The sequence below is a fragment of the Phaseolus vulgaris genome, chromosome 3, assembly GCF_051622355.1.
Source record: "Phaseolus vulgaris cultivar YP4 chromosome 3, ASM5162235v1, whole genome shotgun sequence".
Lineage (NCBI taxonomy): Eukaryota > Viridiplantae > Streptophyta > Magnoliopsida > Fabales > Fabaceae > Phaseolus > Phaseolus vulgaris.
Genome location: NC_143500.1, coordinates 27,201,184 through 27,272,819, shown reverse-complemented (window position 1 = coordinate 27,272,819; position 71,636 = coordinate 27,201,184). Strand labels below are relative to the sequence as shown.

Here is a 71,636-nt window from a genome sequence, read left to right as displayed (position 1 = left end):
GCACCAGAATGGCTGACTAAGTCTCCTCTCATAACAAATTCTCTAACTGCTTTTTCAAAATAAATCTGTTCATTTTATAACAGCTTTAACTGTTTTTCAAAAATCTGTTATAAGTTGGTTTTCTATAAAATGAAAACTTGTTTCTAAGTTTAAACATCGATCATACAATGGAGAAAACAAGTTTTGCATTAGAGAATTAAGGTTTTACAAAGAATTAGCATTTGTTCTTGAAAGATTTCGAAAATCAAAAAGTGTTTGTTCTTGTTTGGTTCCAAAAGCTGGGTGAGAGGTGCTGCTACTGTTCTAGCAATTTGTTATATTGGTTTAAGGCAGATTTTTGCATCCTCAATCAGGTGTAGTCGTTTCACATTTCTTTTCTTGTAAAAGTTTGGTTGTACACTCTTCTTGATAAGGTTTCTTGAAGAGTGTGTGCGCTGAAATAGGGTTTTTCAGCAGGTGTACCTAAGTTCTTGTAGAGTTCAAGAACAGTGGGATTTGTGTTTGTTTGAATTGTGATTTAGTGAATTTCACCTTGGTTTAGGTGAAGACTGGATGTAGCTCAGTTGAGTGAACCAGTATAATTGCCTTGTGTTCATTCTCCCTTAATCTCTGCACATAAATTTCGGCTTATCTGTTAATCTGTCAAGAAATAAATTTGTTCAATTAATAATAAATATGTTCTTTCTGGGCTTGTTTCATATTGTTCTTAATTTCTGGAAAAGCTGTGTGATTCTGATAAGAACATATAAAATCTGTTAAAAGCCACTGGAACATATTGATTGTGATAGGTGACTCAAGTAATTGTCAAGCTATTAATTGAACCTTAATCTCTTGCTTAAAATTGAAGCTTGTTGTTTTGTGATTCACGGTTTTTCTTCATTACATCAGTGTGTGTGTATCTGGAAAATCAATCTGCATAATCTTGTCATCAACTTGATTGTATAAACGTTTTTTAAACACGAACAGTGCCAAAATAAATCTTTTCAAATTCAAATAAATCGATTTATTTTCTGTAAACTGTGATAAACACTGATAAAAGGTCAATTCACCCCCCCCCCCCTCTTGAACTTTGGCACTATTAAACCCAACAGTTTATTGCCTAAGCTAGGCAACAATATCACAAAGTTTGGTTTGTGAGATTTTTGTAAAGAAGAGTGAGCATTATATAATTGAAAAGAAGAGTTCAAAGTATTGCAATCCCCCTTTAAGGATTCTTTCTCAGCTATGCTTTCAGGGGGTGTCATAAAAGACTTTTCTTCTTTGTTGGTTTCCTCTTCTTCCTTTTTAGTCAAACATTCTTCGGTATTTTCTATGGAGGAAACATTTATATATATATCTGGTTCAGCTCCAAACATAGATTTCTCTACAAGCACATCCTCACAAGGGTTTTCTAGAGAAGATAAAATGTTATCGATATCTGATTCAACTCCAGAAAAAAAGGTTTTTGTATTTTCCTTTTCTACCATCACTTTTTCTCTCTTTTCTTTCTCTTCTCTAGCTTTCCTTTTGTCCTCCGCTCTTTCTCTTTTCTCCTTCTCTTCTTTCTTTCCTACAAGAGCTTGAAATTTTTCTTTAAACTCTTTTTCTCTTCTAATATTTTTTTTTCTTCATTTCTAAAGTTTCTTCCTTTTTCCATAAGCTCTTTTATTTCTTCTCTAAGCTTCTTCTTTTTCACATATGGAACCAGAACAAACTTTCTTCTCATACACATCTTCAGTTCATCCCAATTAAGTATTTCTGATTTTCTGCCAATTTTAACATTAGTTTCCCTTTGTGTCCACCAAGACCTAGCATGTTCTTGAAAATTGAGGGTGGCTAAGGGTACTTTTCTTTTCTCAATCACATGGAGGCAGACAAAAATTTGTTCTACCTTCATTTCCCAAACTAAATATGTTTCAACATTTTCTTTTCCATAGAAATGAGGTAGCTCTACTCTAACCTCTTGATGTGATTCCACTAGCCATATAGAGAATGATTCTTGACATTCTTAGGAATCACCTTGAGCTGGACATTATTGAAGCACTTTTCTTAGAGTTGGATCAATGTTCTAAGACAAGAACTCACCAAAAACTAGTACCAAATCCCAAACTCATTTGGATGTTCCACATATTGTCAAATTGAACCAAAAGAAATGGAGGAAAGGCAAAAACACTAATTAACAACACAAAACAGCAAGGTACCGAATCAAAATGCTAGAATTGAAGAAGAAAAGATGAAGAACAGCCAAGAACACAAATGAACCATAGCTACACATTAACAAGCTGAAATTGCCGAACCAAACAACTAGGAAACAAGCTAAGACATGGAATTAACAAAGAAGAAAGGAAGGAGAAGAGAATTGCTCATGAAGATGGATGAATGATGAATGATCTCGCCACTAGAAGTGTGGTTGCTCCTAGATGAGAGTGTTGCCGCCACTTGAGGACACCATGGATCCTTCAAGATAAGACTAGAGAAGAAGGCTCAAAAGCTCTCCAATGCTCACTCCAATTTTGAGTATAGTTTCTTTAGATAAATTCCAATATGCAAAAATACAAAGAGAGCACCTCTATTTATAGCCTAAGGTGCTGAAAAACAAAGCTAAGAGAATTCAAAATTCCCCCCTAAACCTATTTCCAAAACCGACGCCTAAACCATGCATGAGGAAGGTGTGACCTCTTCCTTCACTTTGGCACCTCCTATTCTACTCCTACACCTATCTACTAATACACCCCCCCCCCCCCCCTCCTAAAGCTCCTAACTAAAGCCTAAAAGATGCTATAACAAAAGAGGTTTCTAATGTTTCCCTCTAAGCACCTTCAACTAAAGAAATTACAAAAAGAGAAAATAAATGTCCCCTAGCTCCTAAAGCTTTGAACATGCTTCTTGTAATCCTTTGAGGTGGGCTTTGACCTCCATGGGCGTCCTCCATTTGTGCCTCTACCTCTTCTTGATCTTGTTGATTGGCCTCCATGTCCTCTTGAGCTTGATCTCCATCACCTCTCTTGGACTTTCTTTTCTTTCCTTTCTAGCTCTCCTATTGGGTGGTTAATAGTATTCATTAATTCTAAGACTTTGTTCCCCAAAAGATTCATCTTCCCTAGAGCTAGATGCATGAGAAATATTTTTTGATTTATTGTTTTCATCCTTTTCTTTAGCCAATTTCAACTCCTTGAGTTGGGACTCATTTTGCAATTGTCTATATGAAAGTGATTGAAAGTCTTGTGCTAATTGTTTCAAAAGAGTTTTAATAGACTCTCTATCACTTTCACTAGAATGATGAGAATGAGAAGTCATGGTTAAAGTTGTGTTAAAAGCAATTTACTAAAAGAAAGATAGGTGGAGTAATGTAGGTAAATTCTCAGGAAAGGGAGGTGGATCACTTGGATCACTTAAGTACCAAGCATTTCCTTGCCAGATTCTATCCTTCAAGACTTTCACAAACCTTTCTCTAAGTAATTCACTAAGAGCACAATCAAGAATGAAAACAATTTTAAGAAAAAAAAATGCAAAACAATTAAACAAAGAAAAGCAATTAAACAAAACAAAGCAAGTAAACAATGCAAAGCAATTAACTAAAACACAATTAAAGTTTACTAACTAGAAAGCTTTAAAGCTAGGTGTATCCTAAGGTGAGGCTTCTAGACACTTAGAGCCATTGAAGACACATTCACCGTCTAATGCGTAATTATTCCACAAATTAATCAAGGTTTAATGCAATTACAATTCAAAAGAAATAGAATGGAAATTGGATTACAAAAGGAAATTTAGAATTCCTATTTTATGCGCTTCTTTTGCTTTTTTGGTACTCCTTCTTGTTGTGACTCTTGCTATTGGCACCCACTCTTTGTGTATTTTTGTAAACTCACTTGTTGCAGCACTCTTGTTCAACCTCTCAAGTATAGTCAAATTAAGTCTTCAAAACAGCACTTACTAAGTAAAAATGGGCTCACCAAAGGTTAACTCCAAACTTAACCAAACACCACTTTTGAAAACATTCACCAACAATAGAGGTCAACAAATTTTAAAGCAAAGAAACAATTCAATTTGGAATTGGACAACAGCAAATGGAGTAATAATATGACAACTTGAAAGAGTAATTGAACAATTTGACAAGCAAGAAAAATAAGGTAACTCAACAAAAGGTGGCACACAAATTGAACCTAAAGAATGACACTAGAATTGGATTAATATTTATGTACCGGTATGGGCGAGGCCGAGACCCACCTGGCTACCCGAGGCCGAGTCTACATGAGAGATGACGAGGTCGATGACCCACTTGGCCGAGACCTTAGAAGACTTGGCCGAGACAACCGAGACCATGGGAATTTGGCCGATGGCCGACCCATACCAGGGAACTTGGCCGACGGCCGACCCCTATTACCGTTAACGCTCAAACCAATATCAATGAAGTTAATCCATCATTAAGAATTAGGTAATACAACCCTAAGCGGTATCCACTTCGATAAACGGGCCCAACAAGGTAGGCCCATTAGAATAATATAAATAGTACGCATCCCAAGGAGTAAGGTATGTCATTTATTATTGTTCACCTACCTGAGAGCTGACCACCCGCTTTACTGACTTGAGCGTCGGAGTGCCTTCGCAGGTACCCCCACCATTCGGTGTTCACCCGAGACCGAGTGCCGAAGGAGAAGCAGGAGAACGAGAAGAATCCCAGCTCATCACCCAATCACCTGACCGACCGAAGGAAGGAGAAGAAGACTTCAATAGTTCTTTAGGTCCCATCTCCCTAGTAGGAACAATTGGCGCCCACCGTGTGGCCGAGGGAAACTAGCTAAAGGAAAAAAGTAGATGGTCTCAACTAGAGGCATGGAGAGAATGACAGAAACCGACCAGACGATGTTGTTGCTGTCTCTCCAGAGATAGATGGTCGAGATGAGAAGGAAAGCCGAGGACCCTGCTCAGAAAAACGAGCAGGAGCTGCAAGTTCTCCGTAGGGACAACGAAGAGATGAAGAAGAAGCTGGGGGAAGGAGGACCCTCTGTCATACCAGACGCGGCCGAGGGGAGGAGAGGCTGACCCCCTCCCCGAGAGACCGAGATGGGTGATGAGTCATGCCTAATCAGGTCCACCCGGACGACCCTGACGGTTGACCCGAACCGCCAACATCCCTTTACCAACACCATCATCGAAGTCCCACTACCTGAGAAGTGGAAGGGTTTCAACCGAGACCGATATGACGGGTCGACCGACCCAGACAAGCATATGGACGCCTACACCACCCATATGAGTCTCTACACCTCGGACGACGCCGTGTTATGCCAAGTGTTTCCCACATCCTTGAAGGAAGCAACCCTTAGTTGGTTCACCAAGCTCTCACCTAACTCCATCGATAGCTTTGCCACGCTCGTAACAAAGTTCGAAACCCAGTTTGCGACCAGCCCGCCGCACCACCTAACCTCAATCGCCCAGGTAGGCATCCGCCGGGAGAAGGGAGAATAGCTAAGAACCTTCATTGATAGGTTCAGTAAGGTGGCAATGAGTATCCGGAATCTGAGCCCGGACGTTGCCATGCACCACATGCTGACAGCCCTTTGTCCGGGGCCCTTTGCCGACAACCTCTGCATGCATCCGGCCGACAGCCTGGACGAGCTGAGAAAGAGAGCTGCTAAGTATATGCAGCTGGAAGAGCTCCGAGAGTTTCGTAACCAAGCCTGTGCCGAGGCCGGCGGAGAGAAAAAACAAGGAAGAAATGGACCGCCAGGGGCGGCCAAGTCAAAGAAATGACCGACGCCGGGACAACTGAGACCGGCCAATCCGGTTCTCAAGATACACACCCCTGACGACCGAGAGGGGGAGGATTCTGGACGAGGCCCTCAACGCCGAGTTGATCCCTCCTCCAAGGAAGGTGGCCAGCCCAAATAATGCCGACTGGAGAAAGCAGTGTCGGTACCACCAAAACACCGGACACTCGACCAAGGAGTGTCAGGCACTTAAGGATAAGATCGAGGAACTTATCCAGGCTGGGCATCTCCGCTGATTCGTCAGAAACGGTCGAGATCCACCCAGGAGGACGAGAGGGTAGGCACCAAGGGTTACATTGAGTTGTACACCACCTTCGGAGAGGGGAGGAGCACCAGGACCATCAAGATCCGATACCTAGTCATCGACACCAACACCTCCTACAACATCCTCCTCGGCCGACCCTCCATCAACCGGCTAATGGCCATTTTATCAACCCCTCACCTCGCAATGAAGTTCCCTTCGAGGATAGGGGATATTCTCACGGTCCACGTGGACCAAAAAGAAGCACGAGAGTGCTACGCCGAGAGCCTCCGGGTGGAACCTTTAAGGAACGACACCTCTGCCCTCAGGGTGAGAAAGTCCTCCCGAAAGGACCACTCCCCAGGAAGGACCGACCAAGGAAGATCGAGCCAACCATGGCGTTGGTAGACCTCGATCCCTAGGCGACCAAGGACAGGCTGGACGCAAGAGAAGAGCTGAGGAAAGTCCCCTTCCTCGACGAAGAGCACAGCACGGCTGTAGGAACAGCCTTGGCAGCGGCCGAGGCCGAGATCATGCATGTCGCGCTGAAAAAGAATATCGACATGTTCGCATGGACGCCGGCCGACATGTCGGGGGTGAGCCCGGATGTCATCACCCATCGATTGTCAATATTCAAGGAGGCCCGCCCGATCTCCCAAAAGAAGAGGGACTTGGGCGACGAAAAGCGACTCGCGACGAAGGAGGAGGCCGGCAAGCTTCTGTCGGCCGGGTTCATAACGGAGGCCCGATACACGACATGGTTGGCCAACGTCGTCATGGTCACCAAACCGAACGGTAACTGGAGGATGTGCGTCGACTACAGAAACATCAACAGCGCATGTCCGAAGGACACCTACCCTCTCCCAAACATTGACCGACTGGTGGACGGGGCGGTCGACCACAAAATTATGAGCTTCCTGGACGCTTACTCTGGCTATAACCAGATAAGCATGCATCCCAGGGACAAGGAGAAAACGGCCTTCATGACGGCCGACGCCAACTAGTATTACGAGGTGATGCCGTTCGGCCTCAAGAATGCTGAGGCGACCTACCAGCGCCTCATGGACAAAATCTTCAAAGGCCTAATAGGCCGGGCGATATAGGTGTACGTGGACGACATAGTCGTGAAGTCTGACTCGTTCGAGCAACACCTGAAGGACCTGGACGAGGTCTTCAAAGCCCTCAGGGGAGTCAACATGAAGCTCAACCCCGAGAAGTGTACTTTCGAGGTTGAGGGGGGCAAGTTCCTAGGCTTCATGCTCACCCACCAGGGGATAGAGGCCAACCCCGAAAATTGCCAGGCCATACTCAACATGAGAAGTCCGAACAGCGTCAAGGAGGTACAACAACTCCTAGGACGGTTGACCACCCTCTCCAAGTTCGTCCCCCGCCTGGCCGAGAGGACGAGGCCGATGGTCCAACTGCTCCGAAAGGGCAAAAATTTCGCCTGGGACGACCGATGCGAGGAAATCTTCAAACAATTCAAGGAATTCCTGACATCCCCGGCCGTCATCCAGAAGCCAAGACCCGACCACCCGATCCTGGTATATATGGCAGTCTCAGAGGAAGCAGTCAGCACTGCCCTGGTGCAGGAGACCGAGGGTGAGGAGCGACCGGTGTACTTCGTCAGCCGAACCCTCCACTCGGTCGAGACCAGGTACCAGATGATAGAGAAGGTGGCTCTCGCCCTAGTCCTCACAGCAAGACGGATGCGCCCCTACTTCCAAAATCACTCCATAATTGTAAGAACCGACTACCCTATTTTTAAAATTTTGTCTAAGCCGGACCTTGCAGGGAGGATGATAGGTTGGTCAGTCGAACTCTCTGAGTTCGACATACGCTACGAACCGAGGGGCGCCATCAAGTCTCAGTGCCTGGCCGACTTCTCGGTGAACTAACACCACTACCCACCCTTTCGGGCGGGTGGACGCTCCTCGAACAAAACAGCCTGTGGAGCGGGAGTCGTCCTGGAGGGGTCGGGCGACCGCTTACTAGAGCAAGCTCTACAATTTGGATTCCGGGCGACTAATAACCAGACCGAGTATGAGGCCTTGCTCGCTGGGCTGAACCTAGCCTGCGAAATGGTAGCGCGCGAAGTTACATGCAAAAGCGACTCCCAGGTGATGGTCGGCCAGGTCAATGAAGAGTTTGAAGTTAAAGAGCCTTTGCTGCAGCGGTACTACCACGCGGCCAAAAATAGTATCGCCCGCTTCAGCAAAGCACCTTTGGAACATATACCGAGGGAAGACAATAAAAGGGCCGACATCCTCTCCAAGTTGTCGGTCACCAAGAAGAAGAGCCACCAGAGGTCAGTCATACAAATATGGCTGAGACACCCTAGTGTGACTGAGGCCGAGGTCGAGTGCCTGGCTATAGAAGAGGCCGGGTTGAGGCCGACAACTGGATGACACCCATCATCCAGTACCTAATGGACGGTACATGTAGGGCCGACCAAGAAAAGGCGATGAAGCAACAATGCGCCCAATACACCATGATCAACGAGGCCTTGTACCGGAGAGGTTACTCGACCCCCCTGCTAAAATGCTTCACCAACAAACGGGCCAAGTACATTCTAGCCGAGATCCACGAGGGGATCTGCGGAAATCACGTCGGGGCAAGGACGATGGCCGCCAAGGTTCTGAGGGCCGGCTACTATTGGCCGACCATACAGGGCGACTGTGCCGAATACGTGAAGAAATGCACCAAGTGTCAGGAGTTCGGCCCTCTCCACCACACAAGGCCGAAAGAGCTGCACAGTATCACCTCCCCTTGGTCGTTCACCATTTGGGGGATGGACATCATCGGTCCCTTCTCCCCGAGAAAGGGGCAGACCAAGTTCCTCCTTGTCGGAGTCGACTACTTCACCAAATAGATCAAGGTCGAACCCCTCGCCTCCATCTCGACAAAAAATGTGCAAAACTTCGTATGGAAGAGCATTATATGCCGATTCGGTGTCCTGCACACGATAATAACTAATAATGGCTGACAATTCATTGACTGAGGCTTACAATCCTTTTATGACGACCTGAGCATCAAGTCAATCACGGCCTCGGTAGAACACCCGCAAACCAATGGGCAAGCCGAGGCCGCCAACAAAGTCATACTCAACGACCTGAAAAAACGGCTGGGCAAGGCCAAAGGCCGATGGACCGAGGAGCTGATCAAGGTACTTTAGGCGTACAAGTGCACCCCCCAGACTACCACACAGGAAACACCCTACAGCCTGACATACGGGACCGAGGCCATGATCCCAGTAGAGGTGGCCAAGCCTACCATACGACGTCAGATGTTCGACCTCACCCTAAACGAGGAAAGCCTAGCGGTCAACCTCGACTTGGTAAGTGAGTTTCGTGACAAAAGCAGGATTCGGGAGGCCGCCTGCAAAATCTGGGCTTCCAGACGGTACAACACAAAGGTCCGGCCGAGAAGTTTCCAGAAGGGCGACCTCGTATGGAGAATGCGCAGCGATGCGAGAAAAAATGAAGGGAAATTCTCGTCCAACTGAGAGAGGCCTTTCCGAGTCCGAGAAGTCACACAAGGGGGAGCTTATCATTTAGAATGGCTTTCAAGAAAAATTGTACCGAGGACGTGGAATGCCACGCACCCTACAGCCTGACATACGGGACCGAGGCCATGATCCTAGTTGAGGTGGCCAAGCCTACCATACGACGTCAGATGTTCGACCTCACCCTAAACGAGGAAAGCCTAGCGGTCAACCTCGACTTGGTAAGTGAGTTTCGTGACAAAAGCAGGATTTGGGAGGCCGCCTGCAAAATCTGGGCTTCCAGACGGTACAACACAAAGGTCTGGCTGAGAAGTTTCCAGAAGGGCGACCTCGTATGGAGAATGCACAGCGATGCGAGAAAAAATGAAGGGAAATTCTCGTCCAACTGAGAGAGGCCTTTCCGAGTCCGAGAAGTCACACAAGGGGGAGCTTATCATTTAGAATGGCTTTCAGGAAAAATTGTACCGAGGACGTGGAATGCCACGCACCTCAAGTTCTATTATAGCTAAAGTCAAAAAAATCACGCACTCTTTCCTCACCCAACTAGGGAGGTTTTAACGAGGCGTTTTCATCAAAGTACTGGCGTAATTCTTCTACAACCACTCGGCTCGGTCTGGATGAAGCCTTAACCGGCATACCCTGCCAAGACCGACCCCCAGGTTTGGTCTGGATGAAACCTTAACCAGCATACCCTGCCAACACCTCTCTCGACTCGGTCTGGATGAAGCCTTAACCGGCATACCCTGCCTAGACCGACCCCCGGGTGTGGTCTGGACGAAGCCTTAACCGGCATACCCTGCCAACACCTCTCTCTCGGCTCGGTCTGAATGAAGCCTTGACCGGCATACCTAGCCAACACCTCTCTCGGCTTGGTCTGGATGAAGCCTTAACCGGCATACCCTACCGAGACCGACCCCTAGGTCTGGTCTGGACGAAGCCTTAACCGGCATACCTGTCAGCACCTCTCTTGGCTCGGTCTGGATGGAGCCTTACCCGGCATACCCTGCCGAGACCGATTATTTAACTTGCTCGATTAATGTCGCAATTTATGGCCGAACGCCCAATTATACTTGCTCGATTAACATCGCAATTTATGGTCGAACGCCCAATTATACTTGCTCGATTAACATCGCAATTTATTTTCGAACGCCCAATTATGCTTGCTCGATTAACATCGCAATTAATTACTGAACGCCCAGTTATACTTGCTCGCTTAACATCGCAATTAATGGCCGAACGCCCGGTTATACTTGCTCGATTAACATCGCCATCAATGGTCGATCGCCCATTTTTACTCATTCGACTAAACATCACAACTAAACGACCGATCGAACAAGCCAGATAACAACCGACACGATTAACTTGAGAAAATTAATAAAAAGAAGCAACGCGATGTATTAAAACTGCAAAAGGAGGAAGCCACACCCCGGTCTCGGAGGAAAAAAATTAAAAGGACAAGAAAAGGCCACAGCCCGGCCAAAAGCTAACCTAATCTTGAACTTTGATACATTCACCCTCCTCAGCCTCGGTCGGCCCGGCCTCTTGTGCCACCAAAGCACCCAACTCGGAGCTCGGAACCAACCGACCCTGGTGAACCTCATAGTCCATGTTGAATTCACCAGTGGCCGGCGGCCCCCCATAAAGAACATGGGCTTGGCGCACGGCTCGGTCGAAGCACTACTTAAGTTGCTCCTCCGACTCCTCGTAGTTTTGGTCGAGCTTAGCATCGACCTACTCTTTTGCAACTTGGAGGGCAGCCAACTCAACGGCCGAGGACGAGAGCTTCTCCTCGGCCATCTTCTTAACCTCAGCAGCTTCAGTTTTCGTCCTCGAAGCCTCTTCCTTGGCCAAGGCCAAAAGCCGCCTCGCCTCAACAGCATCCTTCTCTGCGAGTTCCCTTTTAGCGGCCTCCCGGGCAGCGCTGGTCGAGAGGTCCTCATTGGTAGCCAAGGACCGCTTCAAGTTCTTGCGAGCCTCGGCCAGCTCTTGCTACAACCGAGAAATGTCCTCGGCGTGCCGGTCACGGCCTTCGATCCCATGCTCAACAAGAACAATGGACCGGCACATGAGCTCCAGGCCACTCTTCAACAGGTCCATGGGGACGACCGATCGGATCGACTCCCCCCTAGAAGATCTAGGGCCGAGGTCGATGGCCGATGGCCGCCAGCTGGAGGACCGGACGCTTGCTCCGCACGTCGGGGGGAGAGAGAGCTCGCCTCGACCATCTCACGACAGGGAGGCGACGTCGGCAAAGAGCAGGGGGAACGAGTGGTGGTGGCAATATTACCACCATCCCTCGTCCTCTTCTTGGACTTGCAGGAAGGGTCGGCCGAGTCCCTCTCAGCACCAGGGGCGGCCGGGGCGTTCGCTGGAAGAACGTCGATGCTTCGACGTCCCTTTCAGTCAGCCGCCCTCTTCCGATATTCGTCAAGGACGCTAGCGTCGGCCGGTTTCTCTTGAACCATCGTAGCTGCAAATCAAAAAACACAAGTTAGAAGACGAAAAGGAAAATACCGACCGACACAACAAAGGACGAGCCCATACCCCTAATGGCCACCCAACGCGCCGTCTCGGTATATGCACCGATCAGCGATCAGCAAGGAAGTTTCCTCGGGAGTGCATCGAAGAAGGATAGAATCTCCACCTCCTCCTCACTCAACGTCGGCCTCGGTCACAACTTAAAATCTTTGGGTTTGGAGGTCCAATACAAGGGGAACCGAGACCGACCGGCTCGGTCAAAGAAAAAGGTTGTCGCCTCGGGCCGAATGACGACCTTGACGAACCTTTCCTTAAACCTCTTGTACGAGACCGCAAAAGGGTCGAACAAAACGTGCCCTGGCCGACCGACCAAAGAGAGCCAAGAGGCAAGGCGATCGGGATGAGAGCCATAGTAGCAAAGAAAAGAAGAAGGGGTGGGGCGAAGCCGCATGGCATCACACAACAAGCGAAACACCTGAAGGGACGCCCACGTATTTGGATGCACTTGGGTGGGAGCCACATTGAGCGCCCGAAGGACGCCCATTGTGAACTTATTGAAAGGGAGGGACACATGAAGATCTGAAAAAAAGCAGGTATACATGTAAAAAAGGGAGGGCCGACACCAGCCCGCCCCATACACACCCTTTCAGTCGACCCGCAAGGCAAGATTCTAAAGTAGTCTGGATCCCTATAATCATCGAAGTCCTCGCCCGCCTTCAACACCGGGTACTTGGCCAAAAACTTGGTCATAGATGCCTCGGTATCATAAGTGGACGAGAACTCAACAACCCTAGGATCCACCCAACTAAGATCCACTAGCGGAATGACCGCCAGGGGGGAGTCTGACCGGTCAAACATGCAAATCACGCCTCGTTCCGAGCAACTTTCATTTTTTATCCGACTTCTCTATCAAAAGTTACGACCATTTGAAGTTTGTTTATCCTAATATTCACTAAATAAAGTTGTCACAAATCCTAAACTATTGACAAATCAGCACATAACAGGCCAATTGATATTCTCATCTAAGGATTGTGTGATACAAGACAATCTAACGAAAGAGAAGATTGGTACAGTTGAGGCCAAAGATGGCTTGTATGTTTTTCATGCTTCTGTTTTTCAAAGACCTGTCACAAGCAAATCTATTCCTTCTTTTCATTGTGCCATGAAGGATGACAATGTGTGGCACAACAGATTGGGACATCTTTCCAATGAAAGGTTGCATGTATTGAGATCTTGATACTCTTTTATTTCTGTTTAAAAACCATATCTGTATGATATTTGCCATTGAGCAAAGCAAAGAAAACTTCCCTTTGTTTTAAGTGATTTCACTACTTCTAAAATTTTTATATTTTACATATGGATATTTGGGGTCCTTGCTCTATCATTTCTATGCATGGTTTTATATATTTTTTAACTATTGTGGATGATTTTTCCCGTTATACTTGGGTCATTCCTATGCGCACGAAATTTGAAGTGAGAACTCATATAGCTAGTTTTTTATCTTATGTTGAAAATAACTTTCAAACTACTATCAAAATTATTCGCTCTGATAATGGAGCTGAGTTTGCAATGACAAATCTTTTTTCTTATAAAGGAATTATTCATCAAAAAACCTGCATTGAAACACCAGAGCAAAACAGTATAGTACAACGTAAACACCAGCATATTCTTAATGTGACTCGTGTTTTACTTGTTCAAGCTAACTTACCTCCTATCTTTTGGCACTTTGTTGTTTTACATGTTGTTCTGCTTATTAATTGTATACCAACTCCTTTACTTAAAAACATGACCCCCTATGGAAGACTATATGGTACACTGTATAATATTTCTTTACTGCGTATTTTTAGCTATCTTTGTTATTCCAGTACTATCACTTCTCACATAAATAAATTAGATGATAGATCTGTATCTGGTATCTTTTTAGGCTTTCAACCTCACACTAAAGGTAATCTTTTTCTTAATCTTAGGAATCATAGAATTGAGATCTCAAGACATACTGTTTTTTATGAAAATCTCTTTCCATACAAAATGAAAGATGATAACAATAAGAGTCCCAACAATTTATCTTTGCCCATTACCCAATCTTATAATTCCAATTATGATTTTTTTTTCTTTGATGATATTGTTACTAAGCCTATGATACCCACTGAAAATGTGGATCACAATCTGCCAAGGAGATCCACTCGAGCCAAAAGGGCACCAACCTACCTTGAAGATTTTCACACTGATTTACCATCAGCACATACTGTAAGTTCAAAATATGCCATTGATAATTTTGTGTCATATAATCAATTATCTTCTAATTTTAAACACATTGTTCACTCTTTTTCTTCTTCCACTGAACCCCGCAACTATGAGGATGCTTCCAAACATGACTGCTGGAAAAAGGCAATGGAAGACGAACTCGCTACTCTCTCTGCTACCGAGACATAGACACTTGTATTGCTTCCCTCGGGAAAAACAGCAATTGGGTGTCGCTGGGTATATAAAGTAAAACACAAATCTGATGGCACAATAGATCGTTACAAGGCATGCCTCGTTGCAAAAGGCTACACGCAACTTGAAGGGCTCGACTTTATCGACACCTTTGCCCCTGTCGCAAAGCTGACCACCCTATGTTTTCTTCTAGTTATAGCTTCGTCACACAACTAGGATCTCAAATAGCTGGATGTTAACAACGCCTTCCTACATGGAGATCTACTTGAAGAAGTCTACAAGAAGCCACCACCTGGGGTCGTTGTTCCTAATTCATAATTCGTTTGCAAACTACAACAATCCCTCTATGGGCTGCGATAGGCTGGCAGGCAATGGTATGCTAAATTATCCCATTTTTTTTACTTAATAATGGTTATGTGTTATCCGTTGTTGATCATTCCCTGTTTTTAAAAGCACATTCTAATTACATCATTGTTCTTCTTGTGTATGTCGGCGACATTGTACTCACTGGAAACCATGCTGAAAATCACAAACATCACCACCCTGCTACATCAGAGCTTCCAAATCAAAAATCTGGGTGATCTCACCTTCTTCTTGGGCTTGGAAGTAGCCTGCAACAGCGTTGGAATTCATCTATCACAACGGAAATACACCCTGGATCTTCTACATGAAACAGGGATGCTTGAATGCGCTCTTGTTCCAACTCCTATGGTCCACTCCTCACCTCTCTCCAGCACTCAAGGCGCTCGACTAGTTGATGCAGATTCCTCTTCATACTGCAGATTAATAGGATGACTTATCTACTTAACCAACACCAGACCAGACAATGCATTCAGTGTGAACAAGCTCAGTCAATTTGTCTCAACACCCACAACTGCTCATCAACAGGCTGCCTTTCATATCCTGCGGTATCTAAAGAATGCACCTGGCAGTGGCATCCTTCTATCAGCAACAAGCACTCCTCAGCTCAAGGCATATAGTGACTCAAATTGCGCTACCTATCCAGAGACAAGAAAGTTTGTCACGAGTTTTTCTATTTATCTTGGTGAGTCTCTTATTTCCTGGAAATCCAAGAAGCAACAGACGATCTCTAGAAGCTCCTCTGAAGCTGAGTATCGTGCACTAGCCACCACCACATGCGAGATTCAATGGTTAACATATCTGCTACGAGACCTTCATGTTCATTCCATCCAACCAGCAATACTTTACAGTGATAACTAGTCCGCAATACAAATTGCATCAAATCAAGTCTTCCACAAACGCACTAAACACATAGAAATCGACTGTCACCTTGTTCGGGAGAAACTTAACGTTGGACTGATAAAACTTTTTCCCATTCCTTCCTCCATGCAAATAGTAGATATATTAACCAAGCCTCTACATTCAAACTGATACAATCCAAGCTGGGAATGAAAAATTTGTACTCCCAGCTTGAGGGGGGTGTTAAGTATAGTATTTTTTATTCTTTTGGGCCCCTGTTTGTTTTGGGCTTTTCCTTTTGGGTTTCAGTTCTTCTTCTGAACCCCGCCACATTTTATATATCTCTTGTACTCTTTCTTTGACATGTAAGAAATAATATACTCAATATCTTTCTCTTTTATCTCACACGTGTTTTGTTGCTTTCTTCAACCATCGTGTTAGGGTCTTCTTTTCTGGTTCTTTGGCCCTTTTTTCTTCTTATTAGGCGGTGCAAAGCTGGTACTGCTTTTCCTTGCCTCTGCAGGTCCGATCAAGCAATGTTGAGGATACGCACCATTTATTATTCTAATATTTTTATTATCACTATGCATAAATTTTTTTAACGCCATTTCTTTGTTTATGACATGTTAATATTTTATTTTGGGCAATTCTTTCTCATTTTGATATGTTACAATCTTTGTTGCATTTCTTCAATTTGATCGTTACAACTGCAATTAGGTTATAGTTGGTTGAATTGCTTTTTTTATTCTTTTTCATTTGTTATGATACTGCTCATATTTCAATTAATTGGGTTTATTTTATCCCATAAAATTATGTTTTCTATTTTTAACTTTTTTTGTTTTGATATTTGTTCCTTTTCAATCTTTAATTACCTTTCTCATTTGCCATAAGTCTTCTGACTTTGTCGTTTCTCATATTTCATATTTTATGTACTCTTCATATTTTAACTAATTTGTTTTTATTTTATCAGATAAAATTACGTGTTATATTATTGTACTTCTGTTGCTTTGATATTTCTTCTTTTTGAATTTGTAACTACGTTTCTCATTTTCCATGTCTTCTCACTTCGTCGTTTTAATTCTCCAAGAAGAGTTTGATAAGTTCTTTATTTGAGATGCTGATGTGATACATGGTATTTTAATAATTTTTTATATTTTAAGTTTCATATTTAAATTAAATTGCATATTTTTTATCTGTTGTAATTATGAGTTTTATTATTTATCTTCACTTGGTTTTATAATTGTTCTTTTTCCATGTTTACTGCTTTTTTTATTGCGTTCGTCATTTCTCATAATCGCTATGACTTCTTCGCCTTTCAATACTCCAACAAGAGTTTTTCATCTCTTTATTTTGTATTTTTAATTTGTTATTCATTTTTTCTTCACTTTTTATTAGTTATGACAAACAATTTTCAATAATTTTTAATACGCATAGATTTATAGAATTATACAAATTAATGTTAAACTTTGTTCAATTATTTATTTGAATTTAATTTGAATCGTGATAACTGGAAGGACTTTACCAAAATAAATGGGAAGTCGTCTCCTTTACTGATATCAAAATATTATGATCATCTCCAAAATCGTTATCCTCTCACTTACGGTCTCTATGTTCATTTCATAGTCAAACTTTTATTTGTGCGAAGCAAGCCATTTGGTAACTTTATTTTGCGTTTTATTATTGTATTTAACAATATATTTTACAATTTATGTTGTTCAATTTATTACTTCATTCATGGAATGTGCAGATGATGATTGTTGAATTGAAAAGAACAATGAATAAGCAATGACTGAATTAAAGGAGAAGATAAAGAACACAAGTGAAATGGGAAGGTGGGTAAATGAACAAAAGAAAAGAGGAAACGATAAGAGAAGCTTACGAAAATGGAGAGGATGATCACGCCATTTGGATTGGTGAAGAATTCCAATATGAGTGGTAAGGAGTCACCACTTGAAGTATACTCTACTTAAGATAAGACCTAAAAATTATGAGAACACTCACAAATCACTTAAGCGGAGTTTTCTTACTAAATCAATTCATTGTGTTAATACAAGAGGCAAGATGACACTCTATTTATAGGAGAGTGCCTTGGAAAACAAGATAGTGGGGGGTAGGGGGAGACATTTCCAAAGTTTCTATAAGCTAGGTTAAGCCTAGGAATGTCGCACCATGTAGGAAAGTTTCTAGAAGGTAGGTTAAAATGTAACCCTATGGGCACATGAAGGGAAATATGAGTTTCGCACAAGCCCAATTTATATTTAATATACCCTAATCTACTGAAATTAAAAGTAATGAAAATAGTTAGTGCTCAAATTCAATTATGTAGCCTCTGCTCTTGGTAATCCTCTGAAAAATAATAAGCTCTTAAGCATTGGTTATGGATTGATCCTAACCTAGCCCTAAGTCTTGTGTCATCCTCCTTGTCATCCTTCTGGAAGATTGGGCTAGCTCAGTGGTTACTCTATCTCTGAGGGTTTCGTCATACAACCACCTTTGAAAAAATCTAATTTGGTAATGGATGGAGAGAATTTTGTGATTTCCATAATTTTTGAGAATGTGACAAATTAATCTTCGAAGCTTACAACGGGAAGGCCCCTTGAAGGTTTTGTTACTATATGAAAGGTTTATTTTTTGTCAAATTATTTTGACAAATATTTCTTTTTTTTGGAAACAAGGACAATGTTTCTTTTTTGCTTTTTTTTTATTTTATTTAACCATATTGTACTTTAATACTATTTGTTCATCATTCATTCATTATGTGTAGGTATATTTATTTTACAATCTGGTTTTTTCCGATATGTTAGCATAATTTTAAATGTGCTAAATGTTTAGTACCAACCAGTACAGAGGAAAAAAAACTATGTATATAAAAAACTATTTTTAACTTTTCTCCTCATATACTGTTGTGTTAAGTTTACGATTACACATTCCATATCATATTTTTTGAATTTTCTTTTATATTCAATTTTTTTAGATTTTTTTTTGTTAGTTTTTGAAGAATACATACCTTATACGTTTTTGTCTCTTGGGTCTTTTATTTTATTTAACTACATTGTAAATTTTACAATGATTTATTTCATTAATTATTTATTTGCTTTAATATAAGAATACACATGGAGTTCAATTTTATTTGTTGGACTTATTCCAATATATATTTTTGAATTTGTTGTTAGCTCTTTATCCAATATATAAACAATAGTTTGCATTTAGTCAGTATTATTACTTATATGTTAGCATTTATAATAGCATGTGCTAAACACTATAATATAATCCAATCCTGTTTCGATCAAGAAATGTATATTAATACTATCTATTATACAAAATTCTTATTTTCTGTTCTTTTGTTATATTGTTGTTATACAAGTAAATGCATTTTAATAATAACAGAAATGCAAATCAACATATTGCACTACAACCCCTTAACCAGACAACATTATTAATACCTTCGTGAATGTAATAATATTTTTTGGGCAGAGTTTTACTATGTAAAAACTCTTTGGTTTTGTTTCTGTGTAATTGTTTTTACTTTAGTTATTTTTCTTCATTTGTTTGTTTACTTTTGTAGTTACTTCTATTTGATTAATTATACATAAACCAATGACTAATATAATGTTATTTAAGATTGTGTAATGTATTAAATTATAACCTATTAATTTTATTATTATATTAATCATATTAGTTATTAATATATTATCATTTTTTGTTTCTACGAAAATGATTTACTATGAAACAATGCACAAATAGTTCAAATTGTTGTAAATATGGCACTGCCATCATTGGATATGATTGAACTGAAAAACCAAAGAGATCACAGACTTGCAAAGTCCGCAGACAGTAATGGTAAAGATTTCATAACTTTAATTTAATTCACAAGTGTATTACTTATTGATTAAGTTAAAAGATCAATTGAATTATAGGTTATTATTAACATTCTTCTTCAAATTTTTATTATTATTATAATTATTATATGTGGAAGACAAATAGATAAATGTGTTTCTTTGCAAAAATTGTTTAAGTTGAAGTTGGTTACTGCTTTTCATTTTTGTGCAGATTTTAGACTAAAAAGTGTCATAGTCATCCTCTAATGAAGGGTATGATTTATCTTATTCTCATAAATGATACTATTATATTCAACTTATTGAATTTACATACCACAATCATGGCAGAGCTCTGAATGAAATAATGGAGACGGAAAGCTATCTTTCCTACCGCAAAATAGGTAAGGAAAGGTAGATTTTTTAATTATCTTTCTTACTTTAGATGTTGAATATTCTTTGTTGTTCATTCAAAGGGTCATACTTTGAAGCTAAGGTTGGCTTTCAAGATAGCCCTAATTGTGTTGAAACAGGGTTTAAATCTATAAAGTTATAGATGGCGTGGTCTCATTGCCAGCTCTAAAATCCTATGTTGTAGGTTCTTCGGCTTCCACCTTGCTAAACCGTGTTAATAAATTTTTGCCAACCTTTCGACAATCTCAATTAAATTATAGGTTATTATTAAGATTCTTCTTCTTATTTTTATTATTATTACAATTATTATATGTAGAAGACAGATAGATAAATGTGTTTCTTTCATTTTAAATGCAAAAAATTGTTTAAGTTGAAGTTGGTTACTGTTTTTCATTTTTGTGCAAATTTTAGACTAAGAAGTGTCATAGTCATCCTCTAATGAAGGGTATGATTTATCTTATTCTCGGAAATGAGACTACCATATTCAACTTATTGAACTTACATACCACAATCATGGCAGGGCTCTGAATGAAATAATGGAGACAAAAAGCTATCTTTCCTACCGCAGAAAAGGTAAGGAAATGTAGATTTTTTAATTATTTTTCTTACTTTTGATGTTGAATCTTCTTTGTTGTTCATTCAAAGGGTCATACTTCGAAGCTAAGGTTGGCTTTCAAGATAGCCTTAATTGTGTTAAAACAGGGTTGAAATCTGTAAAGTTACAGATGTCGTGGTCTCATTGCCTGCTCTAAAATCCTATGTTGTAGGTTCTCCGGTTTCCACCTTGCTAAACCGTGTTAATAAATTTTTGCCAACCTTTCGAATATCTCAATTGAATTATAGGTTATTATTAAGATTCTTCTTCTTATTTTTATTATTATTACAACTATTATATGTAGAATACAGATAGATAGATGTGTTTCTTTCATTTTAAATGCAAAAATTGTTTGAGTTGAAGTTTGTTACTGTTTTTCATTTTTGTACAGATTTTATACTAAGAAGTTTGATAGTCATCCTCTATTGAAAAGTGTGATTTATCTTATTCTAATAAATGATACTACCATATTCAACTTATTGAACTTACATACCACAATCATGGCATGTCTCTGAATGAAATAATGGAGACGAAAAGCTTTCTTTCCTACCTCACAAAAAAGGTAAAGAAAGGTAGATTTTTTAATTATCTTTCTTACTTTTGATGTTGAATCTTCTTTGTTGTTCATTCAAAGGGTCATAATTCGAAGCTAAGGTTGGGTTTCAAGATAGCCCTAATTGTGTTGAAACAGGGTTTAAATTTGTAAAGTTATAGATGTTGTGGTCTCATTGCCAGCTCTGAAATCCTTTTTTGGAGTTTCTTCGGTTTCTACCTTGCTAAACTGTGTTAATAAATTTTTGTCAACCTTGCAATAATCTCAATTGAAATATAGGTTATTATTAAGATTCTTCTTCTTATTTTTATTATTATTACAATTATTATATGTAGAAGACCAATAGATATATGTGTTTCTTTCATTTTAAATGCAAAAATTTGTTTAAGTTGAAGTTGGTTACTGTTTTTCATTTTTGTGCAGATTTTAGACTAAGAAGGGTGATAGTCATCCACTAATGAAGGGTATGATTTATCAACTTATTGAACTTACATACCACAATCATGGCATGGTTTGAATGAAATAATGTATAGAAAACTATCTTTCCTACCACACAGAAAAGGTAAGGAAAGGTAGAATTTTTAATTATCTTTCTTACTTTTGATGTTGAATCTTCTTTGTTGTTCATTCAAAGGGTCATACTTTGAAGCTAAGGTTGGCTTTTAAGATAGCCCTAATTGTGTTGAAACAGGGTTTAAATTGTTGGTTATTAATTCAAATTTTATTACCCTTAAACTATTTTACCGTTATATTGTGTTAATGGTCAATTTACAGGCCTGTTAGTATTCCTATTTTATAGCTTCCGTAATTGTAATTTTATTATATATATGATTGAGTAAATCAAAATGAATAAGATTAGTTTTGCAATTTTGTGCAATTACGTTCAATCAGTTGCTACAACCTTTTGTCTTCTTTTATTTCCTTCAATTAGTTCCTAGATAAATATGTAAAGTTAGAGATGTCGTGGTCTCATTGCCAGCTCTGAAATCCTTTGTTGTAGATTCTTTGGTTTCCACCTTGCTAAACCGTGTTAATAAATTTTTGCCAACCTTTCGACAATCTCAATTGAATTATAGGTTATTATTAACATTCTTCTTCTTATTTTTATTATTATTATAATTATTATATGTAGAAGACAAATAGATAGATGCGTTTCTTTCATTTTAAATGCAAAAATTGTTTAATTTGAAGTTACAAATGTCGTGGTTCTATTGCCAGCTCTGAAATCCTATGTTGTAGGTTCTTTGGTTTCCACCTTGCTAAACCATGTTAATAAATTTTTGTCAACCTTTCGAAAATATCAAAACATAGAAATTTATGTTTTTTAACCCACTCACATATGAAACCGTGTTTTTTGTTGACAATAGAAAACTTAGCAGCAACAAAGATTAGATGTATTGTACTCAAAGCTTAAGAGGATAAATTTAGGGTATTGTCAATCAAAAAGTGAATTTTCTGTATCTGTCCAAAAAATGTAAGTCATGTTTCCATTGTTGATCTAACTTGGTTTAACATTTTCAGTTTCATTTTTTTTTTTATATTTTTGCTTCATAATAATTCATTCAATTATTGAATAACCATTTATGTATATTTTTTGCATTAGGAAAATAAGTTATTTGACTACAATTGAGTATTAAATGCAATGAATACCAAGACACACTTGACTTTGAATGTTGTCCAAAATATGCTAAAACAAAACAAAAAGTAGTTATGTCAACATGATCACATGTTTCTAAATCCATAAGAGGTGTTTTCTAGACGCTTGGGCATGTCAAACAATATTTTCCAGGTTTGTGAATTTCAACTTTGTTCAAAATGTGTTAAAATCCTTCAAAAGTGCTTTTGTCAATCTCAAAGCGATCAAGTATACCTTTTCTATGAAAACATACTTTGCATATTAATCGTCTGCGCTGTCAAATATATTTTGCATCTAAGACTCTGCAATCGTGCTACTTGAATTATAATGTTTTTTTTTTCTTTATCAAAATATTAATTATTGCAGTATTTATATGTTGATAGATGTCAGATCATTTCTTAGATTTGTGTTAGTGTTTGATATTTGTTACTATTTATTATTACTGCTTGGTATTTTGTGTTCTTTCATTTTTCATTTGTGATCGTCTTTACATTTTACTTCCCCATACATATAATATGTCTACATTGCAAGTTCTTAAACAAATACATTTGGTTAAACAATGTTAGTCCTGCAAAAGAGAAATGGAGCATTGTTGTTAGAGTTATATGTCTGTGATTTGTTACTGATCTTGCTAAATCCAAAATTTTGTTTTCGATAGAATTGATTTTGCAAGACAAACATGTAATATTATATTAATTGACACTACTATGTTCAGTTGCATTTTTATTTTTATATTTGAATCATCATTATATTTTTATTTTTATACTTAAATCGTTCTTATATTTTTATTTTTGCACTTGAATCATCGTTTCTTTTGTATTCTCTTCCAAGGAGTAAGAATACATGGATTAATCAGAAGGACCCTAATTTATAAATTTCAAAAGTGAGATTATTGATGGCAATGTGTATTCTATCCAATAATTATGTGTTACATTTAACTCTTACATAACAACAAACCACCCTTATAAAATCAATATCCAGTTTGAAACAAAGATAAGTACAAGTATTATAGGTACAAAATTAGTCTCTTATTTTTCATATATTTCATATATGAAATCATTGAAATGTGTTAACATTATGATATAATATTACTCAACATTCAATTTATGACACTTAAAGCAAAAAAAACTTGTCTAATTTATGGATAATATTAAATTACTTATTTTAAAAATCTTGATTTCATAATATAATGTATTTTAAAATAATATTGTTTCATATACACATAATTATATTGGTAATTACATTTTTACGTTCAAGAGGAATGATGTTGCGTTATCAACTCATTTGTTAATATTGTAATTTAATTTATTTTTTTGGTAGTTGTTATACAAATTAGCAAGAATAATTAGATGAATGCTTTGGAAAAAAGAAGCATTATGGAACGGTGAATTCAACCTCATAAAAGACGACTATTTCCTGTTTTTTATGAAATCATGACTGGGAATAGGATAATCAAAACTAACAATCACTGTCAGAGAGACTTACAATGATCAAATAACATCAACCAAATTATAGAGAACCACTATGGCTGACAATGCAATCAATCCAATCATCAAGTATTACCTGAAATTCAGAAGGACAAAAGTTTGCCCCCTATTACAGTATAGCATGAAGATGTTTATACCTGTCCAATAACCAAGAGACAACCAATACCATTCCACATGTTGGAAGTAGAAAAATAACCTGAGGAAACTAAATAGGACACAATACACAAATTATTGTTGATGCTGAATTTAATCCAATAATCCTCTGTAATAACCGAATGTGCTAACTTTACTTTTTTCCCCCATGAGACTGTTAAAAGATTTGAACCACCAGAATCCGATCATTGAGGAAGAACTGGAGGCGCAATTGAGCGAGTATTATATGAATTGCAATGACCGCATTTATGGCCAAGAATGTGGAAGTTAACTTCTGTTGTGTCATTGCAGTCGTTACATAGAATCCAAACCTGCAGGGTGGAGCCTTCTTAGCCTTTTGGAAGGTGGATGCTTAGTTATATTGATTTATACACGTATAGTTGATTTGCATATGAGGATAAGTTACATATTAAAATGGCATATATCATATAGGTAAATTTTCTCATAAATATCAACTTCATTCTTTTTTTTCTCTCTATTTTTTCTTAGAGATTTCGCTCCATACGCATAAAGGACAAAAGATAGACATTCATGCTCAATCAGTCCGTTAGGGGAAAGGTTAAACTAAATCAAGTAGGTTTTCCTCCTCCATTATAGGTAGTTATTATTAAAAGCAATTCAGAGGATGAAACCTTACCTTTCTGTATCGATAATCTTCAGGCATGATAGATGCTTCAATCTAATATCACATGAAAATAAAAATATCAGAAAGAAATCTTAAGTGAAAATAAGCATCATAATTTTCTTGACTAGACAATTGCACGATGTAAAATCTATGAATCGTTTAAAGAGAAACATCCATGTGCTTTGATTTAATCAGCTACCTCTTCATCAATTCTCTTCCACACACTAGACATGTCCACCACCGACTTGGAGCATATGGGACAGCAATATCTAAGCCATGTACCAAAGCAAGTTACTTGTTAAGCATATGTCATGTTCATAGACTAAAGAATTCTCAAAGATTTAAGGTACTCACCTGTCACGTTCTATCATCTCGTGGTAACATTCTTGGTGCATTGTGTGACCACACTTCATAACAACGGTGTCTTTCAATGAATCAAAAAGGTACTACACAAACATAATACAAAGTAATCTAAAGTTTATGACAAATGAAATTCTCTGTTTGGTAGATAAACCAAATCCAGGTAAAAAAAGAAAAAGGGGGAATAAAGCAAGCACCTCATAACAAATGGGGCAGTGATGCCTCATTGAGTTCTCCACGCATAAATGATTATCACGCAGACCAACTGCATAACAAGACCCTGTAGAGCATATTTCATTACTATAGAAGTCCTTAAACAGAAAGAGCACTGAGCAATTTATTTCCTTTAGCTAACAAAAGAAGAAGTTAAAATTCCATTCAGTAACTAATGTGAAATTTCATTGGATCAGCTTCCAAATTCATACAGTTAGAATAATCCACCGTTGATGAATGCAGGACAAGTCTTTATAAGAGAGGGCGCTTTGTTCAAAGTCTACTCTAGTATAAACCAACAAGATGTAAGAACAAGCAGTTCACAATTACCAAAACAAAATTTAGTTTCACAGAACGTTTAAAACTGACTAACCACATTTTTAAAATGATATATATATATATATATATATATATCAAGGGTGGGATATGAAATGTTTTTTTAGATATTGATAAACCAAAGGTGTCAAGATTAAACTTTACAAATTATTATTACTTAAATGAGTTAAATCTTATCTAGTATCATCAACTTATGCACAATAAATAAAACAATGACAGGCTCAGAAATGTATTGAGACTGCTATTAATATATAACCATTTTAAAAATCAACAAAATTGGGTGGGGGAGGAATGCAAAAGCAAAGTAAATAAGGTACAAGGGCAGACTTCGTGACAAATGCATACCACACTTCTTGCAGTGGAAGAAATTTTCTCGACCACCGACCCTGTTTCAAAATTTCACCGTAAATTAGTTCAGAAGACACAAATTAGGAAAACTTAATTGTGAATATGACATGACAGAAGCATATACGCAAACACACCTGCAGATCCCGCAATCATCACAGTGAAACTGTTGTTTCTCTGCCTGCAAATGCAAATTGATTAAACACTTATTAGCATCATCTTCATAAAACTACAACATTTCAGAATCAAAATCCAGGACTATACAGCAAGATCAGTCTAGTCCTTCTCTGTAAAGTAAGGACCGAAGTAGAAATACGTTAATCACATTCAGAAAGTAGAAAACAATCCTATACTCTCGTTTTATCGAGTTCGGCAAAGCATTACATCATCATCGAAGAATTTGCAGATGTTGCAGAAATATTCTCCCATTTTGACGCCACAGTTAGTGCAAACTTGAGCAACCTTCAAAAGAAACAGAAGAGGTTAAACAGTGAAAAGGGGAGAAATAAAGTCAGGAGCTTATCAGAACCACCCTTCCGCAAAAAATCAAGTAAATAAGCAATCAAAGTTTTAAACCGAAATTTCATTTAAACACATACAGACTGCTCGGTGTCACAAACTGAACAAACAACCTGAAACAACAACAAAAAAAAGTGTAAAAAGTGCATTAGTTTCACCATCCCGTATTCATCACTCACAAAAAAAATAAAAATAAATATATATATATATATATCAGTAAAAAGGCAAAAAAAGAAAAAACAGTACAGAATGAAAAGCGTATTATCGTACTTGTTTAACATCTTGGCGAACGAGTTCGTGGCGATCAAACGAATTCTTCGACAAACTCTAATTGGGAAAACAAGACAAACCCAGATGAGATAAGAACAAAAAGGGAAAACATTTGAGCTAAAATAGAAAAAAAAAACGAATGCGAAATACCGCTTCCTCGTTGTGACAGTGACGGCACGAGTAGATCTCGTTGCAGCAGGGGGCACGAATCCTGCATCTTCTCCGGTAATGCTTGCACCTATGATCATCACGGTTGAAACGAAGAAGTTATGAAGATGTTAAAAACATGGAAAATAGAAGGGACTCAATAGGAATAGCAGGAAAAAAATACCCATATTCCGTCTTCCCAAAATCAAGACGTTCGTTGACAGAGCCTTCCATTAGGTTGGCGCTTGTTCTGCGCGAGACAGAGAACGGGAAGATGAGAGTTACAAACGGAGCAGTATCTTTCACAAACACGACCCTTTTTTCATTTTTTGAATGCAATATAATAATATGAAACAAATATTTCTCTGCTTCAATTTGGAGCAGTAGAGTGTGACCACTTAGGATGAGAGAGAGGGATAAGGTGGGTGAATCGCAATGGCAGACAACAACGGTGATTTGAACAGGCGAGGATTCCAGAAAATCAACCCAATCGTCACAAATTCTAGGGTTTTAGATTTATTATTTTCTAATCAAAAATCAATCTTTTTTCTTATTCCCTATTTGCCCTCTGTCTCTCTTCCTCGTATCTCACCACAAGCAACACGTGACGTGGCTAGGGTTAATCATGTTCTTCTTGTTATCGCGCGCAGCATTCCCAGCCAACTCCAAAATTCCATTAGAATTAGAATGCAATTAAATTGATTTCATCTACGAATTGTTGTTTGTTTCGCTGTTTGGTTTTGAAAAATACCTAGGCAGTGAGGTACATGCGAGCGTCCGTCCCCAAACTATGAAAGTATCTCCTGTTATTGAAATAGCGACGGAGAATTGACGGCCAGGGGTGGTTTTCGTTTCTGGTGATCTTTTTCTATTTTCAGTGGTGGTTACAGTGGAGGAATCACCGTCGCAGGGTAGCTCTGGTGGGGCTGTCTTCGGCAGCGACGGTGTCGTCGTGGCGGCGAGAGAGAAGAGAAGGGGAATAATTCAGAAAGATAAAAAGAGAAACAAATCTGGACCGTCTATTTAAAAATCTACATGTTAAACGGTGAAAACCTTGTCGTCAAACCTATCTAGCTAGAAACTTTTAATGCAAATTATTTGCACTTGTGAGTTTCAAGTGCGATTCCAAATTATTGAAATTTATATTCATTGAGGTTATTTTTCCTCACTTTTTTTTCAGTCTACAATTTTTTTAGAATTTATTATTTCTTTTTATTTGTTATTTCAAAATTTCAAAATCATTAGTTATTCTTCTAAATAATGTATATTTTTATTATTTATTCTTTTAAATAATATATATTGTTAGATAAAGAGAAAATTAGATGAAGTTGTACAGCAATTTTATTAGAATAAAAAAATTATTGTATTTTTTTTTCTATTGAATAACCTTTAAAAAATAAATAAAAAGCAACCGTGGAAGTAATTATTAGAGATTCAGTAATGGCCCTTTCATTTCATTCACGGACCTTTTAAAGTAAATTTGCTATAAATTATTCTTTCTTATGAAACAATAAAGTCTGAAAGAAAAAAAAGTTAAAAAAAAAGTTTGTTGCTACGATAATAAACTATGATTTCTTAACAAGTTCATGAGATCTTCTTTATGTAAAATTATAAAAGAAATCGAGAAAAAAAAGATAGTAGTTAAATTAATTAATTGAGTAAATAAATAAATATGATGGTTGATGATAATTAATTTATATTTTTTTAAAGCATTTTTTAATATGCATAAGATTATTTTTGCTCAAATACATTTTTTTCTTCACATTCATAATAAGTCTTTCGTTTATTCTTTCTTTTATTCGTTTTGTATTATCGTAAAAATGAGACTTTGTCAAAATAGTTATGCATTAAATCAAACTTTTTGAGAAAAAAAAAATGTTATTTTAAGGTTTTCATGCTTGACTTTTTTTTTTGTTTTTAAACCCATACAAAATTAAAGTTTTAAATCAAACTTTTTGAGAAAAAATATGTTTTTAAGGTTTTCATGCTTGACTCTTTTTTTGTTTTTAAACCCATACAAAATTAAAGTTTTAATTTTACTTATGTTCTTCTTTTTAAAACCCATACAAAATTAATGTTTTTTTTACTTGTCTTTAAAAGTGATAATATGGAAATATCAGTTTTCAATACTCAATTTTGCTAGACTAATTAATAAAGCGTAATAAACAAATATAATTAATTAAAAAATAAAAGTAAAAATACTTAAATAGAAGATTTACAAATAATGAAAATAAAAAATGAAAATAATTAAGCACTAGAAAGTTTGGGAAGAAATTAATAAATACTTGAAGTTGTTTTAAGTAACGTAAACTTTAATATAACTTAACATGACCAAAAAATAATTTTTTAAGCTTGGACTAAGTTTTAGACAATAAAGTTTTTTCTCGGTCAAAAAGTGTTACAAAACCTATAATTTAATCTTCACTTTAATCTATAAATACTCTCGATTGGATTGAGGTGGTGAAGCAAAAGTGAAATTCTTCTTCTCTCTTTTTCATGGACACCTACATCATTTTAATTCAAATTTCATAACTTCATTTAATACTTGCACAAGAGAAATACATTAAAGTAAATAAACTTAAAAAACTACATGCATGTAATTTCAATAGCAAATTTTACTAAGAAAAATTCTGAATTGGGTTAAAGTTGCTAGATAAAAAATCTAAAGATAATTTATTCTCTTTCAATAGACGCCTATAACGTTTACATTTTATTTTTATAACTCCAATTATTATAAGACACACGCACGTTGAAATGTACAAAATGACAAAAAATTGCATCATTCACCTTTTAGTTCCACTTTAGACGAATTGCTTATCACGAGAGTACTAGAATGAGCAGAAATATTTTTCTATCACGAAGATGGGTAAGTCAGGAGAAAGAAACACAACTTTGAAAAAGTCATGCATGCATAACAAAAAATTTATATGACAAAAATTGTGAACAAGTCTTCATATTCATATGTCAGTTTATATTGAAATTGCGTATGTAGACCATAACTTCAACTTTATTCAATTAAAAAAATAAAAAATTAATCAAATTATCAAAAATATTACATTTAAATTTTTTATATATTTTTATAAGAAAAGATTTAAATAGTCATAACATTTGATGAACAGTTTGGATTAAGATACATTAAAATTAAAGTTGCTTATAAAAATATCGATTCTCAAAGCGGATTGGACAAAAAAAACTTCAAAAATTCAACCATTTACTAATAATTTTATTATTTCTTAAATCTTTTAGACTTTTTTTTTATATTTTAGACTTTTAATTTATGTTTTATGTTTAATTTTAATGTTTTATCGTTGAGGGTCTAAGTAGGGTTTTTACCTTTGAGATTAGGGGTAGAGTTTAATTGTGACATTTTCTATTATGGTTTATATTTTACCGTGTACAGTTTATGATTAGGGTTTTAACATTGTTTTTTAGTTATTTCTTCAATAAAAAAAACTAAATCTTTTAACAATTCAATTAATTATCTCATTTCAAAATAAAAAAAGAAAACTTTAGAAAAATAGTACAGTTGAAAAGTTGTATTTTATATCCACAATTTTAATGTAAATTTCATACCATTAAAGTTGGGCATGAGTATTACAACCTCAATTATAATTTTATATTGAAGTTGAATTTATGATTCTAGTTGTGTTGAATTCTTACAAAATCCATGGGTAACATTGATGATTTTTTTTTTCATAAGAGTAGTGTGTTATGCATGTACAACTTCTTTAGATTATTTTTAAAGTCGTGTTTCTCCCTCATAACTTACCTATATTTCATAATGAAAAAAATTTCTACCTTTACAGTAATTTCAAATAAAATTTGCACCATTTGATGATTTTACATACCTTCTTTAGTAGGCTTGGCTATAAGAAAAAAATCATATAAACTCTGAAAGGGAAATATAAATTAAAAATTGTTACTTTGACAACTCCATAGTCAAAGACACCACTTTACAACCTTTAAATATTTCTCCATCTAAACACATTAGTAAACATAGGTAGGTAATTGTTAGATATCAATTTAGAAACTACTTTATCATTTTTCTTAAAACAAAAACTACTTTAGATACCAATAATTTTTTTAGTTTATAAAAAGGTTTCTAACTTAGTCAATATAGTAACTAATTATCTTGATCTCTAGTATTAGTTTCGATTTAACTATTTTTTTTGTAGTGAATGTTTCTAAGTTAGAAAGTTAAAAATTAGATGTATAATTTATTTATTTTTAGTTTTTATTGCAGTTAAAAAAAATGATTATTGCTTAATCTTGCACTGGAATAATCTTGTATTGAAATGGAATAATCTTGTATTGAAAATTATATGATCCATAATTTGAAAAAAAAAATCCCAATCTTATCATGTATTTAATTTAGGGTTTAGGTTTAGTTTGATTTTATATTAATATATATATATATATATATATGATTCTGCCGGTTGACCTAGCGCAAGAGCGTTGCCTCGTCACGATCTTCCTCACCAGCTTGACACCACGTGCCCTTTAAGTCCACACCACAGATAGTCTCTCTGAGAACCTGAAAACACAAGATGGCGCCTCTGCGGTCGGTGGCGCTCCGACGCTCAAGTCAGTGACAAGAACACCCAAAAACTGAGAGAAAACTATACTCTGTAGAACCGTACTAAAGTGCACTCAACCCAAAACAATGAGTCGTAATGAAAACGTACCTCTGCAAATTCTGTTAAGTTTACCTTTATAGCTAGGTTTTTTCTCTCTCCAGGCAGTTACGCTTTGGACGCGTGGCTCGCATCCAACCCTGCACGTGTCATCATCTGGGCTGGGGTAGCAGGTAGCACCCAGCCCTACACGTGTCATCATCTGGCGGGGGTAACTTGAGCGTCACTTCTATGTAGCATCCAGTTGTGCGACCAAGTCTCCTACTCAAGGTGTAACCTAGCACGTAACACGCTCCGGAACGCCACCTGACAAGGCGAGTATCGGATGCAACAAAGTACATCATCTTTGTGATACTACTTGTCGCAGGTGCCACCTTCCTCCTTGCCACGCCATGCACGTTCTAACTGAGAGGAGCTCGCCATCGACGAATGTCCACGCTGGGAATCCTGTCGTCGAGGAACAAGTTGTTTACTCCAACTCATTTAACCTTCGCGCCTCATGCTGACGTAACGATCATACTGAACTCACATGCTTGAACTTCCTCGCCTGAACCCCCAACAGCTACAACTGAGTTTACTGGGAAATCCGGCGATGTGCTTCTTGCGGCAATGCCAGACCACCTGATCTTCCATTATCTAATACGTCGATGACACACAAACCCGGCGACAACCGACTATGTACACTGCAGAACGCCACTTCCACGAGCGGCAATTATGCTTACATCTGAACCCTTCGTCTTTCTCTTGTCCACGTGTTCTGCTGAGCACGCCCCACATAGTCACGTGCTAGACACGTCATCACACCTGATGACCTGGTCGGTACACAAGCCCCCAAGTCTTGAGCTGCGACTTGTTCAGCGAAAAGACTAAAGGGTTGAATTTCCGGCGACCTACGTGGCCTCGCACGTTGGCGCTCATACTGTTCACTGATTTGACACTTCACCAACCCCTTCGATCATACGACACGTGGACTTATCAACGACTATTATTCATTGTCGTTTGCGCTTCTCGCAACGTTCGAAACTCTTAAAAACTTCGCGCCACTTCACTGTTTCATTATCTTCTTCCTCACTCCAAACTCCCGAAACGCTTCAGCGAACGCTTCGTCTCCTTCAATCACCATCTTGTTGAACGCTCTTCTGATCATCAAAAGGTAATTTTTTTATCACTCTCACTGATATTTGCTGCATTTTAATCGGTTTGCATAATCCATTAACTGTCTAGAGCATACGCTGTGGGTTGTTTTCGTTCTTTGCTTCGCTTTTTCCTGCGTTTAGGGTTTCTAACCTTTTCTCCGTGAGCCCCCCTCGTTCTCTCTGTCTTCTCCTTTTTCTGTTGGGTCCCTCTGTTTTCAAGCTCTCATCTCTTCCTTTTTCATTTTCTTTGCAGCTCTTCTGATGTTGGGAAAAGGAAGGATGGTTGAGCTGCGCTCCATAGCCAAGCTTCACAACCTGGCGGCGGGCTCCCAAACCGTGCCAAACTCTGTTGCAGAAATCGCTGCCGCCCAAGGCAAACCTCCGCCAGCTGGCCCATCCACTGCCGCTACTCTTCCTGCCCTCGAGCGGAAGAAGCTACCACTCAAAAAGGCTAAGAGAAAAGCCCCCAGGGTGGTATCAAACGAAGAGGCAGACGAAAGCACCGAGGATGGGCTAGTCTGCAAGAGGAAGAGGAAAGCTGTAATCGAACCACCACCAGCTGAGGGCGCCACCTCAGACTACGTCGAGAACCCCCTCAGCGCCTCCACGCCATCCAGTACCTGAACAACTTGTTGATATGCAAGCCTCTTCTCAAGCTGCAACAGAACTCCCCGCCTCGAGACTCCCCTCGCCATCCAACCTTGCGAGGGTGGTGGTGAGAACCAACCTTCACCTCTTCCCTCAACTCCAACCCTTCCAGCTCCTCTCCAGGAGGCCTTGAAGTCTTTCACTGCGCGCCTGAACGCCATGGTCGACGAGTGTCTTCCTCAAATCGTTGGTGAAGGGCTAAAAGACTCCTTGGACAAGTTCGCACTCGATAACCGCATCCGTCAGGAGTAGGCGAGCACCGCGAGAGCCGAAGCTGAGAAAGTCAAGTGTGACATGATGATGGAAGGGCTCGAGTTCTTGAGGGTGGAAAACGCTCTCAACAAATAGCTCCGAAGTTTGCGCAAGGACAAGACTGAACTGCGCCGGAAACTGCACGACAAACTTCAGGACGCCGTCGAGTTAGAGAGCAAGCTCGTGCCTATGAGGGAGAAAAATGCAGAGCTGGAGGAGGCCCGAAAAAATGACGGGGAAAAGATGGCCAAGCTAGAGAAGAGGTCGACCGAGAGGGAAACCCTTATGGGGAAAGTTGAACAAGATCGGGACAAGGCCCTCAAAGAACTGAGCAAAACTACTGCCGAGCTGGCCCAAGTTCGCGAGGAGAGCAGCGGGTTCAAGAAGAAGGCCGACGAGCTTGAGCTTGAGATTGCCCAGGTTTGTGAAGAGAACAGTGGGTTCAAGACAAAGATCGACGAGCTTCAACTTGAAGCTGCCCAAGTTCTTACCTCCGGCTTTGGAGCAGCTTTGGAGCAGTTCGCTTGCAAATTTCCCGACCTTGACCTCTCCGAGTTTTCAGTGTACAACGAAGATCATGCCTCCGACTTAATTGTTGCTCCCATCCGCCACTTCAACTTTACCGCCTTTAAAACTCTTGTACTTAACTTCGATTTATATGTAATAACTTTCATTTTGCTCAAACTGTTTGACATACATGTGTATATATATGGCTTCTAATTTTATCTGTTGTGCGATCACCTGGTATAATTTGCTGGTTTTTACTCAACCCAATGTACTTCGCACAAATTGGTACTTAATTCTCTGGAAATCACCTTAACTTAAACAAACTGTTAGTCTATAGCAATAACGTTCAACGCGAAATCACTTACTGGGCAGTAGGGGCGCAGGTCGATCTTAGTATCTGAAATCTCACTCGCCTGATCTGCCAAGGGACAAGCGTATTTCTACGTTATCGCCCAAAACTTCGCTGATCTAGCTCTCGTCGTGTAATCCTCTTTCTATTTCAATCTCAAAGCCATAGGCTTTCGGCGACGCCATTTTCCTTTTGACTAAAAACATCCCTTGCGGGGCCACCTCATGACTTCATCTTTGCTCGTCTGGAAGGAGAGTTGCCTTTCGGATCTCCCTCTACCTTCCCCGAGTCTTTAACCTGAGATAGTTTAAATCATTGTTCCCTCATCTGGGGGTAGAGCCGCCTTTCGGATCCTTCTCTACCTCCCTGAGTTTTAGAACAATGATTTAGGTGGTGAGGTGTCCTCTGCGAACCTTCCCCAGCCAACCTTTATCTTCTTTTTTAACTGGTCTTACTAGGTCAACATTGATGTTTCACTCAAGGGGAAAGGCGTTCTCATCAACCTTCCTTTCCCATACTTAAGATCATTAACAACCCTGACTTTTCAGCTTTATCTTGCCTGAACTCACTCGAGGGTGAGAAGGGCTTTTACTGATGCCTCAACTTGCCCAGGGGTTACATCTCCTCCTCCCCTGGATGCACTGAGGACTTTCAAACTTGCCTCGATTTGCTTACGCAAAGAGGTCTTGTGATCTGCTCTTGCCTGTACTCGCTCAGGGCGAGGAGGCCTTTTTAATCTCTTCTCGCCGGATGGCGACGAGAACTTAAAGAACTTTATACTTGTACCTCCGATCGCCAGGTGTGATGAGGAATTAAAAAACTTTAGCTTATACCTCCGATCACCAGCTGGCGATGAAGGTTTAAAACTTTATGCTTTAAAACTTTGCATTGAATGCATGCAATCTGAATTCGTCGTTGCTTTAAATTACACAAGGGCGACAAAAGTCTCTTTCCGAAAACTTAAAAAACGGTAAGCATGCAAACTTAATAACTTGGAAACTTTGATAAACTTCGAAACTTTCTTTATTGGGTTGCCTCGTTAAAAACCCTCCTTAGGGAAAAAAGAGTGCCCCCTTGAAAAACTGTTTTAATTGAAACATCTTAAACTGTTCAAGTTAATTTCTACTTACAATTCCTTAACTGTAATAAAACTTTAGATGGGTGGCGTTCCAAGTGCGAGGAATCGCCCCTCCTTCCAGCGTCTCCAAGCGGTAGGCGCTGTTCCCGAGCGCTTCGGTTATTCTAAACGGTCCTGTCCACTTGGGTGATAATTTGTTCTCTATCTCGTATTGGTGGGCCTTCCTCATCACCAGGTCACCATCTCTGAATTGCCTCGGCCTTATTCTGGAGTTGTACTTGCGTTCAACTCTTCTCTTTACTGCCTCAACCTTCACCCGTGCTTCCTCCCTAACCTCATTCAGCAAATCCAAGTTCATCCTCCTTTCTTCGTTCGAGTCTTCCGCCACGAAGTTTTGGAATCTCGGCGAGCTTTCCCGGGTTTCAACTGGAATCATCGCATCACACTCATACACCAAACTAAACGAGGTTTCGTGGGTTCCCGATTGCTCAGTGGTATGGTACGCCCATACTATACGGGGAACCTCTTCAGCCCAAGACCCTTTGGCCTTCTCCAACCTCCTCTTCAAACCTCTCAACAAGACCCGGTTGGCTGACTCCACTTGCCCGTTCGTTTGTGGGTGCTCCACAGAAGCAAACACCTGCTGAATCCCAACATCCCCACACAGCTTCTTCAACAGGTGACTTGCAAACTGAGTCCCATTATCTGATACCAAACGCTTGGGCACACCAAATCGGCACACAATATTCTTCCACACGAAACTCTGAATGTTGTGCGCGGTGATCTGGGTTACTAGTTCTGCTTCAATCCACTTTGTGAAGTACTCGATCGCCACAACCAAATACTTCATCTGCTTGATCGCCAAAGGAAAAGGTCCCAGTATATTGATTCCCCACGTATGGAACGGCCAGGGGCTGTAAATTGACTTCAGCTCTTCTGGAGGCGCCTTGTGCCAATCGGCGTGCTGCTGGCATTGCTTGCAACACTGGGCGTATTTCTTGCAATCTTCCCTCATCGTGGGCCAGTAATAACCTGCGCGAAGGGTTCTTGTTGCCAAAGCTCGACCCCCGATGTGACTCCCACAGATCCCCTCATGGAGCTCAGCCATAATCCTCATGCACTTCTCTCCATATACGCATACTAAAAGGGGATGTGTAAACCCGAACCTGTACAACTCGCCATCGATGAGGGTGAACCTGTTGGAGTTCTTCTTTATCTTTCTGGCCTTCGTCGAGTCCATTGGGAGCACGTCATCCGCCATGTAGCGCTAGTACGGCGTTATCCATGTATCTGGCTCATGGATAGCGCAGACTTGCGTCATCTTCGTCTCCCCCCTAGACGTGCTCTAACTCTCGGCGTCCTCAGAGTCTCCTGAGTCAAAGATCTATGACTCCTCGCCGTCCCTTCCATTGACTTGCACACATGAAGAACCTGGTGATCTGTCACGAATGCTCGAGGTATCTTCAAAGTTTCTTGTATAACAGTCCTTTGCCTGCCCCCCTTGCCCGAACTGGCGAGCTTGGCTAGCAAGTCAGCTCGGGCATTCTGCTCCCTTGGCACGTGCACCACTTTGAACAAAACGAAGGACCTCTTCAACTCTTGAACATACTCCAGGTAAGCCGCCATCTGCGGATCTTTGGCCTGAAACTCACCCGTTACCTGCTCGGTGACCAACAACGAGTCACTCTTGGCCATCAACACCTTTGCTCCCATCTCCTTTGCCAACAAGATACCAACGATCAAAGCCTCATACTCCGCTTGATTATTGTTGGCTTTAAAGGCAAACCTCAGAGATTGCTCTATCAACACGCCGTTGGGTCCTTCCAAAATAACTCCAGCTTCGCTACCCAGCTGGTTAGACGACCCATCCATCGAGAGCACCCAACGAAAATCGTCCCCGGCGCTCTGCACTGTTTCAGAAGATAGCTTGACCACAAAGTCAGCGAAGATTTGCCCCTTGATCGTTCCTCGGGGCTCACACTTGATGTCGAATTCTGACAACTCCACCGCCCATTTCACCATCCTCCCATCTACATCCGGTTTCTTCAAAACCTTCTGGATGGGTAAGTCAGTCATTACCAACACTGTAAAGCTTTGGAAGTAATGACGCAGCCTCCTCGCCGAAAACACAACCGCCAGCGCCGCTTTCTCTAAGGCCTGATATCTCACTTCTGGGCCCTGCAACACCTTGCTAACAAAATAGATGGGTTTTTGGACTTGATCTTGATCCTGGACGAGCACCGCACTTATCGCCCTCTCAGTTATGGCGAAATATAACCTGAGAGGCGTTGCCACTTGAGGTTTGCACAGAACCGGCGGGCTCGCCAAGTACTCTTTGAACTTGACAAAAGCTTCTTCACACTCCTTCGTCCAGACAAACCTGTTATTCCTCTTCAAGCATTGGAAGTACAGGTGTCCCTTCTCTCCACTGGCGGTTACGAATTGAGACAGAACGGCCATCTGGCCCGTGAGCTGCTGCACCTCCTTTACTGTGGCAGGACTCCTCATCACCAGAATGGCGGCACATTTGTCGGGATTTGCCTCGATTCCCCTCTTCGACAAGAGAAATCCCAGAAATTTTCCTGCCTCCACGCCGAAAATACACTTCTCGGGATTCAGTTTCAGAGCTTGTACCTGGCTATCGTAACAAACAATTCTTCCAGATCAGTGACGTGCCTGCTCTTTTCCATAGATGTTACGACCATGTCGTCAACATATGCTTGCACATTCCTCCCGAGCATAGGGGCGAGCACTTTGTCCATTAGCCTCTGGTATGTGGCCCCCGCATTCTTCAGCCCGAAGGGCATCACCTTGTAGCAATAGCACGACCTTTCCGTCATGAAAGCGGTCTTTTCCTCATCCATGGGATGCATTTTAATCTGGTTGTATCCTGAGAAGGCATCCAAGAAGCTGAGCAACTTACACCCTGACGCACTGTCTACCAGGGCATCTATACTTGGCAAAGGATAAGAATCCTTTGGACATGCTTTATTCAGATCCGTGAAGTCAACACACATCCGCCATTTCTCACTGCTCTTCTTGACCAGAACGACGTTGGCGAGCCATTCTGGATATTGGATCTCCCTGATATGGCCTGCTGCAAGGAGTTTCTGCGTCTCATCCTTGATCGCCTGTCTCTTTTCTTCGTTGAACTTTCTCCTTCTCTGGCGGATTGGCCTGACCTGGGGATCCATTGCTAAACGATGACACAAAAAATCGGGGTCAATCCCCGGCATGTATGAAGCAGACCATGCAAACGCGTCCAGGTGTCTACTTATTACCTTGGAGATCTGGTCTTGTGTCTCGCCATCTAAGGTTTTCCCCAGCTTAAACGTCTTGTCGTTGATATTCTTTTCAAGTCACTCATCGACCGGCTGAGGCCTCTTCTCACTGGCGATTAGTGCTCTCGCAATCCCTGACTCCCTAGCGGTCTCCGGGCAGTTTTTCTCTTCTTCCACCCGAGCGGCGCTCTCGGGCCTCGCCTCGACATCTTCCATTGCCACATCGTCCTCGGCGGCCACCTCCAACGCTGTATCCACAACTCGCCGGTTGTCCTGCTCAGGCTCCACACTAGGGGGCGGCGTTGTGGTTACATGGCATACCGATCTCTTGTTCTTAAGGCTGTTTTCATAACACTTCTTTGCCTCCTTTTGGTTAGAGCGGATGGTGATAACCACCCCTTCCATTGATGGTAACTTGACCTTCATGTGCCTTGTTGAAGGCACAACTCCTGTCCTGTTGAGTGTTGGCCTTCCCAACAGGATGTTGTATGCTGATGGAGCGTTCACGACAAGGTACCTGATCTTTTCTGTGTGCGAGGCCGACCCATCTGTGAACGTCGTCCTTAACTCAATGTACCCCCAGACCTCCACTTGATCACCGGCAAAACCGTACAAGCAGCCCCCATATGGCTTCAGCTGGTCAGGGGATAATTGTAATTTTTCGAAAGTCGGCCAAAACATCACATCTGTCGAGCTTCCTTGATCGACCAGCACCCGATGGACAGTTCTTCCCGCCGTAACAAGCGAGATCACAATAGGGTCATTGTCATGAGGCACAACATCCCCAAGGTCTCCTTTGGTGAACGTGATGTCCACGTCGGGTGAGTGATCCTCAAAAACCTCCACTGACATCACAGACCTTGCATACTTCTTTCGCTGCGATGCAGTACACCCACCACCCGAGAACCCACCAGCTATGGTGTGGATCTCGCCGTGAATGGGTACCTCGTGCTGCTGTCCCTTATTGCCCGCCGGTTGGGAACCTGATGATTGCCCCGCTTGCTTCTCTAGCTAGTAATCCTTCAAGAACCCACACTTGACCAACTCGGCGAGTTGGTATCCCAAAGCCAAACACGAATTGATAGAGTGGCCAAAGCTCTTGTGGAACTCACACCACGCGTCTGGTTTTGGTCCCAACACCTTATCCGTGGTCTTCTCAGGCACTTTGAGCCTGGCGGTAATATTCGGAATAGCGATCAGGTCAGCCAATCCCATCACGAACTCGTACCTCGGCTGGCGATTAGCCAATCCCATCACTAACTTTGTGACCAAGCTCTTGCTCTTATAAAATGTAACAAAAGTATATGAATCATGATATATGATATAACAAAAATTATTGGAGAATCAACTTACCATCTCGTATTTCTTCTGTGCAACAATCTTGGATCCACCAATATGAAGAATTGTTTGCTTTTTTCTATTATCCTTTTTTTTTTTGCAATTTCCTTGGTGTACATGTAGTAAAATAACTAAATCTAAATAAATCAACACTTCAAAGAATAAAGTAGTTTTAATTACCTTTGTCCTTGAATTTAAACCATAGTCAACAAAAGAAGGCCAATGGTCTATATTCATCTTTTACGGACACATTGCAATAATATCATCTTTATTGTGTGTTCCATAATCTCTTTCCTACCATAATTATTGCATATACTCAGTCCATTTTGTGTTAAGTGTTTTGAAGATATATCTTACACGAGCATCAAATTTAACCTTCAAAATTATTACACAAGTAAATTTAATGATAATTACAATATAATATAAATTAAAACATAAAAAAAATCCAAAATTATTACACAAAAGTATTATTATAAGACACAATATCCCTTAACCTTCCCTTCTTCACAAATATCATTCATCAAGGTCATGTATGTGATCAAATTAGGCATCACACCTTTGACATTCATGATCTTGTATGAGTAAAAAGCATCCTCCAATCTCATATTCTTACAATAACTGTTAATAAATGTGTTATATGTTACCAAATTAGGTTCAAATCCTTCATCCTCCGTCTTTTCCAAGAACTCTGTCACCTTATTTGTATCTCCACCTTTGCATAAAACATTAATACACTAGTTCATAATCTATGTTGTTTTGTTTGGTGATTGATGTGAATTGTGTGGGGGCACAAGAGAGGGAGCACTTGTGATGGAGGTTGGCTCCATTATCGATTATTCTTCTTAAAGAATTGAAGAGGTTGGCAAAAGCAAATGAATGTAGCAGAACAAGAAGGCTCCAATGGAGCTATGGTGTCCTTGAAGGTGCATGATAGGTAGGGAGAGTGATTGGTTGGCCATATCACTTGGAGAAAGGTGAAAGAGAATATCAAAGGTGCCTAACCTAGAGAGACTAGACAAAGGAGTAAAAGCTTGCAAATTTGGCAGCATTTACTCATAAAATTGATCTTGTATTTGATGACTTTTTATGGCAAGTGCACCGCGTTGTCAGAAGTAATAATTGTTCCTAAGGACGGATATTAATCCCACAAGGAACAATGAATTATCGAGTACAATAATCGATAAATATAAAAACAGAACAATAAAAATAGTTTTGAATTGGTTATGTTGGCAGTGATCAATAAGAAATCAAACAAAGAATTAGTAGCTTCAATTGGAAAAATAGGGATTAAGTTTCATCCCTATCACTCTCATGTATTTTGATTATATTAAGTTCTTTGATTGATGATGCCCATAGAAAATTCATTTATATCAATCTCTCGCATACTTATAAAAAAAAATTAGAATCACACTCAAACGTTAATGGCAATTAACATTTCAAGTCTATCTCTAACACTCAAATATGCTAAGTATTGTTGTTTAGGTCTGAACCCTAAAAATACCTCCCAGTCAGATTTAAGATTCTCAATTTGTCACGGAAATTTAAAAGTAAAAAAGCAATACCAATAATCAATCAAGAACTTAATATTAATATATAAGATATCACCTTAATACATAATAGTTTGAACATATTACTCTCTATCCCAAAGGGTAGAATTAGCCACACATACTTCCAGCACCTTCCATATTCTTCCAATTGGGTTACAATTCACTCCATGGTAACCTCTTAATCTAACACACTAGGGTTGAGCCTCTAGCCCCCTATTTATCCTAGTTTTCTAGGGTTAGGTCGCTTCCCATGTCGCGCTAATGGGCTAAGTGAAAAAACATAAAAAAAAGACCAATCTTTCTTTGCATCTTTTTTCATTATGGGACCTTCCAACTTTCTCTTTTTCGCTCAAATTATTCCCCTTTACTCCAAATCTTCAATCCTCCCTATAAATATGCAATTAACACCAAATTTGGGAATAAAATGCTCTTATTCAAATAAAGCTCATAAAAAATGTAAAAAGGTATAAATTTATAAATTATGAATTATTTTATATGTAAATTAGCAATAAAACCTCATAAGTTCCTATATTTTAATATGAAATATTACTAAAATTAGACACTTATCAGTGTTCTCTTGAGCCAAGCACCCCTTTATATAGGAATGAGGTCGGCCATTGTACAAAGGAAGTGGTGGGAAATTTCAGATATCCTATATTTGAAATTGGCGCCTAAAGAGTAGTCACATGGTAAGCATGTTTAGGTTTGCTTAATATGACTAATGAATGACCTAGGTTAATTTAGGAGTCTTCTAGAAACCATAATTTAACCTAGGTTGGTTTTTAGATACCTAATTCAATCATAATTACAATTAAGAAATTTTACAAGTAAAATTCCTATTCTACTTTTGACAAAAAATAAATTCTACTCTACACTAGGTTTATAGAATTTTTGAACATGTATAGGAAAGTTTCTCTGCCATCAATAGCAGAGTCTCAGTCTTCTTGGATCTTACTTTCCATTGACCTAGTTGTTGGGCCTGAACTTGGGTCTGAGCTTGGCCTTCTTCCATCAACTTGGACTTGCAATACTAGGATGTTCTCAAACGTATGAGGACCCAGTGAATGAATCTAGTTCTTTGCAAAAGCCATTGGATTGCCACTAGAAGATTCGTCAATTCAGTCAAGGTCACATACTCTTTTGATTCCCCCTGGTGTTCCTTATTGGACCTTCAACATTGGCGATGAATCTCTTATTAGCGTTCCTCTTCTTCACACCTCTAACGAAGACAACCAACTTCATCAAAGTTCTAAAGTATATAATCTTTAACTTAGGGAAACTTCATTTTTCTTTCTTTCACAGGTTCCATGAATAAAATATATTCATGTATACTAATTTATAATGGGTGTGGTTTTAGGAGTTTTACCTTGCTAGTAACCCGAATATAAAGCACCAATAGGCAATAAAATGGTATTTCTACTATCATCAACATTAATATATCACATTAATTACTTGCGATAGTGACTAAACAAGTCAAATAACTAGACTTTGAGAGAATAACTTTGCTTCACACAAATTAGATAGAGAATAACGACTCACACAAATTAAACAAAAAAACAATATGAGGAACATGAACAAAATAGTTATATGAGAAAACAAATTATTACTTCCTTTTGACATTTAATAACTTACCTTCACCACGAACCAGAAGCGTAAAGAACACCTTCCTAATTTGCAATTCATTCACTGATTTGAGCCAATGTGAAATTAGAAGCAATGAATCACTAATTTATTAATAAGAAAAGATGCATTAATTGAAGTTAAACCCGAGAGAATCAAAAGAGACATGAGAAAACAATCAAAATACGAGTTTCGAATAGTTTATAGATCCCCATCTCTTTGGCCTGGAATTAAGCAGTTTTATTCTACTACTTGGATGCTTCGTAATCGATGCAATACTTGTCTTAATTACTGTGGAAAAATCAGGTTTAGGATTACTCATATTTTTCGGGAAGGGAATGCGTGTGCTGATAGGTTGGCTAATTTAGGATTTATTCATAGAGAATCCTTTTATTGGTATAATAGACTTTCATCTAGTCTGTTCTTAGAATTCTTTATTAATATTTATAATCTACCTATGTATCGTTTTTGTTAACATATGGGTTTTGGTCTAGTCCCTCATGTTTTTGTATTTTCTTTCTTCTACTTTTTTTTAATAATATTTTTTTTCATGTGATGACAAATGATTGTTGTTACTTGAGGTGTCAGCCTAACTTAGATGTCAAGTAGCATGGTGATGCTTAACATGAAATTTTTTTTTATATATAAAAAAGTAATGGTAAATTAAAATAAAATAAAATTATCAACTAACAAAAATATTAGGTAGTCTTAATTTTTCATTATGAATGAAAATATCTAGAATTAAGATAGATATTTGATGGAACCTAAATAAATGTTTTCATAAATTTTAAAAAATAATTAACAAATAGTTTAATATCTTAATAATTTTGATTTGAGAGATACAATATTTTTTAAAATCAAATTAATTTTGCACCTTAAAGTTAAATAATCTTAATATATACATTATATTACATTTCCTAGACACATTCGATCTTGGACTCCAATTTAGATACAAAGATCATCTCTCAAGTGACTATCTTCTATTTTTTTAAAATTATTTTCAAAATGTTGTCATCATCAATAATAGTTTGTTTATACCAATCTCTTTGGATCATGAAGTATTGTTCCCTTTAGGTGCATTTGTAAGAGATTTTGTAGTTGTGTAAAATAATGATAGTTGTTGATGCAAGTAAGTCAATATTTTATGATTAACCACAATCCCCTGCAACTTTATCATTTTTTTTATGAATAAACTTGGAACAATTTTTTAACTATTTTACCAAGAATGATCCCATCCATCTGATTGAAGATCACGATAATGCTTTATAACAGAAAAATAGGAACATTAAAATAATAATACTATTTTTATTTAACAACATTTGAGATTTTGATTCACAGAATAAAACAAATATAATTTTATTGAAAACATTATGTAACTTTCTAATACATTTTTTTTAATTAACTACTAATTTATCCTCAATGCATGAAATTAAGAATATTTCTTGAATTTATTTATAAGAAATCAATGGTTTATGAAAAAAAAAACTTTCTCTCAAAATATCATATATAAAGTAGAACTAGAAGTATATTAATTTAAAAAAGGAAAATTCAGTGTGATATTTATATTCAACTTTCAATGTCACGTTTTTATAAAAACTTGAACGGAAAATTATTTTATATTTTACTATGCAAAAGTTTTATATAAAAAAAAGTCTATAAGAGAATATATATATATATATATATATTATTGAATGATATGATTTATGATATTGGATAAGTGTTTATGTTTTAAAGAGTGCATGCGATTTTTGTCCTTTATAAAATGTTTCAACTTCTAAAAAACATATCACAATTTCCAAAGACGTTGAATTGTTCAACTTTTCAATTTGACGATATGCGATATTTTTTGTTTTTATATATTTTGAAGGTGTAACCCTAAAAGAAAATAAAGGAAAAAATGGAATAATGTTTTTTTTTCCAGATAATTTTTTTATTGAATTTTATTATAGATTAACGTCATACTAAAATGATTAATGTGAACACTTAATATAATTTGATGGATGCAAAATGGGTCTTAAGGCTAGGTTAATTATAAATTTATAAATAAAAAAATACTCTTTCAACCATGGCTTAAAAGAGTGATAAGAATTACTACTAAGAAACATTGAAATCCATGCATGCATGCATCTAGTGGAATGTAACCCAGGAAAAGAACATTGGAATTGTTGCTAGGGTTGAGTGTTCCCTAGTTATTATCATTATATTAATTATTAAAAACATCAATGGCATTGGTCCAAAACAATTGTCATTTTCACAATTGTTCAGCTTTTTTCGATGATAACAACTAAAGTTGTCTATACAAAGACACCGAGAAAAACGGTTTAGCTTCTATTCACATCTATTCATCCATGCAGGCCATTGCTCCACCGCTAAATCATAACCAACATAAAGATCATCTCCTTATAATAATAACTCGATACAGATTCATTCTTCACATCCATCTTCTCTCTTTTCCTCTCTCTATTCGAGTTTTCTTTCCACAACCAATTAATCATACAAAAAAATGGGTTGTGGAAAATCTAAACTCGGTGTTGTTGCCAACAGCACCCTCCTCCAGCACAAGAAATCTAGTGTCAGTTCCAAGGAAACTGATGTACAATCAGTGGACAAAACCAATGATGTTAACATTGACAATGTAAATTTGGAAGTGGAAGAGAAGAACAAAGAAAATGTCAAAGATAAGGATGTTGATGAGTCTAATAAAGATTCTGAGATAGAAAATGTGAAAGAAGAAAAGCCATTGGAGAAGAGCCACGAAGCTGAGGAGAAAACACAGGAAACTGTTGTTGCTGAAGAACCCAAAGAGTCTGTGAAGGACAAGGAAGAACATGAAGTGAAGGATGTTGTTCCTGTTGCTGTTGCAGAAGAGGAACTTCCCGTTGCTGTTGCAGAAGAGGAACTTCCCGTTGCTGTTGCAGAAGAGGAACAACAACCAACGGAACAAAAGGGAGATGGAAATGAGAAAGGTTAAAGGATGACTCTTGAATATGAAAGCTCTTAAATATTTTATTTTACTTGGATTAATTTTATAATTTATCTTTCTTCTGTTTATTCAGAAGTTTGTGGATTTTGATCATGCATAATAACCCCTTGGATGTTTTTTTTCCCTTAAATTTAATTTGTTTACAATTGTGCCTGACAGAGGATGTCAAGGGAGAGACTTTGGTGAAGGAAGAACAAAACAAAGACACAAAAGAAGAGACATTGGTTAAGGAAGAAGAGGTTAAAGAAACAAAAGAGGAGGAGAAGAATTTGGTCACTCAGAAAGAAACTGAAGTTGAAAATGTTTCAACTACAACCTCCTAAATGAACAGAACGATTTGAATTTTTTAACAGGTATGTGGGGCTACTTAACAAGAGTTGGAATGTCCCAAATGTGAATTTGATCGAAATATGTTTGTGTTGCAGACACATGAGACAACCACAAAAGGATGAAATGGAATGAGAGTTACATCACAAGAATGAATTATTCTGGTTGCATTGCAAGTGCAGGGTGTTTCTGGTTCTTATTAGTCATTTTCTAAAACTGATGATTAAGTTGGAAATAGCTTGGATATGGTGCCCAGTGTTCATGTCTATGGTGATTAGCTTTTGTTCATTTTGTGTTCTTCTTATATTGAATTTTTCTTTCCTATGTCCTCTCCCAACATTATACTATTACAATACAATAAACTTCACAAGAGTTACTATTTCCTACATTGTTATACCATCTGAGCTTGCATTCACTGCATAACTTAATTTTTTAAATAATTATTACATAAAAAAAATCTACTTACAACACTACTATTCTTTATTGTTAAGAAAGCAAATTAATGAGTGAATAATATTGATAATCTGGTTGTAAATGCTAAATACTAGAGTACTGATTTAATTAGTTAGATAGTATGAAATATTTTCAAATTTTAAACAAATATAATATCATAATTTTATGCCACCAAAAGTTGAATTAAAATGATATCATAGTAAAATTTTAACATTAAAAGTAAATATAAAACTTTAAATTACGTATACAATTATAATTATGTTAAATTAATAAAATATAATAATATCCATTACAATAACAAGTTTACTTATACACGATAGATTAACATAAATATAAAATTATACAAAAGTAAGATATAAAAAATGTAAATCTATATAAACAACTAAATTATATATGTTATTAAAAGTAATATATAGTTGATGTCAATTTGTAAATTCTATCAAACATATTTTTTACTTTAAAAACATTTTCAATTAAATTAAAAAATAAAAAACTTAACTTCTGGTATTACCAGTTTAAATCAATTTTGTACGTTATTTTTTTATGGTTCTTCATCAGTTAATTTATCCTCACAAATCTTAAAACTACCCATACTTATATGATGAACAACACAGGCACGTTAGAAGAATAACATATTTATTACCATAAAAAAATATATTCATGTAAAGGAAAGTGTTTTTCTTTTATTTGTCCCTAATAATAAATTGATGAGTTTGGCCAAAAAAATTGTCTTGTTAAGTAAATAAGCCTAGAATATTGAGAGTCGGCAACATTTGGAAGTAAAATATAAAATTCAGATAATTGTAAAGTATGTTTTAAACTCTAATATTATAAAAAATACATTTTTATGTGATTTTAGCATTTATATTGTAAAAAATATACAAGTATAAACATTTTCTATTTTACATATATTATTTCTGTTATTATGAAACAATTAAACCATAAACCTAACTTATTCTTTTAACTTATCATAAAAAACAACATGATTAAAATATACAAAAGAAAGCATATATAAAACTAAAAATTGAAAGAAAGTCATGGGTTTTTAGAAGTAGGAGAACTAAACTAGGGAAAAAGTAAAAAAAATCATATCACATATAAAAATAAAAAAGGAAAAATATAATTTAATGTGTAAGTTATATCAACAGACAATTCTGAACAGAAGAAAATCAGAATATAGTTTTTAAGTTGGGCTGAGAAAAGCCCAGAAAGAAAAAAAGGTGTGGCCCATCAAACCAGCCCAAGTACATGAGTGCAAGCGGGAAAATTACGTTTCCGGGATCCCATTATTGGCGCGAAATATTCGGTTGGCTTCCACTTTCTTGGAGCCGCAGATCCCACTATTGAAATCTGACGGTCACAATAACCTTGATCACCCAACCCATAATTTTTCTCATTGCGCTTTAAAATAAGTATTGGCTCGCGCTCGTTTTCTCTCTCTTCTCATAACACTCCTCCCGAAACCCTTGATCTAAAAAAAGTACCAATGGGGAGGCCGTCCAAGGCTCAGGTTTCTAACAACTCAACCTCCGATGAAGAGGAGGAGGACGTCGCCGCCGCTGAAAACCACCAGATCGAAGATGATGATGAGGAGCTTGAAGCTGTGGCGCAATCCGCTAGCTCTGACGAGGACGAGGATGATAATTCCCCTGACGAAGCCGTCGATGACGACGAAGACAATAAGCAGGTAATTCTTAATCCTCTTCTCTGCATTTTCATCTCTGGGGTTCTCTGATTTCGTCTTTTGTTCTGCATTTTCGTCTTTTTTTCTAGACTAGGTTTATTCATTGGCTTTTTCGTATCTTATCCGTTTGCTACTAGTTTGGATTTCGCTTCCTGAGCTGCATTTTGTTGTTTTTGTTTGCTGTGGGGATTTTGTCTCTTTCACGAAGTGTCTGTCCCTTGAAGTGCTTTTTTACTGTTTGGTGGTTTTAGGATGAGAGTACTGTTGATCCTGAAGTTGGCAAGCGTGAGAAGGCCAGGTTGAAAGAAATGCAACAGTTGAAGAAACAGAAGGTTCAGGAGATATTGGACGCTCAAAACTCTACCATTGATGCTGATATGGTTTGTATTGATTGTTCACTGTAAACTACCGGGGATGTTATTTATTTTAATTTTTTATGTTAACTTGTTTTTAAGTAAACTATTGTCATATACTGTCATGTTTGATGCAGAATAATAAAGGAAAAGGCCGATTGAAGTTTCTCCTCCAGCAAACTGAACTGTTTGCCCATTTTGCTAAGGGTGATCAATCTTCTCAAAAGAAAGCAAAAGGAAGGTATTTTCTGCTGTCCTGAATATGTTGTAATTTAATTGAGGAATTGTATTTTATGCCTTGAAATGTTTTTAAATTTTGAAAAATGTTACTAAGTGACAGCAAATAATCACAGGTGGACAAACAATAAGTAGTTGTGAATTGTGGTTTATCTGATGCTGACTTTATGCATTTAAATTAACTTACACTACATTAAATCACTGTCTATTTTAGGGGTCGCCATGCATCAAAGGTCACCGAAGAAGAGGAAGATGAAGAATACCTGAAAGGGGAAGAAGATGGTCTATCCAACACCCGGCTGGTGTCTCAACCTTCATGTAAGCATTCTTTACTTGACCTGCCTACTTGCATGGGCACATCATTCTAATCTAGTGGGAAGAACATTGGATTCCAGCTTTCTGTCATAAATAGGATGCATTGGTTGGCAAAAGAAATTATGCCCGTTCTTTTTTGCTAGTTGTTGAAGGCTTAGTTTCTGGTTAGCTGGTTTTTATATGTTCTAAATCTAACACAGCTTACATACAAACTATTTTTTTTTAAACTTTTGTGTTTTTTCTTCCATTTAATTAGATTCTTGTGTATGTCTATCTAGTATGATGATGTACTGCCCCTGATTTTTACATTTTGGGTTTTGTTTATGTAGCTTGTTGATTTTTTGTATTCATATCTAATGTTCTTGAAGTTTTTGTTCACTTGAATTTGACATGGCTTGTTTGTTCAACAGGTATCCAAGGGAAGATGAGGGATTACCAACTTGCTGGGCTAAACTGGCTGATACGATTGTATGAGAATGGCATAAATGGAATTCTAGCAGATGAAATGGTAGGTGGCAGATGCTTGTCTCAGATAAATCTCATTTAAATGACTGCCTTGTGATGTGTACTTTGATGAAATGAATAGATTTATTAAAAGCTATGATGAAATATAAATAAATATATTGTTTGCAGGGGCTTGGAAAAACCTTGCAAACTATATCTTTGTTAGGCTACTTACATGAGTTCAGAGGAATAAAAGGCCCTCATATGGTAGTTGCTCCAAAATCTACTCTTGGAAATTGGATGAATGAAATTCGTCGCTTCTGTCCTGTTTTACGTGCTATAAAGTTCCTTGGCAACCCTGATGAAAGGGTGAGACTAGCTTTGCTGGACCAAATTATCTGCTTAAAATTACGGTCAATGTTTGCTTCTGACACTTCTGTTTAATGGTTTAAATAATTGCAGAAGCACATAAGAGAAGAGTTACTCGTTGCTGGTAAGTTTGATGTGTGTGTTACAAGTTTTGAAATGGTAATCAAGGAGAAGTCTGCTTTACGGCGATTTAGTTGGCGCTACATTATTATTGATGAGGCACATCGAATCAAGAACGAGAACTCTCTCCTGTCAAAAACAATGAGGCTATACAACACAAACTATCGTCTCCTCATTACTGGCACACCATTACAGGTAGATGAAAATAATGTTGGATGAGTAGATATTCTAGGTTAGATAGGATTAGGAATGAATGCTTTAGAGATAACAGCTGGAACAGCACCCTTTGGTAGAAAAGATTGTTCAAAATTGCCTTGGGTTGATTCAACATGTGTGGAAAAGATCTGCAGGAGCCCTATTAAGGAAAGTAGATCAGATGGAGGATAGCCTAATCACTGTAGGAAGAGATAGACTGGAAAAAAAAACTAGAAGCATAGCCATTAAGAACAGTCTAGCATAATTTATGACAGTATAACGTCGTTTGAGCCATGTTGCCAATGCTAAAGGAATGTGATACGCTTTTTTGTTATCTTTATTATTGTTATAGCATTTTGTATTTAACGTATTGATCTCTTAGAATAGAAATGTCATGATACCAATTCTTTCATACGATTGAATTAAGTACTATCTCGTACGTATGAGGCTAACAAGTCCTCAAATGAAAGATTTTTCTATCTGTTTTCTAATAGATGGTGGGTTGAGTTGTTTAGTTTCTGATTTGTCAGTCTTTTATTTACTTCAATATTTTTGGTTGGATGGAAAGAACTGAATTTTCTCCCAATATATATTTTTGTTATTTCTTCTTCCTTTTTTTAGATATCAGACCCTTATTTTGTGAAACAATATTTTTTGTAAGAATATGCAAAAATTGTATCTACTGCTGCTTAGTATTTGGTCTATTGGCAAATTTTGAAAAGAAAGGTTGTGTACCTCATGTGCATTTGTATTTTTTTGATCTATGTTCATACTATGGTTGTGTAAATAGAAGAGTTGAGTAAATTATAACTTAGTTAAATTGGTAGACTTTTTATTCCTATTTTGTGTTATTTTAATGCTTTGTCTTTCAACCCACACACTGGCCTTCGTTGGATAAACTTTTCCAAAAGGATTTACATGAGAAAAAAAAAAAAAAGAAAACATGAAGTAATTCATCAGCTAAAATTAGCTTATGTGTAAGTTAATTTTTGGAAACTCTCTCATACGCTCTAAATTCTTTTTTTCAATAAAATGTGTGCATAAGTAAATTTTAGTTAAGGGAAGATTCATTTCATTTTTTATTTATTTTAGAAGTCCTTTTGAAGAAGTTTGACCAAACAGATCCTTTATATCTTTTAAAAATTAGTTTTGAGGTCTGGGTTATTTTGAAATCTGAATCCTAATTCTCTTTCACTGGTTGCAGTTAATGATGTGAATTTACTTGAGTAATTAATGCGGTTCATTTCTTTTGATGTGGCAGAATAATCTTCATGAACTCTGGGCTCTTCTCAACTTTCTTTTACCTGAAATATTTAGTTCTGCTGAAACTTTTGATGAATGGTTTCAAATCTCTGGTGAAAATGACGAACAAGAAGTTGTTCAACAACTACACAAGGTAAGCCTTTAATCTTCTATCTTTAAGGGGCTATTGTTATAGCATGGTAAATAATAATGATGTGTTATTTTCTGTGTATAATTAAGGTCCTCCGTCCATTTCTCCTTCGAAGGTTGAAGTCAGATGTTGAAAAAGGGCTGCCACCAAAAAAAGAAACCATTCTCAAGGTAGGCATGTCACAAATGCAGAAACAGTATTATAAGGCATTACTGCAGAAGGATCTGGAGGTTGTTAATTCAGGTGGAGAACGGAAACGTCTCCTAAATATTGCGATGCAACTACGAAAATGTTGTAATCACCCGTATCTCTTTCAAGGTGCTGAACCTGGTCCTCCCTTTACAACTGGAGACCATCTCATTACAAATGCTGGTAAGCATTGTTTGCATTAAGAGTACTTTAAAGCCCTTTCTGGCTGATCTATTAGATCTGAGATAATGTCACTTTTCTTTACAAGTAATATTTTATTGGCAGGTAAAATGGTTCTTCTGGATAAGTTACTTCCTAAACTAAAAGAGCGTGATTCTAGGGTCCTTATATTTTCACAGGTCAGTTCTTTGTAAGAAAAAGATTGTTGCAACTTCTTGCTATGACTGTTACTTCATTCAACCTGGTGTATTTGTTCCATTTTCTCCAGATGACTAGGCTGCTAGACATACTTGAAGATTATCTTATTTTTCGAGGATACCAATATTGTCGCATAGATGGTAATACTGGTGGAGAGGATCGGGATGCTTCCATTGAGAACTTCAACAAACCAGGAAGTGAAAAATTTGTTTTCTTGTTGTCTACTCGGGCAGGAGGCCTTGGCATTAATCTTGCTACTGCTGATGTTGTCATTCTTTATGACAGTGACTGGTGAGTATTCTAATTAATTGTGTCAGCAGCAGCCTTTTCATTTGGATTGGTACCATTAGTTCAAGACTAAATGTTTATTGAGAATTGGTGGTTTTATAACAGGAACCCACAAGTTGATCTGCAAGCTCAGGATCGTGCTCATAGGATTGGCCAAAAGAAAGAAGTTCAAGTTTTCCGATTTTGCACTGAGGTTTTCAATTTTTTACTTTATTATCCTGTTTATCAATAGTTAAATTTTTATCTTGAAATCACTGATACTAACACTAGATACAGAAACAAGATGTCACTTGGCTTCTAAAAAATGTTACTTTCTTGCTCTTATGTCACTTCTTCAAGGGATAAAATTAATATATTTCAGCATAAATTAGAAATGCTAAATTAGAATAAAGACACCATGTTTCATAACTAAGCAATTCTAGATACAATAAAATACTAGCAATCCTTGTGTAATCTTGTATTGGCAGAAACTAATTATAAAAATATGTCGCCTAGAAATTATTGAAGATATTCAAAATGTGTTTGGCGCTCTGGTATAACAGCCATTTTAGTTTTAAAGTGCTTCATGGTTTTTACTATCTATCTATCTATCAATTTCTCATTCTTATATCATGGGAATTGCATGCAGTATACAATAGAGGAAAAAGTCATTGAAAGAGCTTACAAAAAGCTTGCACTTGATGCTCTGGTGATTCAGCAAGGCCGATTAGCTGAGCAGAAAAGTAAGGGTTTTCTAGAATTGTTTTATTTTGTTCCAAGATTTATGGATTATATAATGTGGTACAATCTGTTTATGTGTGCAGCTGTAAATAAAGATGAGTTGCTTCAAATGGTTAAATTTGGTGCTGAAATGGTTTTTAGTTCCAAGGACAGTACTATTACAGATGAAGATATTGACAGAATTATTGCGAAAGGAGAGGAAGCAACAGCTGAGCTTGATGCTAAGATGAAAAAATTTACAGAAGATGCTATCAAATTTAAGATGGATGACAGTATGTAACCTTTGTACCCATCAAATTTAAGATTGATAATGTTTAAGATATATATCTTTTTAATTCCTGTTTGCCCATAGGTTTAATGCTTTGTTCTGCACCTTTGTACCCATCATTTAGGCAAGAAAATAAATGCTTTGCGGCATTTTCATTGTGTGGTTCATCCCTTTGAAATGTTATCCTTGTGATGAAATAGTTAACTAATGAAACATGTTCCTTCCTTGTTTTGTATGTTAGTTTTTTTGTTGTAGATACATAAAAGCTACAAGTCAATTTGTATACACTCTTTTCTTTTAGTGAGGCTTCTTTGTTATTAGAATGTGCATACACACGAAAGTTCTTTTTGACTCCTGTTTAGCCATTTAATGTCTCTTTTTAAACTTTATGAAGTTTGAAGTTATTAATGTTTATATTTTCATTTTGTAGCTGCTGAGTTGTATGATTTTGATGATGAGAAGGTAAGTTGACATTTTATCTTTGCTCAATATGAACCATGTCTTTTGCATCGCTTGCCTTTCTCTTGTGTATTTTTAACCAACCTCTGGATGTACTTTTTTCTTTAAATGAAGGATGAAAACAAATTTGATTTTAAAAAAATTGTGAGTGAAAACTGGGTGGAGCCACCAAGAAGAGAACGGAAACGCAAGTAAGTATTGCTCTTCATTCTGTATATTTAGTTATAGAATTTTTGTTGTCACTCTGATTTATAATTGTATTTATCTGGGGGGTATGACTTTAGTTATTCAGAGTCCGACTATTTCAAGCAAACAATGCGTCAAGGTGCTCCAACTAAACCTAAAGAGCCACGCATTCCTAGGATGCCTCAATTGTAAGCTTCTCACAAAAGCCTTTCCTATATTCTTTAGACATAGTGCATTTATTTGAACTGGCTCAATTCTGTTTCCTTCAGGCATGATTTCCAGTTTTTCAACACACAAAGGCTTAGTGAGCTGTATGAAAAGGAAGTTCGCTACCTCATGGTGTGTAACCTAACCTTACTGATTAAACAATTTTAGGTTTAGCTCATTCAACTTGTGCATAACTGGTGCTTATATTGCTTAAAAAAATTCAGCAAACACATCAGAAGAATCAGTTGAAAGACTCCATAGATGTTGATGAACCAGAAGGTATGGAATTACTGAACAGAATGTTGTCTCCTCCCTTATTATGATCTGTGTATAAGTAATTAGGTAGGTACATTACATTCTGTCTCAGGACAGAGGGTAACAAGAGTATTTACTTGGAAGAAAACGGGAATGAAAGTAATTGAGAATGATTTTTGGGAAAGGAGAATTCAAATTTGTAGCATTTGTGAACTGAAAATTATTTGTGGAGAGAATTCTGTTTCTGTGTCATTCAACATTAACAGAAGCATTACGATGCTAGCACTCTGATTCATAGGTTTTATCGATAGGAACTATTGCTGAACTTTTAATATCAATTTTGGAATTTCAGTAGATTAAAGGTTTTGGGTGAAGCTGCAGTTTCTTTTTGGTATGTTTAGAACATGTTTTTGTCTTAAAATCTTAATAGATAACATGGTGTGCAAAATTAGTTTATAATAGTATCAAAAAGATAGATGAAATATGTTTCTAGGAGGCTCATGTGTAATTGTTTATCAGCCTAAAATAAAATGGTTGTTTACATTAAATTTGTATGGCGTCCATGGGAAAAGTTTAATTGTAATTTTTAAATCTAGAGGGGAGAATATAATTTAAGAATCCCTAGGATGTAAACGCAATTTAACCCTTATCACTTCAATGATGCCATGCATGTTAAATTTTTAGAGGTTGGAGATCCATTAACTGCTGAAGAATTAGAAGAGAAGGAACAGTTGCTCGAAGAGGTGAGGAAATTTGCTTTATAATTTATAAACTAGGATTGATACAATTCTATTTATTTATATATATATATATATTTTGATTTTGGTATTCTGTGAACAAAGGGATTTTCATCATGGAGCCGGAAGGATTTTAATGCTTTCATTAGGGCCTGTGAGAAGTATGGCCGAAATGATATAAAAAGTATTGCTTCTGAGATGGAAGGAAAAACTCAGGAGGAGGTCGAAAGATATGCAAAAGTCTTCAAAGAAAGATACAAGGAGTTAAATGGTGAGTTTATCCAATACGACAGTGTAATCTATTATAGAACATTATAAAAGCTAAAAAGTACTCAGCAGAATCTAGTGGGAATTATAAGTGAAAGTTACACTGAAGTTTATTTCTGAATGGCTACGGGTTTGTAATGTGGGCTGTACGGTTTCCCACTAAAATATCAAGTGTCTGATGTGTTAATTTGCCAAATGAGGCTTGAATTTAGTTTTCCCCATTAAAATGTCAAGGGTCTGTCTGATGTGTTATTTACCTGTTGTATGCAGATTATGATAGAATTATTAAAAACATCGAAAGAGGGGAGGCGAGAATATCTCGGAAAGATGAAATCATGAAAGCTATTGGGAAGAAGTTGGACCGCTATAAGAATCCTTGGCTAGAATTGAAGATACAATATGGACAGAACAAAGGGAAGTTATACAACGAAGAATGTGATCGATTCATGGTACAATGTTTTTTTGCTTTCTCCCCCAAATTTGTTTCTTTCGTTTTTTTGGTGATATCCTTATTTAATCTGGTATTCTCCTAACATAATATTGCGTTATCTGACGCTACATTAAATTTTCAGATATGCATGATTCACAAACTTGGCTATGGTAATTGGGATGAGTTGAAGGCAGCTTTTCGTATGTCTCCCTTATTTCGTTTTGATTGGTTTGTCAAGTCTCGCACAACACAGGAACTTACAAGGAGGTGTGACACCCTCATTCGGCTGGTAGAGAAGGAAAATCAAGAGTATGATGAGAGGGAGAGGCAAGCTCGTAAAGAGAAGAAACTCGCGGCCAAGGTTTATATTTTGAACTTATTCGAGTTATACATAACTTACGTTTATCTCAACTGTTGTAACCAAGTTTGACGAACGTTGCAGAGCATGACCCCGTCGAAGCGTTCCATGCCTAGACAGACCGAGAGTCCCTCTTTGAAGAAGCGGAAGCAGTTAACCATGGATGACTATTTAAGCTCGGTATATTTCTTTCTATTTCATGCGTTTTATATTTCATCATCTTAATTAGGCTGAAGTCATTGCGATTTTCCAGAAGCTGACTCTATGGTATTGTTGCAGGGGAAGAAGAAAAAATAAATGGCTGTATGCCCCATATTTTACTTTGGGTAAAGGGACGGATATAGATGATGTGGCGATTTTGATGTGGCCTAGTTTGACATTTCAGGTGATTGCCTGGTGTGACTTCCTAATACAAGTGCTGCTGTCCTCTCCTTATTTTGTAAATTTACTAACACAACCGATAGATTAGATGCCCGTTTTATTTTATTGCACCCAATTTAGCATACCAGTCCTGAACTTGAAATTACTTTAGTTGTACCTTATGCTTTTGTTTCAATAACTAGTCTACTAGATTTGGAAATCGATATTGCTTTAGTTATAATCCACTTAAGTTTGCTGTCTCCCTTTACCATTTGTGACAAAATATGAATAGATGTAACGTTTGTAATTATTTCACAATCCTAGTTAGTAATCGAGTTTCAATCTCGTGTTATATAATTTTGGGATTCTTTTTCGCGGGTATAATAAATCAGTCAGTTCCCAGCAAATTAAAGATTGAATTTTTAATATATTTGTAATTATATTTGGTGCTGATATTTAAACTGGTATTTATTAACATCAAAGTTGTTTTTATTAATATTAAAATTATTATTTTGTTGTCAAATTATTGTTTTAGGCAATAGATTTTTTTTTAATAATAAGTTTGGTGATATTTTTCTCTTAATTATAAACCCAAGTTTGAATTATTAACGATTTAGATTATTATAAAGGAGCTAGTTTTCATCGTGTCAATAACTGTAAGTCCTGTAGTTCTTGCGTTTTGAAGGAGCTCTGCAATCAGTAACACGGGGTCCTAATCTTTCCAGCCACGGTGTACAGTTGGTAAATGATAAGCTGGAGGATGAAGGAACTTTCGACTCTTCCCTTGCTTGTGGATTTAAAATTTCACACTTTCTAATATATTCATATAATTTTAAATTATTTCATTTTTAAATATTTTATTCAAATAAACGACTTAAATAAATATTGCAGTTTTTTGTTTTTTAATCTACTTTTTTTATAATATAAAAACTAAAATCAAAATTTTAAATTATTAAAGTAATTATGATAAAAACCATCATATTAATATGTATATAATGATTGACATATGTTAATATATTTAAAATAATAATGGTAAATCATAATATTAATATGTATACCAAATAGAACTATTAAATGAAAATTATATAAATGGTTTGTATGTGGCGGTTGACAATGTACAATCCAAAATCCTACAATAGAAGTGAAAGAACTGAATGAGAGATTTTTAATTAGCTGTGATCAGTTCAAATTTGCACCCATAATGATTTAAAAGACTAGGTTTATTGTACACCACTTGGTCATTCGTTCTCCATACTTTAGAGCACGGTGGCCGCGGAGAGAAAGGGGGCGACAAAGAGAAGGAGCTATGAATGGAGAAGAAGTTTGCACTAGGAAAGGCAGTGGAAGTGGATTGTGAACCGTGTGAGACCAACTATATATGAGAAGAAAATGTGATGGTCCTAGTAGTTCAATTATAAATGAAGACTTTGAAGAGAATATTCAACCAAAAGTGGAAATTGATGAGGAAGGCTATCCAGGATGACCACTAGATAAGTCATTATTGATTAATTATGAAGATCATGTGACGAGATAATTATGTGATGGTTTGCTAAGTAATGAATATTAATTGAGTGTTTTATGTATGTCTTTGTTGATGGTATTTATTAATTATTGTAGAATCGTGGTGAGCTTAAGGTCGTTTCTCATGGGAAAAAGATGAATAAGTTAGGAGCACCACATGAGCGCATACAAGTTGCAGTAGACATGTCTGACTTAGGTGGTCTCGTTCATGTAAGTTATGAGAATTTAGACAGAGGATTGTTTTGTGCATTTGTAGAGAGGTGACATGCAGAGACAGACACATTTCATTTACCTATTGGGGAGATGACCATCACTCTTGATGATATGTCAAATTTGTTGCATATGTCCATTGTTGGTTAATTTTATACGCACCAGACCTTAGATGCAGATGGGGCGAATGATTTGTTAGTCCCTACGGGTTGACCATGGAGTTGTATATGAAGAGACACAACACTGTCAGGTCTCATGTGTGCCTCAGTTGATTGAGTGATGTGTACGAGGACACATGCTCAAGGAGATTGTAGATTGTAGCTGCCAGAGCTTATTTGCTTCACCTTATTGATTGCACTATCTTCACCAACCAGAGTGCTACTTCGGTGAGTGTGATATACCTGAGGTTTTATGTTGATCTGAGGCTGACTGAGGGGATGTGCTTGGGCAGCAACTACGTTAACCCACATGTATGATAAACTAGTTGATTGTAGCTATGCAAAGACTAGGCAACTAGCTGGTTATGCGACTTTGTTGCACAATTGGATTTATGAGCATTTCTCGTCTATAGACATGAGATGTGTGGTAGAGGAACCCCGTTGTAGGATGTATAAACCAGGGAAAGTTACTTCAGTTGTAGTTGTGCGGTTGCAGCTAGATACAATCACACTACCTTGCATTCGGTTTTCCCTATACGATGAGCACAGGAAAGAATGTCCATTTGAGTGGATATCCTTATTCTTTGGTTATTTGAGGCTTGGAAGTTGGAGACAATTTCACTTTCCAGAACTTTGCAGTATGGATATGTGCAGATGATACACCCATCTGTAGTTAAAGATGACAATCTCACTACAAATGAAGTGGACCAATGATGGTTACATTTCAATGATTATGGACGTAACACCTTATCCTGACACTTGCGTTCAATAGTATATGGAGTGGTTTTGATCGATATCACATCCATATGTCATTGACATGCCTGAGGATGACTGTCTTGTACTCATACCCTTAGAAGCACCTACCCATGGACCAGTTGCAACGCATCCTCAGGAGACAAATCCTGCTCTGGTATGCATGAACCATTAATAATTGTTTCATTTGTGTTGATTTCTATCTAATATTATGACAATCATGGTTGTAGGGTATTTGTCGTACAACCACATAGACATTGCAACCATTACTTAAGAATGATGATTTGGTGGGGGCAGAAAGGAATACAAGCAACCTTGATGTTAGCATGAGGAGCGACGAATGATAGAGCTGTGTATGTCAAGAGGCATTCACATAGGAATGATTGATACATATACTGTATTAGGACAACTGTTTGTTGTAATATTTTGATCCGTGAACGATCTTGCTTGAACTATGACTGTTTGAACTTGAACTATGATTTAATTTTGTTTGAATGTCATTAGGTTTTAATTTTCATTTTTTTTATATTCTTTAAATTGGTTTAGGGTTTTAAATTTTTTCCATTCAAAGTACCAAAATCATGACACTGTGAAATGTATACTCCTTTTTATGAAATTTGTATCCTTCCGGATACGTAAATTTGAAATGATTAGAATAGCTTCTGGATATGAAAATTGGATATGAAAATGCAGGACCATAGTAATGGCTTCCGGATAATGACATCCATAGGCAAAGCATCAACTTCTAGATATCCACATCTGAATACTGACATCCAGTGTTATGGTTGTGACTTCCTGATATGCAAATCCTGAAGCATGAACATTAGTTTGGGATTTTCAAATCCGTAGACAAAGTTGTGTGTATTTGTAAAACTTATAAATGAATGTATTAGAAATCTTATAATTAGAAATCCTAAAACATAAAAAAATAAGTATCTATTACAAATCTTATAATTACAAGCATGTATTATTATAATGTCGTCTAATGGATATTATTTGTGTAAATATTTGTATCCAGCTAGTGTAGTATGATGACCAAGATTGGACCGTGCTGCCCACAATATATTTGTCGGTGGAATTGGACAACCAACTTCCAGCTTCACCTATAAAAGTTATAAATATAAGTTACATAAATTTTGAGTTATCAATATCACTGAGTTTTTAGTTATGACATACCTGGACAAAATGATTCTCATGCACGTACCCAATTGCAATTATTTGATGGTGAGTCAAATTACTTGGTGTTTGGATTCTCAAAGGAAAAATAGTGGATGATTATATCAAAGACAATGAGACAAAAATCACATTATAACGATTAGCAATAACATATCCCATGCAGTGTACCTAAGAGTAATGACTTTGGTCCACCACCACACCAACTTACTACACCACCACCATTTCCACTCAAAACACTCCACCAGAGTAAAACACCTCCTCTATAGCTTTTTTTTGAAAACAAAGATGACAAGGGTACTTTGATATTTTAAATTTTATGTTGGGTACACATTAGAATTGATCATGGAATTAGCCTTTTTAATTTTGAGAAAAAAAAATAAAGAGAGAAGGAGAGTCCAATAGGAGAATAGAAAACATGTATATTTCTTATACCCCATCTTTTTATTGTATTAGATTGTTGTTGGACTCTTAAGATATTTTTTTTTAAAATTTTTTTTATCATAATTTCCACCAGCTTGACAAATTCTTAGTAAACCCAGTTCAATTTTGTCTGGTATTAAAAATTTACAACTTTTTTTAACTCAACCTGACTCAGAATTACTTGTGACAACTCTACAATTTTTCCTTATCAACTCCTAATTATGAGGATAGAATGCCTATTGTCCATGATTGTTTGTTACTATTCTCTCTTCAAGTTGTGTTAGAATCTTTATGATGAATAAGGGAAACAATATACATATAGAACCAACAGTTTCTGTAAAAGCCGAAACAACAAGGGCTCGAACATACACCAGAGATTGTACAAATACAATGTCACAACAATGACACATTGAGGCAAAAATTAGACGGTCGTGTACAGTTGTGTTAAATTGACATTCTATATTATGATTGCATTTAAACGGTCCCATTTTGTTTCTCTATGTCTTTACTTAATCATAAATCCCCTACTAAAAATCCAGCAGATAAATGAATTGCTGTTTAGGTGTGTTTAGTCCCATCTGTAGCATTCAAGCTACTTCAATTTCTCACCCCTTTCTTCCTCTACAGGTTGTGTTTTCACTCCAGGATTCACGTTTCTTTTCTAGTTTATTCAACCAAGTTCCCTTTCTGCCTCGGTGAGACTCATTTGGGTCGTAATACTGTGATTCCAGGTACGTTAGAGCACTAACCACATCCCGTATCACAGGCCTTCTATCAGCATCTTCATGCAAACACATAGCAGCAACAGAAATTGCCTGATGAAGCCCTTCCATTGGAAAATACCCCTTAAGTAGAGGGTCGACCAATCTATGGAACTGGTTACGGTCCTTGAAAATAGGTTCCGCCTTCCAAAACACCAGCAAGACAATTTTAGATCAGATATTACAATACATGAGACGAGATCATAAGGTGAAGAACTTACCCACATAACAAGATTACGCATACCAGGTGAACGAGTCTTGTCAAAGACCTTGCGCCCCGAAATGAGTTCGAGGAGGACCACTCCAAAACCGTAGACATCACATTTCGGAGTTAGGTGACCAGTCACCATATATTCTGGGGCACAGTAACCATATGTTCCCACCTCTCGCGTAGAAACATGACTGCTATCACCAAGGGGACCAAATTTTGCCACCCCAAAATCAGACAACATGGCATGATAACCCTCGCCCAAGAGGATGTTCGATGCTTTGAACTCTCTAAATATCACTGATTGGTCTGCGCAAACATGCAAATACTCCAATCCCTTTGCTGCACCATTTGCTATCTTCATCCTTGTTTTCCAATCAAGGGGTTCCTTGTCAAGAGGAACATCTGCACAAAGACAATCATCAATAATCAAACCTTAATTAATTAATTACATGGAAAAATAGAAAGAATATGCCTGAAATATACATATCTAACCGTATAAATGATCCTCCAAAGACCCCAATGGCATATACTCGTAAACAAGTACCCGCTGATCACGTTCGGAACAGCAACCAATCAATGTCACCAGATTTGGGTGATGTAGGAGAGACAGCATCTCAACCTCAGCAAAAAATTCTTGGTCTCCTTGTTCACTACTTCTGTCAAGCAGTTTCACAGCAATTTCCTGTAATGCAATTCATGGATGGATGAGAGATGGTAACACAGAGCATATATTGATACTCTTCCAATCCAAAATCTTAGTTCTTACTTGGCCGTTCCTAAGTTGACCTTTGTACACACGCCCAAAGCCCCCTCGACCTAACAAAAATTTTGACCTAAAATCCTTTGTAGCAGATGCAAGCTCTCTGAATGTAAATACTTTTGCACTTTTACTGGCTGTTGAACCACTCCCAGTCTCCGATCTTCTTCTTCCATCTGAATAAATAACAACGTATAAGTAGGCCCAAATAAACAGAAAATTATAGATGCTGAAGAAATTCGAGAATTGAAAGCTTGTAGACAAGCTGTGCCATTATGTTGATGCTGCAAAAAATTATGCAGCCAGAAGGTGTGAAATGCATTAACAATAATCTTTTAAAAAGAAAACTAAAACAAGGGTTTAATATTGCAAATTGCATACTGTACCACAATCAGTTAAAGTGTGATTTAAGTAGTTTAATTACCTTGGGTGGATTGTAAAGTACTTAGTTCATCTCAACAAACTTAACATTTAACTTGGACGTGCCATAAAGATTGTCTAGAGTGAGAAAGAAAGACAGTGAGCAAAACATTTAAGTTGTGTTATTCTTGTTTCTTGTGCCTCAATATCCAAATTCAAGAACCTTGATATATAAGACGAAAGAAAGAAATAGTTTCCAAGAAAAGCATGGTCGAGAAAAAGATAAAAAACTCAAATCAGGAAATTAAAGGCCACCCTGAAAGCAAACTGGGAAGCAAATAGAAAAAAAAATCAGTTTATGGAAGAAAGATAGGAACTTTGCTGTGACCTGTGTTAGAGCCAACAACTGTAACTGGAGTGTCCCCAGATTCCCCCATGTTGAATAATTCCTTAGCATAAGAGAGAACACAACTCATGTCAAAATGTAAGAAACCAATACCAATCACAACAAATCACACTGTGTCGTAACAAACTCTCACACTTTCACCAATCTCTCACTCTATCTTCCTTTCACACTCTCAAGAAGATCTTTAACGCACAAGAGAAGGGAAAGATCGAGACTAAGAAACTGAAAACTAAGTATAAAATGCAATGTAATGATCGTATATATAGATCGACTGTGTCTGTGTGCTGCTAAGTGGAAGTATGGTGGAAGAGGTTCGCAATTTATTATCATATTCCCCCAAGTTTAAGTGAGAGTTAATACTATATATTACAACTTTTTTTCTTAGACATTTAAATTGTACAATTTCAGTCTTCTAGCTTTGTAATTTTAATATAATTATATTTATTAATTATCATTAGTATATATATATATATATTAATTTATTAATATATAAATTAATAAATGTATGCTATAATAATATTTAATATTGTTAAATATCAATTAATAAGTTAATAAATATACTACTACTACTTAATCCATATGTATATATTCATAATATTTAAATTGATATTAATAATTGCTATATATTTATTGGGTATTAAAACTTAATGATACATATACTTAGTTTTGTTGGCATCTAACAAAATTATGTAAAGATTATAGTTATTTAATTCTATAAACTAATTTATAATTAATTTTTTTTATAAAAAATCAAATTACAAATTTACAAAATTATAAAGAAAAAAAAATCATTTAAGCTTTAGTATTATAAATATTATAATTGATATTTTGTTTTTATAAGCAAATAAATAAATTAAAATGGATATTTTAGAGGTGTCCCAACCTTATACACATATAAAAAATGTCTCATCACCAAACTTACAATCCAAAACCATTATAAAAAACATAAAATCATGGAAAAGTCTAAGCTTTAGGACACATAATATATAAACGTAATTACATGACATAATAAATCCTACATGCAAAAAATTAGCTACACACAGCATAACATTTGAAAGAATTAACATATTTCAAAGTTCTTCTCAAAACATAGACACAATCTAGAACAAATAGTATCGAAAAATATACTTTAAACTTAATTTAACTTGTGCGTTTAAATGAATATGATATATTATATTGAAAAGTAGATTTTAAGCCTAACTTAATATCATAAAGTCAGTTTTGTAAAGTGAAATTTACCGTCACTTATACATATATATTATGAAATGTCCTAATCTTTAATTGATGTGAGATCTCCGACAAATAGTGCATAGACTCTCCAAAATCAACCAAGAATTGAGAAAAAAATGAATTTTTAATAATGTCTCAACAATTTTTCTTTTGTAAACTAAGTCTTATTCATAATAAACTAATATAAAAAATGTTTGAATTGTAAAAAGGAAATATGAGTTTATAAAATCTTGATTATTTTCTTATTATTCTTAATTTATGGTATTAAAAGAGTAAAATTTTAGTTTAACTTAACATTACCAAATTACTTCATGAAAATGAAAAAAATAAATAAATATGAGTATTTAAAGTATTCAAACTTTTATAAAAAGTATTTAATGTGGAATATCCATTTATATTTTAAACTCATTTTATCTCTAATGAATGTGTACATAATCTCGAACTAATCTCTACATTTTAGCTTCCAATATTTTTCACAATATTTTATATTTCTATAGTCTTATATCGCTTATGAGTCGAGGTTAACAGTAAATGAAATACACACCATTTTTTTAACTTCTTGAGGTGTCTTTTTAAAGATAAATATGCGACGGAACTCCGAATTTCAAAGCAGACAATATATCAAATGTGATGATTGACCCTATGGATGCTATTTTAATAGACTTGAGATCAGAACATTGACATTATCTATGAGAATCAAAATGAGTTTCCAAAGACGAACCTTCATTCCCATAAATACGCTCACTAATCTCTCTCACATTACTTAGGAGTCGAAATCAATGACAATTTAAATATATTTTCCTCTCTTAACCCTTCGATACGCCTTTTAAGAACAAAAACACGATGAAACTCTGGAGTAGACAATACCTTAAATGCAATGATTGACTTAGTGATATACCTCAAAACACTTCATAACAAGATCAATATGCTTTTTTGTTTATTTATTTAGTGGAAAATTTATTTCAATAGAAATATTTTAAATTTTTTTCATTTTTGTTTAAAAAAAAATTAATACAGGAATGTAATTTGGTTGTATTCACTCACAAGCTGGTCAACTTAACAAAACCAAATTGCATTCTATGGAGTTGGGTTAAAATGGTTTGAATTTTATTTAGTTGGTCCAATTAAAATTGGGAGGGTAACATATTCATATTCATGAAGTAAAAACTTAATTCAACCATTTTAGAAAAAAAACTATTCTAACAATTTTATTAATTTTTAATTTTATATTTTACATGTGAGTATATTTAGATATGTATTAAGAGTATTGTTGTTTACTTTTTAACTCTATTCGATATGTAGGGAAAGAAGAGGACAATGTTCTAATGTAGATTATAGTAGGGAGGTTCGAAGCTTTAATAAGTTTTTTGAAGAAACTAGGTTGGTTGATATCCTGTTAGTTGGTAGAAAATTCACTTGGTATAAATCGAATAGGAATGTTAAAAGCAAGATAGATAGAATTGTAGTTTCTCTTGATTGGTTAGTAAAATGGTCAGGTTGCAAGCAATATGCTTTAAGTAGATCGGTGTCGGATCATTGTGCCTTGATTTTAAAGGTTACCAGTACTGATTCGGGCCCAAAATCGTTTAGAAGTCTTGACATCTGGCAGAAAGATGGTAGGTTTAGAGATTTTATTAAATGCCAGTGGAACAACTATGAAATTTTGGACAGTGGGTTGTTTGTTATGAAAGAAAAGTTGAAAAGACTTAAATCTAACGTCAAGAAATGGAATAAAGAAGTATTTGAAAATGTGAATGATCTTGGTGAGTGTCTAGAAAGGAGGCTGTAGAAGCTTGATGGGAAAGACGATGAAAGCGCTTTAAGTGACGAAGGACGTGAGGAGAGAAAGGCTATTTTAGTTGAATTGAGTAGGATTAGATTTAAGAAAGAGGCTTCAATAATGCAAAAAGCTAGGATTAATTGGTTAAGGCAGGGGGATTCAAATACAAAGTTCTACCATTTAATGACTAAGTGGAGAAGGTCTCTTAGTGGACTTAATGGCCTTAGGTTAAATGGCCAGTGGTGTGAGGACTCGACTATTATTAAAGAGAGGGTGAAAGAGTTCTTTAGGGATATGTTTAGAGATGAATAACAAGTACACCTCAGGTTGGATAATGTGTCCTTTAAAACTATTTCAGGTGCAGATAATGCCTCACTGGTGGGCATAATATCAGAGGAAGAGATCAAGGAGGCGATTTGGAATTGTGACAGTAGTAAGAGCCCAGGGCCGGACGAGTTTAATTTTGGTTTTTAAAATTTTGTTGGGAGAAGTTAAAAGGCGATATAATAGGTGCAGTAAAAAAAATTGAGGAAGGGGGAGGTGGCCAAAGGGGGCAAATGCTTCATTTATTACTTTAGTTCCAAAGTGCGAGAATCCACAACAACTAAATGAGTTCATACCTATTTCTTTGGTTGGAAGTATGCATAAGATTGTAACTAATTTTGTCCACAAGGTTGAAAAAGGTTCTGAATAAGGTTATTGATCAAAGGCAGTGAACTTTTCTTGAAGGAAGGGGCCTTTTAGATAGTGTGTGGGTGGCTAATAAGTCGATTGAGGATATAAGGAGAAAGAAGGAAAGTTTTGTTTATTTCAAAGTAGATTATGGAAAAGCATATGGCTCTGTAAGGTGGGATTTTTTTTATTATATGTTAGGAACATTAGGTTTTTGTAAAAAGTGGATTGGTTGGATTAAAAATTGCTTAGAAACGTCTTCGGTTTTGGTCTTGGTGAATAGCAACCCACCGGCTATGTTTATCCCAGAGAAGAGTTTGAGACAAGGTGATCCTTTGGCACCATTTATCTTTCTCATTGTGGCGGAGGGTTTGGCAGGTGTTGTAAGATAGGCGGAGGAGAAAGGGCCTGTTAGATAACATTGAGATTGGTGAAAGGAAAACCATGGTGAGTATGTTGCAAATGATACGTTATTTTTCAGTAAAGCGAATTTGTAGAGTGTGTTGGCAGTTAAGGCTACTCTGATGTGTTTTGAGCTTGCTTCTGGACTTAAAGTTAATTATTCTAAAAGTAAAGTAGGATGGAAGGGTATTAGCTCTGATAAACTTTCGAGGTTTGCATCTGTCCTTAATTGTGATGTCATGAAAGTTCCTTTCACTTATCTAGGTATGAAAGTAGGAGGAAATCATAAGAGATTGGGTTTCTGGGAAGTGGTGCTTGAAAAGATTGGGGAAGTGGAAAGGAAATTTTTTGTCAATGGCAGAGAGAATCTGCTTGATTAAATAAGTGCTTACGTCTATCCCCTTGTTCTATATCTCTTGTTTTCATATGCCTGTGTCGGCCACGAAGGAACTGGAAAAAAATGATGAAAAGGTTATTGTGGGGTTGGGGCTCAGAAGGGCGGAAAATAGCCTGGGTGTCATGGGATAGGTTATGTGCTACTAGAGAAGATGGTGAGCTTGGGGTAAGAGATCTCAAATTATTTAATATTGTGTTACTTAGTAAATGGATATGGCGTCTCAAAACAGATATAAATGGCTTATGGAAAGAAATCTTGGAGTCTAAGTACAGAGGGTGGAGGGAGTTAAAAAGTACGATCATAAATAATAAGGATTCACTTTGATGGAGAGATCTAAAAAGCATATGGAATTCAGAGGGGTGGGGGAGTGAGTTTGAAGATAAAGTCGATTGGGTGATTGGGGATGGGAAGGAAATTAGGTTTTGGAAGGATATGTGGGTTGATAATTAAGCATTAATGTTTAAATACCCAATACTATATTCGGTTGCTGCAAATCATGGTAGTACTTTGTTACATGCAAGAAGGTGGAACAATGGTAAGTGGGAGTGGAAGTTAGGGTGGAAGAGAAATTTGTTTGTGTGGGAAAAGAATCAGGTCATTCAGTTGTTGCTTCTTGATACAAACCAAGCCAACAAGGAGATGACCAAGGATGCACATTACCATTCACACTATGAGAAGTCATCTCATCAATCAAGTGAAAACCTCACCAATGATCTAGCAGACCTCACTAGAGGGAGAAATGGACACAAACCAGAGCATCTAATGATCTTCCTTCTAGTCTTCTTAAGAATAAAACAAGTTGTAAATAATTTGGGTTCTCTTTAGGGGTCCAAATAGAAAAATAAGATAGAATAAGTGCCTTTAGCATGAATAAGAGTGCTTATAGCGAAATGGGCTTGTTCCAAGCCCACTTTTTCAAGACAAGGCACCTAAAATTAGGGTTTTTGACCTAGTTTCTAGAAGGAGAGCCTAAATGATGTGATTCCAATAGCCACATAGAACAAGATTCTTGACACTTTGAGGAATCACCTTGAGCTGGAAAATGTAGAGGCACTTTCTTAGAAGTTGGATCATAGTTCTAAGATCAAGAACTCACCAAAACAAGTACCAAATCCCAAACTCATTTGGATGAACCAAATATTGTCAAATTGAATCAACAAAGGAGAAGGAAAATAACAAACCGAACAGAATTGAACTTCAAAACAAAAGAACCGAACAGAATTTAAAAACTAAACAGAATATAGGTGCTGGAAAAAATTAAAGGAACCGAACAAAAACAACTCAAAACTCAAGGCAACAAGAACAAATTGAAGAAGAAGAAAGGAAGGAGAAGAGAATGCTCATGAAGATGGAGGAATGGTTGGATGATCACGCCACTAGAAGAATGGATGCTCCTAGATGAGTGTGGAAGCCGCCACTTGAGGAAACCATGGTCCTTCAAGATAAGACTAGAGAAGAAGCTCAAAGCTCTCCAAATGCTCACTCCAATTTTGAGTATAGTTTCTTTAGATAAAATTCAAATCTGAATTTTACAAAGGAAGCACCTCTATTTATAGCCTAAGGTGCTGAAAAATAGGTGGGAAATTTCAAATAAACTCATTTGAAATTCCCACCAAAAACAAGTCACATGGGAGGTGTGACCTTTTTCTACTATGACACCTCCCAAAAACTATACCTACACCACTCTCCTAAGTCACATGGACAATGTGACTTTATTTTACATTTTCACACACCTTTATTTAATAACCACACCTCCTAAAACTATACAAGAGTATTTCAAAGCTTGGCCTTGCCCCTCATGGGATGGACTTGGGCTCTTTGGGCTTTGGCCTTCTTGGGCTTGGGCTTGGGCTTTGGGCTTGGGCCTCATCTTTATTTTATGTCTTCTTTTAATTTTGAGAAGACTAGAAGGAAGAACTTCAAATGTGAGGGTGGATGTCCTCTTCCTCCATTAATAAAAGCCTCCTTTATTTGATTCTCATCATACTCCTCGAGTTGGAGAGAATTCGTCCACGAATTCTGAATCCCTGCATATAACAAAGTCAGTTTAGTTTTACAATTAAAAGTTGAAGAAAAATGTAAACATGACTTAGCATTTGTAAATAATGGGATTTCAGAAAAGGAGGTTCTATAAATCGACCAAGTTGGAAAAATTTGTTTGGGAATGATGTGATGTTTTGGAAAAAGACCTCTTAAATGGTGACAACCATTAGGAGGTATGAAAAAATCATCCCTAACATTTTTTAACCAAGATGGTGGTGAAATAGGAACCTTGGGTAATGAAAAAGATAAGGAAGGAAAACACCTTGGAGGTGAAAGGATAAGACCCATGTCAACTTGGCCTTCTTTGTCTTTTTCTTGTTTACTTGTGGTAGGTGGGTGAGTTAGGTCTTGTTTTACCTTGTTGATCTTTAAGATTTGCTTTTGTGGACAATGAAGAGCTATGTGCCCAAAACCTAAACATTTAAAACATTTGATATTTGAAGTTTTGGTAGGTGACTTAGGAGTAGAAAGATTTGTAGTAGAAACTTTGTTTGGAAACATGGTTTGTTTGGAAAAATTGGAAGGAGAAATTTTGTTTGCATCCTTCCTAGAAGAGTTGTAGAAATCATCATCATGAGTATTTTTGAAAGTTTTGTTCAAAAGATATGATTCTACCTTGATGGCTTTGCGAAACACGCTCTTTAAAGAAGAATATTCTTTTAATTCTACAAAATCTCTAATATCTCTTTTCAAACCACGTACAAACCATTTAATCTTTGACTCTTCATTAGCATGCATATTCATTTTAGTCAAAGTTGTTTCAAAATCTTTAAAGTATTCATCTACCATCCTATGTCCTTGAGGAAGCCTTTGGAACTTCAACAAGTGTTCCTTCCTAGAAGGAGGAACAAACCTCGCGCGCATACACTCTTTCAAAGCATTCCAAGAAACCACGGGAGGTTTCTTGCGATATATAATGTCCATTACAATTTTATCCCA

The 71,636-nt window shown here is 37.1% G+C and overlaps 5 protein-coding genes across 6 annotated transcripts; 3 read left to right on the top strand and 2 right to left on the bottom strand.

The window, feature by feature from the left end:
- Window positions 1–24,149: 24,149 nt before the first annotated feature.
- Window positions 24,150–28,191, bottom strand: LOC137806918 (E3 ubiquitin-protein ligase MIEL1). Of its 2 annotated transcripts, XM_068607305.1 has the most exons (13): window positions 27,827–28,191; window positions 27,260–27,325; window positions 27,079–27,166; window positions 26,929–26,985; window positions 26,739–26,771; window positions 26,524–26,601; window positions 26,277–26,320; window positions 26,140–26,180; window positions 25,443–25,525; window positions 25,240–25,331; window positions 25,085–25,154; window positions 24,898–24,939; window positions 24,150–24,571 (listed from the first exon to the last, which is right to left on the bottom strand). In XM_068607305.1, exons 2-13 carry the CDS (start codon window positions 27,307–27,309, stop codon window positions 24,446–24,448), a joined length of 804 nt encoding a protein of 267 aa, XP_068463406.1. In that variant the 5' UTR covers window positions 27,310–27,325; window positions 27,827–28,191; the 3' UTR covers window positions 24,150–24,445. The 2 variants fall into 2 exon arrangements, with proteins under 2 accessions (XP_068463406.1, XP_090156677.1); XM_090300551.1 differs by lacking the exon at window positions 27,827–28,191 and having other exon boundaries at window positions 27,260–27,686.
- A 17,604-nt stretch (window positions 28,192–45,795) lies between these two features.
- LOC137805836 (uncharacterized) lies at window positions 45,796–47,158 on the top strand. Its single transcript, XM_068605745.1, has 3 exons — window positions 45,796–46,431; window positions 46,608–46,801; window positions 46,874–47,158. Exons 1-2 carry the CDS (start codon window positions 45,969–45,971, stop codon window positions 46,769–46,771), a joined length of 627 nt encoding a protein of 208 aa, XP_068461846.1. The 5' UTR covers window positions 45,796–45,968; the 3' UTR covers window positions 46,772–46,801; window positions 46,874–47,158.
- A 1,358-nt stretch (window positions 47,159–48,516) lies between these two features.
- LOC137806917 (ISWI chromatin-remodeling complex ATPase CHR11) lies at window positions 48,517–57,685 on the top strand. Its single transcript, XM_068607304.2, has 25 exons — window positions 48,517–48,915; window positions 49,164–49,292; window positions 49,403–49,506; window positions 49,717–49,820; window positions 50,228–50,325; window positions 50,451–50,630; window positions 50,724–50,945; window positions 52,207–52,341; window positions 52,428–52,710; window positions 52,813–52,886; window positions 52,976–53,196; window positions 53,299–53,386; window positions 53,822–53,915; window positions 53,997–54,185; window positions 54,612–54,643; window positions 54,755–54,831; window positions 54,925–55,014; window positions 55,096–55,165; window positions 55,258–55,312; window positions 55,973–56,031; window positions 56,131–56,296; window positions 56,563–56,741; window positions 56,865–57,083; window positions 57,165–57,260; window positions 57,360–57,685. Exons 1-25 carry the CDS (start codon window positions 48,715–48,717, stop codon window positions 57,375–57,377), a joined length of 3,183 nt encoding a protein of 1,060 aa, XP_068463405.1. The 5' UTR covers window positions 48,517–48,714; the 3' UTR covers window positions 57,378–57,685.
- Window positions 57,686–62,099: 4,414 nt separating this feature from the next.
- LOC137839406 (receptor-like cytoplasmic kinase 185) lies at window positions 62,100–64,204 on the bottom strand. The gene is made up of 5 exons (XM_068648523.2): window positions 64,156–64,204; window positions 63,417–63,583; window positions 63,143–63,332; window positions 62,661–63,052; window positions 62,100–62,583 (listed from the first exon to the last, which is right to left on the bottom strand). The coding sequence occupies exons 1-5, from the start codon at window positions 64,202–64,204 to the stop codon at window positions 62,284–62,286; spliced, it is 1,098 nt and encodes a 365-aa protein (XP_068504624.2). The 3' UTR covers window positions 62,100–62,283.
- Window positions 64,205–68,151: 3,947 nt separating this feature from the next.
- Window positions 68,152–68,637, top strand: LOC137839405 (uncharacterized). Its single transcript, XM_068648522.1, has 2 exons — window positions 68,152–68,238; window positions 68,353–68,637. Exons 1-2 carry the CDS (start codon window positions 68,152–68,154, stop codon window positions 68,635–68,637), a joined length of 372 nt encoding a protein of 123 aa, XP_068504623.1.
- The last annotated feature ends 2,999 nt before the right edge of the window (window positions 68,638–71,636 follow it).

Bases quoted from the DNA above. Each gene is read 5' to 3' on its own strand.
- LOC137806918 (XM_068607305.1), bottom strand. From the start codon at position 27,309: ATGGAAGGCTCTGTCAACGAACGTCTTGATTTTGGGAAGACGGAATAT. The intron at 27,167-27,259 runs GTATTTTTTTCC...TGATGATCATAG, and splicing joins TTTGGGAAGACGGAATATGG to GTGCAAGCATTACCGGAGAA. The intron at 26,321-26,523 runs GTAATGCTTTGC...TTGCATTTGCAG, and splicing joins GCAAATTCTTCGATGATGAT to GCAGAGAAACAACAGTTTCA.
- LOC137805836 (XM_068605745.1), top strand. From the start codon at position 45,969: ATGGGTTGTGGAAAATCTAAACTCGGTGTTGTTGCCAACAGCACCCTC. The intron at 46,432-46,607 runs GTTAAAGGATGA...TGTGCCTGACAG, and splicing joins GGGAGATGGAAATGAGAAAG to AGGATGTCAAGGGAGAGACT.
- LOC137806917 (XM_068607304.2), top strand. From the start codon at position 48,715: ATGGGGAGGCCGTCCAAGGCTCAGGTTTCTAACAACTCAACCTCCGAT. The intron at 48,916-49,163 runs GTAATTCTTAAT...TGGTGGTTTTAG, and splicing joins ACGACGAAGACAATAAGCAG to GATGAGAGTACTGTTGATCC. The intron at 56,297-56,562 runs GTGAGTTTATCC...TGTTGTATGCAG, and splicing joins AAGATACAAGGAGTTAAATG to ATTATGATAGAATTATTAAA.
- LOC137839406 (XM_068648523.2), bottom strand. From the start codon at position 64,204: ATGGGGGAATCTGGGGACACTCCAGTTACAGTTGTTGGCTCTAACACA. The intron at 63,333-63,416 runs GTAAGAACTAAG...ATTGCATTACAG, and splicing joins GTCAACTTAGGAACGGCCAA to GAAATTGCTGTGAAACTGCT. The intron at 63,053-63,142 runs GTTAGATATGTA...GTCTTTGTGCAG, and splicing joins TTTGGAGGATCATTTATACG to ATGTTCCTCTTGACAAGGAA.
- LOC137839405 (XM_068648522.1), top strand. From the start codon at position 68,152: ATGTTTATCCCAGAGAAGAGTTTGAGACAAGGTGATCCTTTGGCACCA. The intron at 68,239-68,352 runs GTAAGATAGGCG...GCGAATTTGTAG, and splicing joins CGGAGGGTTTGGCAGGTGTT to AGTGTGTTGGCAGTTAAGGC.